At 42.9% G+C, this 72089-nt stretch overlaps 1 protein-coding gene and 1 long non-coding RNA gene across 2 annotated transcripts; both read right to left on the bottom strand.

Annotated features, from left to right (window-relative positions):
* Positions 1-8567: 8567 nt before the first annotated feature.
* On the bottom strand, positions 8568-30145 carry SERPINB5 (serpin family B member 5). Its single transcript, XM_066247255.1, has 7 exons — positions 30012-30145; positions 22681-22855; positions 20177-20314; positions 17743-17860; positions 16252-16394; positions 10880-11047; positions 8568-9951 (listed from the first exon to the last, which is right to left on the bottom strand). Exons 2-7 carry the CDS (start codon positions 22846-22848, stop codon positions 9559-9561), a joined length of 1128 nt encoding a protein of 375 aa, XP_066103352.1. The 5' UTR covers positions 22849-22855; positions 30012-30145; the 3' UTR covers positions 8568-9558.
* Positions 30146-35060: 4915 nt separating this feature from the next.
* Positions 35061-36858, bottom strand: LOC136315647 (uncharacterized). The gene is made up of 3 exons (XR_010727533.1): positions 36599-36858; positions 36146-36287; positions 35061-35333 (listed from the first exon to the last, which is right to left on the bottom strand). It is a non-coding gene; the product is annotated as an uncharacterized lncRNA (long non-coding RNA).
* Between the last annotated feature and the right edge of the window lie 35231 nt (positions 36859-72089).

Raw genomic sequence — 72089 nt, forward strand, 5'->3', positions numbered from 1 at the left:
GAGGTTGTAGGCAGAGAGAAAGGAAGACAAGGGAACAGGGGCAGTAACTAGTCTTATTTCTTCTCATTCTACATCAATCCCTCCTCCACCCCCCAAAAAGATGTATGTACAGAAATGCTTTTATAAATAGATGGCTTGGTTCTATCCCAAAGTAGTTCATCTAACTCTATGGGAGATAAAAAACAAGACATGTAGTTTACTAATATTTTATTGTCCATAGCCTAAAAAAAAATTTAATATTGATCCTTTGGAGCCACAAGAAAGTTGAACCTATTTATAAGGAATACCAGAGAAGAGGTAAGGAAGGATTGTCACAACATCTTCAGAAAATGTTCTCTGTTGATAATGAATTAATACATCAACTTGTAACATAGATAACTTACCAGACCAGCTTTAAAAAGTACTATGGGAGGATGACGTCAGAGTAATGGCGGGGTAGGAAGCGATACCGATAAATCTCCCCCAAAACTCAACAAGATCTTCAACCAGAAACAGAAAAACCTATACTTGGAGCTTCCAGATGCTTCGCAATACACCCAAAGGTATGATTGAGTGAAAAATTGGCTAAATATATAACCAAACCCCGAAGGAAATAGGGAGTAAGAAATGCTCCTCCTTCCTCACTAACCTAAACAGGGCAGCTTTCTCTGGTAACTGTGAATATAGAAACTGAGGCGGGCAAAGAGGGTGAATAGATCCAGGCCGCCGCAGCACAAACGGCCGAACCAGGCTATGGCACAGAGATCCAAGCCGAGGAAAATCTGATCCTATGGCAACCCGGGCAATACAAGCTAACACTTGCGCCAAACCCAAACAAAGAAAGAAAAGCAGAGCGGCCATTTTACCCGGTCTCCTGGTCGGTGCGCAGTTAGTGGGTGAGAATTTCTTCCTGGGAAAGCCACGCACGGGAGAGAGTGAGAACTAATTCCAACGGTGGAGATTTTCCGTGCTGGAGGGTGTTTCACTCAGAGGGAACCGCGGCCGGCCTCATATCCTGGTTTGCGCGCGTAGACAAGGAGTGAGCAATTCCTCCGAGTGCCTCGGCAGTGCGCGCCCGTGTTACCGCACAGAGGGGCAGAGTCAGGGGCCTTTGTGTGGGCCAAAGCGGAATCTCGAGCCGCCCCAGCGCCTTGCAAAAGCCGCGCACGGGGACGGAGTGAGACTCAATTCCAATGGTGGAGATTTTCCGTGCTGGAGGGTGTTTCACTCGGAGGGAACCGCGGCCGGCCTCATATCCTGGTTTGCGCACGCAGATAAGGAGTGAGCGATTCCTCCGAGTGCCTCAGCAGTGCGCGCCCGTGTTATCGCACAGAGGGGCAGAGTCAGGGGCCTTTGTGTGGGCCAAAGTGGAATCTCGAGCCGCCCCAGCGCCTTGCAAAAGCCGCGCACGGGGACGGAGTGAGACTCAATTCCAACGCTACAACTTTTCCCTGCGGTTGGGGGTTTCACTCAGAGCGTGAGACTGCTGGCCGGATATCCTGGTCGCAGACAGTGAGTGAGAGTTTCCTCCAAGCGCCCCGGAAGTGGGCGCCCGCTTGTGTTACCGGACAGAGTGGCAGAGCCAGAGGTCTTTGAGTGGGCAGAAAGCCCGCCTGATTATGCTAGCAGCTCTGACTGACTGAGCCTTACCCAGAGCCCTGTGCTGAGTGGAAATAGAGTGGGGAGTTGCCAGCTCTTTGAGCCTCTTACTATCCAGGCAGAGGCAGCAGCAACCCCATAGCTGGATTATCAGGCTACTAATTAAGGAAGGAAAGACTAGGAGAAAGGCTCCAGGAACACGGACTCTCTCACTGTCGGAGCCTATAAATGCTATTGAGCTTCGACTGCCAACGAGACTAAAGCACAATACATGACATTGCCATAGAGACTTATCAACTGCAAGCCTCTACCTGAGCCTGCCAAAGGGGCAGAACCCGGGGTACAGAGTCACCGACCAGGAAGAGGGAGAGAAAAGAAAAAGCAAGAAGATAACCTCTCAAAATCAAGAATAATCTGCAGACTTTATAACCTATCCCATTTTATTATATTTGTTCGTTTGTTTCTCTTATCTTCATTCTTGATACTTTTTTTTCCTCCTCCAATTTGGCCGATTAACTCTCTACTGGTCTTACTCTCTCCTCTCCTTGAACTACACTACCCATAAGTGTTACATCTCCCATTATCTTTTCTCTTCTCTTCCTTTCTCTCTATGAGGGTTGCACTCTAAAACCCTTAACTCTCTCTCTCTCTCTCCTTTCTTTTTTCTTCTTTTAGTGGTTACCTCTTTTTTTCTCTCTCTTTCTTTTCTCCCTCTATATTAGTTTCTTCCTTTCTCCTTTACATCTCCTCTCATTCAAACCTCAATAACAAATTATCTTATCTGGGACTCAAACCTATGTTTGTGGCATTTTGGGGGGTTTTTACTTCACCTTTTTAACTCACTAGCAGTGCTCTCATCCCTGGCTCTCCATATTATCTAGTTCTTGTTCCACTAAATACAATAGTAATTTTTTAATTTGTCCCCCCATTTTTCCGTTTTCCTCTTATTCCTCTCATCATAACTCTTAGACAACCAACACCTAAAAGCAAATCATTTCATTCTTGACCCAAATTTGTTCCTTATTTGCTTTTTGTGGGTCCATACGCTCTTTTTTTTTCTTTTTTCTTTCCTTTTTTTTTTTTTTTTTCCTTTTTTTTTTTTTTTTTTTTGCCCCTTTATTACTTTTCCCCAATTCAGGCCCTCCATCACAGGCATTGTTTGTTATAATTCACAGTCCACCACAAGATTTTCTCAAAAAAGAGGGGAGAGGAGAGGAGAGGAAAAAAGGAGGGGGGGAATAATTTCCTTTTTTTTAATTTTTATTTTATTTTTCTTTATTTCATTATTAATTTTTTTTAAAAAAAAAAAACAACTCTTTTCGATTTTTTATTTTTTTATTGTTATTTTTTTTAACTTTTTATTCTTTATTAAATCTCATTAATACTATCAACAAAACCACCCTCAGAAGCCATTAAGGAAGAGAAAATTGAATATCATGGATACAAAAGAAAGAGAGGTAACACAGCTAGATGAGGAAAAATCTATGGAGAAAAAATTTAATATATTGGAAACCTTGGAGCTAAATGACAGAGAATTCAAGATAGAAATCCTAAAAATCCTCCGAGATATACAAGAAAACACAGAAAGGCAATTTAGGGAGCTCAGAAAACAACTCAATGAACACAAAGAATATATGTCCAAGGAAATTGAAACTATAAAAACAAATCAAACAGAGATGAAAAACTCAATTCACGAGCTGAAAAATGAAATAACAAGCTTAGCTAATAGAACAGGTCAGATAGAAGAGAGGATTAGTGAAATAGAAGACAAGCAACTTGAGGCACAACAGAGAGAAGAAGAAAGAGACTCAAAAATTTAAAAAAATGAGATAGCCCTACAAGAATTATCTGACTCCATCAAAAAGAATAACATAAGAATAATAGGTATATCAGAGGGAGAAGAGAGAGAAAATGGAATGGAGAACATACTCAAACAAATAATAGATGAGAACTTCCCAAGCCTGTGGAAAGAACTAAAGCCTCAAGTTCAAGAAGCAAACAGAACACCGAGTTTTCTTAACCCCAACAAACCTACTCCAAGGCATATCATAATGAAATTGACACAAACAAACAGCAAAGAAAAAATTCTCAAGGCAGCCAGGGAAAAGAAGAATACAACATATAAAGGAAGGCCCATTAGATTATCATCAGATTTCTCAGCAGAAACTCTACAAGCTAGAAGAGAGTGGACCCCAATATTTAAAGTCCTGAAAGAGAGAGAAACTTTCAGCCACGAATACTATACCCATCAAAGCTATCCTTCAAATACGAAGGAGAAATAAAAACATTCACAGATACAGAAAAGATGAGGGAATTTATCATCAGAAAACCCCCATTCCAGGAATTACTAAAGGGGGTTCTCCAATCAGATACAAAGAACAAAAAAAAAACAGAGCCACAAGTAAAAGCTCCAAGAAGAACACAATAAAACCAAATTTAAACTGTGACAACAACAAAAAGAAAGAGGGGGAGAAGATGGAGATTAACAGTAGCAAAGGACGATGGAGTGCAAAAGTACTCACAAAATAGTGTGCTACAATGAACAGGGTAGGGACCCTTTTCATTACTCAAAGGTAACCACCATTGAAAAAACCACCACAGAAGCACATGAGATAAAAAAGATAGCAACAGAGGAAAGATGTATGGAATACAACCAAATAAAAACAAAAGATAGAAAAACGAAAGAGAAGGATCAAACAAGACACAAAACTAACAGAAAGCAAGATATAAAATGGCAATAGGGAACTCACAAGTATCAATAATTACACTAAATGTAAACGGATTAAACTCACCAATAGAAAGGCACAGAGTAGCAGAATGGATTAAAAAAGAAAATCCAACTGTATGCTGCCTACAGGAAACTCATCTAAGTAACAAGGATAAAAACAAATTCAAAGTGAAAGGCTGGAAAACAATACTCCAAGCAAATAACATCCAAAAAAAAGCAGGTGTAGCAATACTCATATCGGATAATGCTGACTACAAGACAGGAAAAGTACTCAGAGACAAAAATGGCCATTTCATAATGGCTAAGGGGACACTGAATCAAGAAGACATAACAATTCTTAATATATATGCACCAAACCAAGGAGCACCAAAATATATAAGACAGCTACTTATTGATCTTAAAACAAAAACTGACAAAAATACAATCATACTTGGAGACCTCAATACACCGCTGACGGCTCTAGATCGGTCATCCAAACAGAGAATCAACAAAGACATAGTGGCCTTAAACAAAACACTAGAGCACCTGGATATGATAGACATCTACAGGACATTTCATCCCAAAGTGACTGAGTATACATTTTTCTCCAGTGTACATGGATCATTCTCAAGAATTGACCATATGTTGGGCCACAAAAACAACATCAGCAAATTCAGAAAAATTGAAGTTGTACCAAGCATATTTTCTGATCATAAAGCCTTGAAACTAGAATTCAACTGCAAAAAAGAGGAAAAAAATCCCACAAAAATGTGGAAACTAAACAACATACTTTTAAAAAATGAATGGGTCAAAGAAGAAATAAGTGCAGAGATCAAAAGATATATACAGACTAATGAAAATGACAATACGACATATCAGAATCTATGGGATGCAGCAAAAGCAGTGATAAGAGGGAAGTTCATATCACTTCAGGCATATATGAACAAACAAGAGAGAGCCCAAGTGAACCACTTAACTTCTCACCTTAAGGAACTAGAAAAAGAAGAACAAAGACAACCCAAAACCAGCCGAAGAAAGGAGATAATAAAAATCAGAGCAGAAATAAATGAATTAGAGAACAGAAAAACTATAGAAAAAATTAATAGAACAAGGAGCTGGTTCTTTGAAAAGATCAACAAAATTGACAAACCCTTGGCAAGACTTACCAAGGAAAAAAGAGAAAGAACTCATATAAACAAAATCCAAAATGAAAGAGGAGAAATCACCACGGACACCGTAGATATACAAAGAATTATTGTAGAATACTATGAAAAACTTTATGCCACTAAATTCAACAACCTAGAAGAAATGGATAAATTCCTAGAACAATACAACCTTCCTAGACTGAGTCAAGAAGAAGCAGAAAGCCTAAACAGACCTATCAGTAGAGAAGAAATAGAAAAAACCATTAAAAACCTCCCCAAAAATAAAAGTCCAGGCCCTGACGGCTATACCAGCGAATTTTATCAAACATTCAAAGAAGACTTGGTTCCTATTCTACTCAAAGTCTTCCAAAAAATTGAAGAAGAAGCAATACTTCCAAACACATTTTATGAGGCCAACATAACCCTCATACCAAAACCAGGCAAGGATGGCACAAAAAAAGAAAACTACAGACCAATATCTCTAATGAATACAGATGCTAAAATACTAAACAAAATACTAGCAAATCGAATACAACAACATATTAAAAAAATAATACATCATGATCAAGTGGGATTCATCCCAGAATCTCAAGGATGGTTCAACATACGTAAAACGGTTAATGTAATACACCATATCAACAAAACAAAGAACAAAAACCACATGATCTTATCAATAGATGCAGAAAAGGCTTTCGATAAAATACAACACAATTTTATGTTTAAGACTCTCAACAAAATGGGTATAGAAGGAAAATATCTCAACATGATAAAGGCCGTATATGATAAACCATCAGCTAACATCATATTAAATGGCACTAAACTGAAGGCTTTCCCCCTTAAATCAGGAACAAGACAGGGTTGTCCACTCTCTCCACTCTTATTTAATGTGGTACTAGAGGTTCTCGCCACAGCAATCAGACAAGACAAAGAAATAAAAGGCATCCATATCGGAAAAGAAGAAGTAAAGGTATCACTTTTTGCAGATGATATGATCCTATACATCGAAAACCCCAAGAATCCACAAAAAGACTACTAGAAACAATAAGCCAATACAGTAAGGTCGCAGGATACAAAATTAACATACAGAAGTCAATAGCCTTTCTATATGCCAACAATGAAACAACTGAGAAGGAACTCAAAAGAATAATCCCCTTCACGATTGCAACAAAAAAAATAAAATACTTAGGAATAAACATAACAAAGAATGTAAAGGACTTATATAATGAAAACTATAAACCATTGTTAAGGGAAATTGAAAAAGATATAATGAGATGGAAGAATATACCTTGTTCTTGGCTAGGAAGAATAAATATAATCAAGATGGCTATATTACCCAAAGCAATATACAAATTTAATGCAATTCCCATCAAACTTCCAATGACATTTTTTAAAGAAATAGAGCAAAAAATCATCAGATTTATATGGAACTATAAAAAACCCCGAATAGCCAAAGCAATCCTAAAGAAAAAGAATGAAGCTGGGGGCATAACAATACCTGACTTCAAACTCTATTATAGGGCCACGACAATCAAAACAGCATGGTATTGGCAGAAAAATAGACACTCAGACCAATGGAACAGAATAGAAAGTCCAGAAATAAAACCACATATATATAGTCAAATAATTTTTGATAAAGGGGCCAACAACACACAATGGAGAAAAGAAAGCCTCTTCAATAAATGGTGCTGGGAAAACTGGAAAGCCACATGCAAAAGAATGAAACTGGACTACAGTCTCTCCCCCTGTACAAAAATTAACTCAAAATGGATCAAAGATCTAAACATAAGACCTGAAACAATTAAGTACATAGAAGAAGGCATAGGTACTCAACTCATGGACCTGGGTTTTAAAGAGCATTTTATGAATTTGACTCCAATGGCAAGAGAAGTGAAGGCAAAAATTAATGAATGGGACTACATCAGACTAAGAAGTTTTGGCTCAGCAAGAGAAACTGATAACAAAATAAACAGAAAGCCAACTAAATGGGAAATGATATTTTCAAACAACAGCTCAGATAAGGGCTTAATATCCAAAATATACAAAGAACTCATAAAACTCAACAACAAACAAACAAACAATCCAATAAAAAAATGGGAAGAGGATATGAATAGACACTTCTCCCAGGAAGAAATACAAATGGCCAACAGATATATGAAAAGATGCTCATCTTCTTTAGCTATTAGAGAAATGCAAATCAAAACTGCAATGAGATACCACCTCACACCTGTTCGATTAGCTGTTATTAGCAAGTCAGGTAATAGCAAATGTTGGAGAGGCTGTGGAGAAAAAGGAACCCTCATCCACTGTTGGTGGGAATGTAAAGTAGTACAACCATTATGGAAGAAAGTATGGTGGTTCCTCAAAAAACTGAAAATAGAACTACCTTATGACCCAGCAATTCCTCTACTGGGCATATATCCCCAAAACTCAGAAACATTGATACGTAAAGACACATGCAGCCCCATGTTTATTGCAGCATTGTTCACAGTGGCCAGGACATGGAAACAACCAAAAAGCCCATCAATAGATGACTGGATAAAGAAGATGTGGCACATATACACTATGGAATACTACTCAGCCATAAGAAATGATGACATCGGAACATTTACAGCAAAATGGTGGGATCTTGATAACATGATACGAAGCGAAATAAGTAAATCAGAAAAAAACAGGAACTGTATTATTCCATACGTAGGTGGGACATAATAGTGAAACTAAGAGACATTGATAAGAGTGTGGTGGTTACGGGGGGGAGGGGGGAATGGGGGAGGGAAAGGGGGAGGGGGAGGGGCACAGAGAGAACAAGATAGAGGGTGACGGAGGACAATCTGACTTTGGGTGATGGGTATGCAACATAATTGAACGACAAGATAACCTGGACTTGTTATCTTTGAATATATGTATCCTGATTTATTGATGTCACCCCATTAAAAAAATAAAATTATAAAAAAATAAAATAAAATAAAAAATAAAAAGTACTATGAATGCCAGTTACTCTCTATGATAACTAAACCCAAAGGCTTGGGAAAAAAATATGCATCAAAGCAGCATGAACACTTCAAAAGTTTTATATTTTCTAAAGGTGTAAGTCCCGTTGCCTTCCCCAGTGTCACATTAGAGACAAAGAGACAAGTTCCTTCGACACTCATAAAATTCTTTTATTCTCTCTACCATGAGAGTCCTTGTGCTTTTTTAAGGCCCTGGTTGTCAAACATCCAAAACCATGTTGAGTCAGTTAGAAGTCCAAGCCAGCGGTCTGTCCCCAACCAACTGACCAGGTGATCCTTCTATCAAAAGCAAAAGTGAATTTTTTTATGAGATCTGAGCTTCCCCTTGACGGGCTGCGTACCAACTACAATAGGTCTGCAATTCCTTACCCAGCATTCCAAAAATCTCAAAAAGTTCTGAAAACAGCTTGTTTGCAAGCTAATGGCATATGCACTCGTCAGCAAAGCCTGACACATATGGGCACCTTACAGACCTGATCCATTGTGTGTGAATAGTTTACATTTCACAGCGGAAATATCAAGGTATCAACTTGGACAGGGTGTTATTTCAGACTCTTTCAGTGGACCACCGTAACATACAGTTCATGCAACAGATCATCTTTCCAAAAGCCCCCCAAAAACAGAGTATGAAGCAAACCTTTGTCCCACAGGGTTTAGTACAAGGAGCTAGGAACCTACAGTAGCCTGAACTTGTGGCCAAGTATCACCGGAGCCAGGAAAGGTTGGCAATTCCGTGAACCACAATTCTTTTAGTCTTTCAAGTAAGTGAGGACATCTGGAATATTCTGTTATCCCAGGGAAAGAAGGCAAAGCTCTGGGAATAAAATCCTACAGCTCCTCCTCACAGGAATTTTCCTTGTGAAAGACTATATTCCTGCCCATCACCCTAGACAGTGTGATAAATAATGGATACATATTTCCTTTTCGTTCAAAGTATGGTGTTTGATGGACAGGAAAAGGGCCTGAAAGAAAAGATGGGGGGAAAGGGCATATTAGTGTGAGGGACAAGTACCAAGGCCTTCCTCAACCAGCAACATTAACAATTTATCATATTCAGAAAGGGATTCTCTGGATGCAGTTTACAGAAAAGCCAGGTGGGACTCAGGCTAGGCTCTGCCACTTAAGGAGAACAGAACCTGCCAAAGAAAATGATGTTGCGAGTTTTGTTGTGCCTGATGATGTAGACAAAGGGGTGGTCGGCATTGAATTCATCTTTGTGTTGCAGGATCCGCGAGCCCGGGACCTCGATGGAATCCCCACCGTCCTCGGTTATCTCTAACCGCACCCTGTGAATGACAGTCGAGAGCGCCACTCCCTTGGTCTCTGACATCCCCGAGAAGTCAGCTGTATTCCCATTGAAGGTGTTTTTCAGCCCAAGGGCTTCCAGACTAGCCTTGGGCTCAATCATCTTTTCCACCTTGAATTTTGGAATGGAGAGTTTGACTTTGGCATTGGCCATAGTGCTGGGATTGGTCCACTGCAAGAGGGTCTCTGAGTTGAGTTGTTTTTCAACCTGAAGGGCAAAAAGGAGAGGAAATTATTATTATTTTTATTTTCAACTGTAAAAGATTCTGCTTGATGAAAAATAGTCAGATAGCTCAGATGGTCGGTGAGTTGTCCCAAAGCACAGAGGTTGCGGGTTTGAGCCCCAGTCAGAGCACATACAGGAGTAGATTTTTATTTATTTATTTATTGTTCAGTGAGAGGAAGGGAGGCAGAGAGACAGAGTCCCGCATGCACCTCAACCGGGATCCACCCGGCAACCCCACTAAGGGGCAATGCTCTGCCCATCTGAGGCCATTGCTCTGTTGCTTAGCAACTGAGCTCTTCTTAGCTCCTCAGGGGGCCATGGAGCCATCCTCAGTGCCCCAGGTCAACTTGCTCCAACCGAGTCATGGCTGCAGAAGAAGAAAAGATGGAGCTCTCTGTTAAGTGCAGCTCTGTTAAGCTACAGAGTAGCTTTATAGAAACAAATGCATGGGTTAGGGTGTTGCATAAATACTAGCGAGATAAATATAAAATTAGGAGGTTTTTCTTACATAATATTTCCTGAATGCTTTATTGTGATTTCTCTACTAGGAAACCCAAAATACTCTAGTATTAATATGACATCAAATTTAATAACTCAAATTAAAGCTAAGGTAAATTCTTTTAAGAATGAGCCCTTGAACCGTTTCTAAGTCCTAGGCTTCTGGGGAGAGTTACATGAGACAGTGCACGGAGGGACAGTTCTGGGCACACTGTAAGTGCCCATTAGTGTTGACTGCTTTGAACACTAGGAAGGAAGGCCCAGAAAGAACCACAGACCCTCAGAGACAGCAGAACAGGTGACACATGGGGCAGCACTGCGGCCCCTTGCACAGCCCCGCCCAGCGCCATCCCCACTGCTCCAGGTGCCTCAGCAGGTGGCACCTGGGTACGCCCGCCACCTCCCTCCTCACCTTCTCCAGGCCCGTGGACTCGTCCTCCACGTCCTTGGGTAGCAGGATGAGCATGCTGAGGTGCTTGTTTTGAAAGGGGAGCTCTATGACCTTACAGTTGATGCTGTCAATGTTGCCCGTGCAGAACGTGGCTTCCATATTCATCATCTGCACTGGCTTGGTGTCCGTCTGTAACAGGAGAAGAAATTTTTAATTCTCTCAAGTGTATATGTAGATATATATTTTATTTCCTATACACTTTTTTCATTTTCCTCCATAAAAGACAGTAATTTATGCTTGTATATGTGCACATACATATACACATATCTGCACATGTAGATGCACACATATCTAGACATACATGTATACAGACATTAATTTGCTCTTGTTTTAATTCCATGAAACACCTCCAATAGGTGTCCTCTCTCTTTGTAAGAGGGGGGCATTAACTAATTAGGCCTTTTTATTTTTAGGTAAGTGGTACGTAAATTCATGTGTGTGCATTTACCTTTGTATGAATAGGCACTATACTAAACTTTTAATAACATAACTTCATCAGTTTAGTCTAGCCTTTAAAGGAGACACCACAGGGCATGAGGAAAGGCTCAGTGATGTCACTTGGAAGTTCAGAGGCTGACAAATGCCATTCAAAGGAAACAAAGGAAAAGTAATGACCTCTGCATTCGAAAAGATGGTGTGTCCGCAGGCTGCTTTGAGTCATGTTTTATTGTTTTTTTTGGTGAAGCGCTCACTGAGAGCACTGACCCTTCAAAGCCACGTTTGAAACCCAAGGACCTATAGGGGAGAAATGTAGCCTATAGAGCAGGGGTAGTCAACCTTTTTATACCTACCGCCCACTTTGTATCTCTGTTAGTAGTACAATTTTCTAACCGCCCACCGGTTCCACAGTAATGATGATTTATAAAGTAGGGAAGTAACTTTACTTTATAAAATTTATAAAGCAGAGTTTCAGCCAGTTAAAGCATATAATAATAATTACTTACCAAGTACTTTATGTTGAATTTTCACTGTTTGGCAGAATAAATCTTTATAAAACAACTTACTATAGTTAAATATATTTATTTATAATTTGCATACATAGAAATTACATTAGTTAATTGAATTATTAGTGGGTTCCCTGAGGCTGATGCTGGTAAACTAAATATTGAATATCCAGTTCAATTTTTGTGAGGAACAAATGAAGGTCTCCCCTTTCAGAAATATTCAAGCGGTTTCTTTCTTTTGTCATAATATGATTACACTAAATCCTGATTCCACAAGATAAGAGGTAGGAAAAGGTATCAATAAACTGAATACCATTTTCCACATATTTGGATATAAGACCGGCATTTTTTTATTTTGCCATAGGTTTTCATATCCACCACTGTCGAATTTATGTTTACTTTCTTCATCATATCTAATTTCTAACAGTTCTTCTTTGCAAATTGTATCAGCCTCTTCAATATTTGCGGTAAAAGGATTTTTCATCCAGTCATATACCTTCAATTTCAAAATATCTTCAAATCCTTTTTCCATGTCCAATTTAAGTTCATTGAGGTGGCTGCTGAATCTGTCAATATCCTCTGGAGTTACATCATCTTTTATAGATGATAATTGAGGAAACTGATGAAATTTTCTCTTCAATAGATTATGACGAAGTAGTTCAAGTTTGTCAATAAATAATAGCACGCCTGACCTGTGTGGCGCAATGGATAAAGCGTTGACCTGGAAATGCTGAGGTCACCGGTTCAAAACCCTGGGCTTGTCTGGTCAAGGCACATATGGGAGTTGATGCTTCCAGCTCCTCCCCCCCTTCTCTCTCTCTCTGTCTCTCTATCTCCCTCTCTCTCTCCTCTTTAAAAATGAATAAATAAAAAAATAAATAAATTTTTTTAAAAAAATAATAAATAAATATATAAATAAATAGCGCAATGCTTTGGCAACCTATAAGAGTTTTATTAGCTCCTTAAAGCTGCAAATTGACATCGTTAAATCTCTTGAAAATATCTGCCAAGTAAAAAGGCATTATTCTTTACTGTTTTTAACTGTTGACACAGATTGGTCTCATTATTACTTTCAAAAAATTGTGTGACACTATCATATAATGCTACAAATCTAGCCAAAGATGTACCCTTTGACAGCCACCGAACTTCTGTGTGCAAAAGTAACAATAAAATCTTCATTATTGTCCTGGCAAAGCTGCCGAAACATTCTATCATTCTTTGCATTGGATTTGATCTTGTTTATAGCTCGAGTTATTATAGTTAATGATGAATGGAGACTTGTACTTAGATGTTTTCCTACAAGATGTTGTCTGTGCACCACACAATGAATACATAAAACATTTGGCACTTCTTACTTCAAATAAGCAACAAATACACGATAGTGACCTACCATTGATGGTGCTCCATCAGTAGTGCATGCAACAATATTATTCAAAGGAATATTACTTTTTGTAAAATATGTTCTCACAGTATTAAATATAGATAATCCTTCTGTATCTGTGATGAGATTTATTGCGAAAAGCATTTCTTCTCGTAATATATTCTTTTCATCAAAATAGCATACATATGCCATCAATAAAGCATCATTATCTGCAATGGTAGATTCGTCCAATTGCATGGAAAATGAAGAGTTTTGGAGAATACTTATATTCAATAAGTTTGTTTTCAACATTAACTGCCATTTCTTCAATTTGTCGCTTTATTGTGCTATCACTTAGGGGCAATGTTTTTAAATTTTGAGGTATATCCTGATGCATTACTGTTGAGATAAATTCTTTTATAGAGGGTATTATTACAGTTTTTCCAATATTATAGCTTTTACCACTTTTTTCAATTATTTGTGAAATGCGATAAGTGGCAATTAATCCTTCTTCGTCCGTTGTATGTTGTTTCTTAAATGAAGCAACGATAGTTGAACGATTTTGAAATTTTTTATATATTTCCTGAAAATATTCAATAAGCTTGTCCTTGTTATTTGGATGCTTTGTAGAAAGATGTTCTCGTAATCGACTTGGTTTCATTGACTCATTGGATAATGTTTTATGGCACAATAAATACACTGGATGTTGTTTATTTGCAACAGATTCTATGAAACCCATCTTCAGATACTCTGGCGAATATCCATGTGTGTATTTTTTTTTTTTTTGAGACATGAGCTCACAATATTTCACAATATTTTGTTTGAAGCTGTAAGCACATGCTTGCTCTCAGAAATCTAACTACGTACTGACTTTAGTTTTGATTATATAACGATTTAGCTTCACTTACATAACGTGAACAAAACTTATGCGCTTGAAGTCTGTTGCGTGGTCACGATGTTACAAGTGTCATGGTTGAGCGAGAGTTTGTTGAGACTAAGTTAGTGAGTATCTGTAGTGGTGCATTTTATAAAATTTTATGTGGCAGGTGTTGGCCAATGGCATCACTTCTTTGCGATCGGGGCAAAGTAGCGAGACATCGGCTAGTTTGGGCAGTCCAAGGGGGGTTCCTAGAATGTCACCCTGTTACCCTAAAATCCAGGAATTGAGACGAAAATATGAGTTAATTGGTGTCTCCATTGTCCAGCAGTTTCTGTCATAGAAAAAGTGTCGAACCATGGAGTTCTTTGTCTATGGAGTAATAAAACAACGAACTGCTAGTTTTGGGGCGACAATAGCAGTCATAAACTGCCTGCCAGATCGGGTGGTGGGTGTGGAACCAGGGTCAGGTACCTGGCCACTCACGGATGCGGGCCAGGTGGTCGTGAAAGAGGTCGGGTGTGGTCCCAATACAAATGCCCTGTAACAGAGTCTGACCGCTGTCCTGATCTTGACTGGTCAACAGTTAGTCGATTAGTATGTAATCGTCGCGCTGTTTGGTTGCTCCGCTACTGCCCACCATGAAAGCTGGACCGCCCACTAGTGGGCAGTAGGGACCAGGTTGACTACCACTGCTGTAGAGTTATATATCATGGCTGCCATCTGAGACCTGCCCCTGTGTGCAGGGTCAGTCCTGCCCCTCGCTGGCGGCTTTGAGAAAACTGAGAACTCCTGGGAGGTGAGTTAGGAAGAGGAAGCGGAGGGAGGGCCCACCTCCTTCCCTGGGCCGTGCGGATATTTCCGGGAGGTGGCAGGACTCTCAGCAGGGTACCTGCCCAGTGGATCTTGTAGAGGGATCATGGTGGTCCCAAAGGCCCGTCAGGTTTTGTCTGCTACAGACTGTTTATTCAAACTGACTTTTAGGGATGGCTCATCCATTCAACAAACATTTGCTGAGCACCTACTACTGTACCAGGGTCTGGGCCAGGAATTCTAGAAACTGAGATGAAAAAGGCATCCTCCCTGCCTTTCCAAAACCTGTGTGCACAAGAGGAATCTGGCTAAGTAAACAAGTAATCAGAGTTCACTATGGAAAGTGAAACTTGGGGAAGGGCAGGGAAGTGGCAGAGAAAAGAAAATTCTGTGGGTACAAAGAAAAGTACCAAAAACCTGTCCAGCTAACCCAGGCATAAACTGTACCTTTGAGGTCTTTTCTTCCTGAGGTTTAGCACTAGGAAGTGCAGTTACATTGCCTTGCAAAAACAAAAACGATCCGTGCGCAGCACTCAAGGTGCTGAGAGAAACCTGAGAACTAGAACGAGTGCCTGGGAGCTGCAAGGTGAGTCCACGACCCTCAGTGTGCTACCTGGGGCTTGGGGTTCGTCCATCTGTGTTCTTAGCACGAGTCAGATCTCATCAAATGAGACCAAATCTCATCACCATCACAGACAGGCTTCTGTGGGTTCCCAGGCCCTCTCATGAGAGATGAGAGGAGTCCAGTTCCCAGCCACAGTTCTCTGGATTCCTGTACAGAAGGGCACTCCGTCCCTTGTTCACATAGGGTACGCCTCCTCGTTCACTCAGCAGTATTAATGAGACTTCCCTGCGAAACGGGTTCCTCATTCGGCCCTGTAACGACTCCCAGAGCGACAGGCCAGGAGGCTGTACTTTTTCCTGCCAGAATCATCTACTTCAGTATGAACAGAGGAGAAACAGGTCACTGGGGAGTTTATTAACCTGGAACCAGATTCTCCAACGGCCCAGGTTTCAGGATGATTCAAAGGACTCTAATGTTAAGATTTGGTTTGTCTCTTTGCCTTTCTTGCTAATGGTCCCAAATATTTGTATCCACTTTCCAGAAGGTGACGTAGCTTTACCCCCTGGACTGGATGCTCTGTAAGCTCTCACTCAGCTCAGGCTCAGCGAGCATTCTGGGGAACAGTCTCTGGATGGTGGTCCTTTTTTTTATGATGGAAGGCACACCAGCCCTGTGCCTTAACTTCCCTCATTGGAGTGAACCCCTCAGGTTCCTTCTGTGGCTACAATTGTTCAGACCGATAATCAGGACCCTCTGACACACTGCCCCACCTACCTTGTTGACCCGGAAAGGGCATTCTTTGGTTTCCGACTCGGGAAATTTCTTCATCCACTTTCCGACAAAGTAGGCAGCATTAACCACGAGGATTTGGGTCTGGTCATTTACGCTGTTGTTGGATAAAATGTTCTCAAAGTGGCCTGTGAGACAATTTTAGGAAACCACAGTGGCACAGGGTTATTCTTCCCAGCCGCACTGCCCTCCCCACGCCTGTCCACTCGCTGGGCGGTTCACACTCGCTAGCACCGCACCAGGCAGGTCTGAGAGCCGGACCACCTCATTCCAGGACTCCTTTCTCTGCTTTCCCCTCACCACAACTGGGCTCACCAAAGACATCTAAGGAGGAGGGAGAAGAGAAGGGGAGGGAAGGGGAGGGATGGGAGGGGAGGAAGAGGAAAAGCACAAGCTACGAAATGCTCAGCCTGTGCCAGACTGCAAGCCAGACAACAAACATGTAAACATTAGATAACACATGCCCCATTTCACAGGTCAGTAAACTGAGGCTCTGTGACTAAATACTTCAGTTAATGAGTGGCTATGTCTGGACTTGAAGCTGAGGTCTTGAAGACTCCAAGGCCATGTTTTTCTTTGTGTCCTCACTCTGCAGCTATGGCATGAACCTTACGATCTCTGTGCCCTCATAGCACCACGGTGGCTCTGGCCTTTCAGACAGGAAGTGCGTGTCCCTGGCCCCAGAAGCATGTCCCTCCCCAGACTGCAATGACGCCTGCAAAACCTTTCACAATTAGGTTCCTCCCTGTGTAAATGTAAACATGGTCCCGGGAAAGGGGGCGTGGATGCTGATCAGCACTCAGAAGTCATCTCACTTCCAATTCCTTTCCAGCAAGGAAGACTCAAGGAGCATTTTAATGGAGGGAAGATTCAGGAAAAGGGATGAGGAGTGCTGAGGGAGGTCCTGAGCCAGAGGCAGGACCGTGTAGATGCTGCAGCCAGAGGCTATCAGAGGGCCAACTGGGTGGGGGCATCATGGGACTAAAGACATGTTTCCATCTGGTACAATTTGTTTTGTTTTGTTTTTTCTTCTATATGTATATGTGATTGCCCAAGACTCTCTATGCCTTTTTTTTTTTAAATAAATTTGTAGAATGCTTGAGCTAAAAGTGGCCTCAGGGATCACCAAGTTATCATCCTTGCCCTCCGCTTCTGGAGTGAAAAACTGGGCCTGTGACATGCCCAAAACCATATGTTGTAAGGGGCACTGCTGAGGCTGCAGGAGGGCATGGGCCACTCAGTGGAGAGCAAGGCAAGGAGATTAAAATGGGAACACCAGCAATTTCCACCAAGTGGTGAGATGATGGAGGAAAGGCTCAGGAACCCAAGTTTGCTGAGATGGGTTGATGGGCAGGAATTGAGCTTCTGTACTGAAAACATCTCGGGAATCCTCCAGGTGTTCGACGTGTTGGCTTAGCAGAAAGAGTCATGAGAAGGTGGGGAGCGATTTCTAGCAGAATAAGTAGAGATACTTGCCATCCGTGAGATCCTTAATTGAGTTGTTGATCTGACTTTTCGTTTCTCCCAGTTTGTCTTTGAAGTCAACAGTTTCCATTTCCTTGGCGTAGGGTCTCTTCGTAGAGCTGACGAACTCCTGCAAAGCAGCCCGTTTACAAAACCACAAAGTACTCACAGTCTGTAGCCAAACCATCACATTGTTCCCTGGTTCTAACCAAAGGAATTTTAAATGTCTATGACTGTGGATACACTTTCAAAATCTGAACTATTAGGCAAATTGAAACCTCACATAGAAATCGATAAATTTTCTTTGTATTGAATGTTTCGTTTCTTCAATTCGAAGACTATCAATTATTAAATGCATTCATCAATTTGGCATCAACTTTGGTAAAAAAAGAAACACCATGCTAAATGTACATAACAGTTATAATCTGATTGCAGAAACGTTTAAGTGTATGGATGTATATGTGTCTTACAATAGAAGAAATGTACCGAAATAAAAAATTTACGAGCAGAAAACTCTTATTCTCACTGAAATAAATACTCTATAGACTCTTGTCACTCAAAGTGTGGTCCAAGGACCAAAAGCTCTAACATCACCTGGGACCTTGTTGGAAGTGCAGAATCTCAGAGGCCCCCAGACCTACTGAATCAGAACGTGCATTTTATCAAGACACCAGGGTGACTCGTCTGAGCATTAAGCTTGAAACAGTGCCATGGGGAATGGGACATAGCAGTGACTCTAATTCTGATGCTTGTGGAAATGCAAAGCTTTTGCATTTCATTGATTGATTTTGATTCAAGTGATTGATCTAAGGCCAGGAACTTGCACTTCAAACGCCCAGGTAGTTCTCCTGCAGGTGGAACGTCCTCATACCACACCTGTTTGTACTGTTACCAGAAAATTTGCAGGTGCTATACAACCAACAGGAGCCATGGAAGCAGCCTTCAAATAAAATGCCTTCCCACTTCTGGCTTGGTTGAAACAGTTCAAAATGTGGAATAGAAGTTCAACCAAACTAAGCCTAGCTGATTAAATATCCTAACACAGGGCTTCTTCAATTTCTTCAGAGCAACTACGGCCTTGGCCAGTTTGATTCTGTTCATTGCAACCCAATCCTGGGACTAAGTGTTGCACTTGGCTGAGAGAGCAGGGCCACCTAAGAGCATCGGAGCAGCAGCAGAGTGAGTGGCCTCCACCATTCTCACTGCCAGCAACAAATGTATTAAGTCCCTCCTTAGGGACCACCTAGGAGCTCTGAAATATCTTCTCTACCCAGACCCCCACTCACATCTCAGTATTTTATTTTAATTCCCGGGGTGACTGTTGGGAGAAAAATAGGTATATGTGTCTTCAGATTGTTGTAATAAAAATAAGTGTGTGAACGTGTCTTCAAACAAGAAGAGTAAACTCATAACGATGTCTAGTGACCAATGTTCTCAAAATGTCTCAACCAGAAAAACGAATAGCTACTGAAGAAAGTAATAAAACTTTGGTAAGATATCTAACTGGTAGTCTACCTTTTAAGGTTAAAATTCCAACCATCCAAATACAAATTGAATCATTCTATATTACTAATGCAGAGAATAAACTTCCTTGTAGCCTAGGATGTTAGCTATGTGTTTCAAATACATATTTTTTTAAATGTTATGTGATCCTCTGGGATCAAAGGTAAGGATACCACAGAGTTCTCATTTGTATGATTTCTTCAAGACATGCCCGCAATCAAACACCCAGAACGAATTGCATAGACACCCTCATGGCCAGTCTCATAAAACAAACAAAAACAAGTGGTGACTGTTGAAAACTGTTGATTCATACAGTTATTATTTTTCTCATTGATTTCTGAGAAAATCAGAACATTGCATGCATAAGCAATGAGGTGGAGAATTTAAAATGTTGTTCCAGGCCAGGGGCCTTGCTGTTTAAAAAGAACAGTGTAAATCAGCGGTTCTCAACCTATGGGTCACGGCCCCGGCGGGGGTCGAACGACCAAAACACAGGGGTCGCCTAAAGCCATCGGAAAATACATATTTATTATACATTTTTAAATAAAATATGTATCTCCGATGTCGCAACCCACAGGTTGAGAACCGCTGGTGTAAATTGTGAGCTGTCCTACATCTCTGGAGATAGACACATTACTAGCAACTCCGTTCTCCATTCCTCTGATTGAGGAAGCTAAGAGGAAGGGTAGGATTTACGAGTGTTTGAGAGGGAACAGGGAGACTCACAAGCTTCTTAGTGTTTTGAGATGGAAGATGTGACTGTGATTGAATCCCACTATATTCAACCTCTCTGCTGGGGCTGATTTATTTTAATCAGTCTCAGTCATCAATGAGCATACTAGAAGTAAGTTTTACTGGGGTGGGGGGAGGCTGTGAGTCTGACCACGTGACCATGTGACTCCTGGGAGAGAGTTGAACCTTTTAATGGCATTGAACCACTTACTGTGGAAGGATTCAGAGATTTGTCTACATAAAGCCGTTTGATTAGTTTCAGCGAGTAGAAGGAACTAAGTTTGTTCACATCCGACGTTACTGTTTGAAATCCAAAGGGCACATCTTTGACATTTTCAAAATGAAAGACCTGGGAAGAGGAAAAAAAATCCATGACCCACGAAGCCTGGTGTCTCCCCACTGCAGTGGTCACTGTCACCCTCCTTGGGGGGGTGCCATATCTCCCTGCTCCGTCATCCCACGAAGCACGCCTTCTCAACCTTAGTGTTGCTGAGATTTCAGGCAGGATTTTTTTGTGGCTGGAGGTGGGGGTGCTGTGCTGGGCACCTGGGTGTTTCAGGATGTTTAGCAGCATCTCTGACCGATAGGTACCATTTCTGACAACCCAAAATGTCTCTGGATGCCACACCTCAGGTTAGGTCACTACATGGGCATACTGCACCAGTGAGTCATACAGCCTCAGTACTGCCAAAGGTCCCCAGGGGGTGGGAGGGTGGGAACTGTCCCCATTGAGAAGTACGGCCCAGAGACAATCCTCTGGATTTAACTACGGGGAAAATTTGCCCTTTCTTCAGAATGATGTCTGTCGTGCACATACAAAGGCTTTCCAAACTTGGAAAAGAGAGAAGGTGGGTTATATCTGCCATCCAATTTAGACACAAGAAGAGAGAGATTAATGGCAAAGGAGACAATCATCTAGGCAGGCACCGATTCCAGGAGGGAGGTGTCTCTAGCCAGGGTCTGCATACTCCTGTTAGTTTCTCTAACAAGTGCCCAACGGGCTGATGTGTAATTTTTGATGGGCATTTACCACCAGCGGGGGGTCGTGCTGGCTGAGCTGATGTCAGACAACCTGGCCTTTGGTACCCAGCCTGTGTCTTCTAGAAATGTAAGCTAGCCCGACTCTGCAAAGTTCCCCTCTTCCCTCTGTAAACTGGGCAGGGAATGCCTACTTTTCTGACTTGTCATGAGGATTATAGACATCATATATAAAACACCCAGAGTATCATATCAATTCAAAATGTTAATAATTAGGCTTACAGTAATATTCTAAGCCATTTAATATCAAGATGGATGTCATCTTCTGGAAGGCTTAAGTCCTTCTCCTTTGTTCTGAACTTTTCTAGTGTTATGGTCAACCGCTTAGCATCTCCTCTGCCCCGTGGTGCCTCAGAACGTGCTGTCAGTGGAAGGTGATTCTCTCCTCACTCCTAACTCATCAGAACTGTGCCTGGATGCCACAGCTCAGGCAACATCGCTAGATGGGCACAGGCGCCAGTGAGTCATGCAGCCTTAGTATCGCAGGGTCTAAGGCCACACGTAACCCTCACGGTGACAGGTAAAAGAACCAGAAAATTTAAAAGCCCAGGTAATAACTGCTGGGGGAACAACTGCATGTGCTTGAGCCTTATTATTATCACTGAGGAACAGACCCACTGCCAGGAAGTTGTCCCTCCTGTCCCTCCTCTGGCGGGAGGTGGGAAATGGGGAACAAGGGGTGGAGGGGACAGGACAGGTGAGAAGACAGCTCCTCCGCCCACAGATGAAGGTTCTTGTTCAGGTGCACTCAGTTACAAGTGTAAATTTTTCACTTATCACAACCCGGAAAACACTTCATGGGTCATACTTTCTGGGGATTTACAGATACAAGAGGATGTTCCCTTTTTGAATGCTATGAGCTCACAGAAAGAGAGATTCTGTTGAATCTAGGATGATCAACACGAGAATAATAATGCGATGGAGTGAGAAGGGCTTTCACATACTATCGAAAAGTAAATGGGGGAGGGGGCGTAGAGAAGTGGGGGGAGGGGTGTAAGAGAAGTGGGGGAGGGGTGAAAGGTATAAACTTCTATCGTGAAATAGGCAAGGGATGCAACATGCACACGGTGACAACAGTGAATACTACTCTACTGTACATTTGAAAGTTAAAAGAGAGTAGAGCTTAAAATTTCTCATCCCAAGAAAAAGTGGATGATGGATGGGAACTAGACCTGTGGTGATCATTCTGCAGTTATACGCAACTATCACATCATTACGCTGTGTACCTGAAACTAACATAGTGTTGATGTCCACTATACCTCAACAGAAAATAGTAATAAAGCATGATTCTGTAGATAAATACTGTGCATAAGACAAGGACAGAGACTCCTACTCTTTCTGGTTGGGGCAGCTGCAGCAGATCATTTCATAAGCACCATCCTGATGGAGTCTTACTATAGAGCATGTAGAAAGACGTTGGTGACTTGCTAACGGCCACTCTTTAATGAAGAACTAGTGATCGCCTAGCAGACCCTCAGGTTCTTCCTCACAGGTTGTACACAGGTCAACAAATTTCCCTTCACACTTACAAACAGACTAAGAGTGTGTTAGAAGGGGCACAGCGCTCAGTCCTGAGCGACTCTGACCACAGAGCCGTGTTCGTTCTTCCCCGGGCACTGCCCAAGTGTTCTAACAACGCCATTCCCACTCAGAACAGAAACAAGGTGGGGGGCTTACCTGGCCAATTTCATTGGCTGTGTCACCTTTGGCTCCTACTTGAGCTAGCGACAGGGAGGTGGAGAGACAGACTGGAGAGAAGAGGACATTGCCGGTGGGCTCATTCTCACACAGCTCTTTGAAGAGGTCAACTGCAAAAGCCGAGTTTGCCAGCTGCAGGGCGTCCATTGTGGGTCTGGAACAAAGGACAAGGGCCTTTAAAGTCATCTCGCCTGCGTTCTGCTGACCCAGTCAGAATCCCACTGAAGAAAGTAATGGTTTTGAGTAGGAGAGAGGAAGGAACTTTTCACTAGGGGGTCTTTAAAAAGCTAGTGGGAAAGAAACTTCTGGGCAAATGCCTTGAGGTCTGAACAAGTCCAGCAAGAGAGCTGCCTTCTGTATATGGAATCTTCCGATTCAGACAGTGAGTCTTCCACTCAACCACAGTGGCCACTGGCAGGAGCCCAGAGATCACAGCTGTCCCTTAGCGCGTGGTCAGAACAGCTGACGACACTGGTTAGAACCAGTCGGCTTTATTTAGCCATACTGCTTTTTTTAGGCTTTAGGTTAAAGCATACAAAACTGACATTTTTGTAAATCAAAAACAGTTAAATCACAGCAGTTTTGTGCGGTTCAGTCTCATAACGAGTAAGTGATATGAATGGATCACCCAAAAAGATGCATCGAAGTCCCATAGTAAGGAATGTCTCTGGTGGGGCACCCAGCACATAGCAGTATTTCATATACAGAACTTGTTATTGGTTTTTTTTTTGTTTGTTTTTTTTCATTTTTTCTGAAGCTGGAAATGGGGAGAGACAGTCAGACAGACTCCCGCATGCGCCCGACCGGGATCCACCCGGCACGCCCACCAGGGGCGACGCTCTGCCCACCAGGGGGCGATAATCTGCCCATCCTGGGCGTCGCCATGTTGCGACCAGAGCCACTCTAGCGCCTGGGGCAGAGGCCACAGAGCCATCCCCAGCGCCCGGGCCATCTTTGCTCCAATGGAGCCTTGGCTGCGGGAGGGGAAGAGAGAGACAGAGAGGAAAGCGCGGCGGAGGGGTGGAGAAGCAAATGGGCGCTTCTCCTGTGTGCCCTGGCCAGGAATCGAACCCGGGTCCTCCGCACGCTAGGCCGACGCTCTACCGCTGAGCCAACCGGCCAGGGCCTTGTTATTGTTTTTAACGTTGATACATTCTGAAAACCCCTGTACATAGTATTATAAGGATCAACTGAGTCCTTTCTTCTCTGAGTTCACAATCCCTTTGGTCAGATATGTAGAAAATAAATGAAGTGCAAAGCTTCCTAATGCCATGTGAGTGGTATAATGAGTACTGTGGAGTTAAAGGGAAGAGAGGGCAGCTTCAGCGAAAAACAGGGAACCTGGTTAAGTGGGAGCAGCAGCAGGTGGGCCTCCACCTTGCCCGAGAACTCTCTTCTTCTCGTGCTGAGGTCCTGTGAGTGGTACCCGCTGACCCCTGGCAGTCCCTACGACCCTTTCAGGGGCTCCGTGGAGTCAGAACTATTTTCATAATAATACTTGTGCACTATTTGCCTTTTCACACTCAATCTCTCACAAATATGCAGTGGAGTTTTTCAGCAGAAATCAATGTGTCTTCTATTAAATTGAATATTAAAGAGATCTGTAGAAATGGGAAAAGTGCTACTCTCCTCCCTACATTGTATTGCTTTAGAAAACAGTTATTTTTTCATTAAAAAATGTTATCCATGTTAATGTGTAACGGCAACACTATTATGTTAATGAATTAGTCAATAAATATTTCAAACGTTCTCCAGTTTTAATTTCTAATTTGATAAATACTGATAGATATTACCAACATTTATAAAAAGGAAAAGAAAACCAGAGCCTCAGTAATTTGAAGTATATAAAGGGGTCCTAAGATGTAAAGTTTGAGAACTGCTTTTCGGATGGAAGTTCTATCTGTCTAGTCCTGTAGTTACTGATCAGGTCTGAAGGTGCTGGGAAAAGTCAAGCAGTCAGGGCAAAGCTCTTCCTAAAGGTCGAGATGAGCTACACGGACTCTCTGGGCTCCACCTGACCTCAGGACAGCGTGTTCCTAAGAAACGCAGATCAATAGTAATACCCCTGAGAGACTAGTGCATAGATGAAAGCCTGCAGTTTTCCCCCAAAGTGTCCAGGTGCTGCGCAGTCACGTGCACAGATGTGGACAAAAACATCTTCAAAGTTGTGACATTGCAGGTTATCATGTAGGACATGTCTCCTGGCATCAGTCAAAGCCTCCAGGACAGAGGACTTCCCTCATGCAGGACCCAACGAGGTGTAAGAGTCAAATGCACTAGTAGGACCTCAATTTTGCACCTTATACTTGAAAAGAAATTCAAAATGTGGAGACATGAAAATAAGATCAAGGAATGGGCACTTAGTCTTCAAATATTTCTTCAGGGCTCTTTCTTTTACGGGATAGGTGGCTTGTATATAGGATGGACTCATAAGATTATAAAACATCTTGGCATCTGGAAAAGCAAGTTCATTAACAAAAATATTTTGTCGACCAGTTCATGCTCACTGGTCATGTCCAGTGACTTCTTGCTCCTTCACTTTATGTCCCCAACAAGCGGAGCTAAGTGAACTCGGGTCACTGATGTCATGACAAACCTACAACAAGGTATTCTAAAGTCCCGGTGGGCATCTCACACTTTGTGAAGGCCCACAATCCCATTCTTTCTTTTGGGATGGAAGCAGGGATTGAGGGATGACTTTACACCCCTAGTCACAGGGACCAGCACTGTGTGTACAGAGGACAGTGAGACAGAAATGGAAGCATGCCCAGTGTTTTGACCAGTATGTGCACCACCAGGAAATAAAAAGGAAATTCACGAAAGATATGGGGAGTACTTTCTCCAGCCACAAACTGAATGTTGATAATGCCGAGTATGTCTACAGCTAAAATTCAACATGAGCCATTTCTCCACCAAATCGAGAAGCCTAAATGAGCTGCTTTGTTTTTGCTGTTGTTTTACTAAAGAGAAGCCTCAACCCAGATTCCTGCAAACTTCTCAAACTTTCAACCATTTGAAGCCCGTGCACATTAATGATAATATGAAAACATACCAATTGTGCTTTAATAAACACAAGTTCTTCCCAGAAGTATTTACTACTCTCCAAGAAGAGCAATTCAAATAAATCTGCATAATCTGTAACAAACTTTACTTTTAAAATTTGACTTCCTCTGTGTGGAAAACCTGCCTTGAAGACCTCAGAGTGGTCTGCTGAGGAAGTGTAACTGTCAACATCTCAAACTGTATCAAAAGTCAAGGAAATGTTCCTGTTACCATTTGGTTTCACCAAAGCATTATTCACTCATTCATTGTACCATTTTGAGATGCACTTAGTCTAAGTAGCTCTAAGGAAGTACAAGCTCATGGAGGCTTTCAATACAATTAATTACACAACATAGTTACCACTGTTGCAATTCAAGGCTTAGACTCAGGTCCCTGTTGGAGAATGTCAATGAGCTCACTGCTGAAGTCTGAGGATTCCTCATGCGTAGTAGACACTCCTTTCAAAGAGTTCTTTCTTTTGCATGGAGTCCTCAATGCTTGAGTTCTAAATGCCTGCTGTCCCATCCATGTGCTGACCATATATCTCCTTTCCCAGAAAATTCCATTCTCCTTCAGGTTGAGCAAGGCCATGCAGCCTTTAATACCTGAGGTCCCAGCACCAGCAATGTTGCTGGATGCTTGACAAAGGAATCAGAAAAGGTCTGGACGTGGAAACTGCTCCAGAAACAATCACCAATAAAGTCATCGGCAGATACTGCATAATAAATCTGATCAGATGTTTGGTGATTGGTCTTTAGTGACCTAAAAATACTGTAAAGCTGACCTAGGCCAAGGTGGCCCAGGGATGCCTCAGGCCACAGCCAGTGGTCACCTCACTGTTCGGCCGGGCGGTCAGAGCATTCAAACAGACTTTAGCAACATGAGCGGCACACACAGGGGAATGCACCAGGCTTCTGCACAGACTGCTCTACAGAGCAAATGATATAAAAACTAAGGGTACAAGAGTGGAGATGAGGAAGACCTACAGTGGAAATTTACAAGTCTAGAGACTTCTGTTTACAGAGCTAAAATCTTTTTTTCATTTGATTGTCCCTTTGTTACAGAGATAACTTCTTTGGTCTTCATGAAACCTTTTGAATGATTATAACAAATAAAGAGAATTTCATTCACAGCTCCAACAGAAAACACAGCATTTTTTGTTGGTTTGTTTGTTTTGGGGGGGGGGGGGCACTTGTCCCTTAAAAGTTTAAACGACACTTTTTTTTTAACCAGAAAAAAGTGGAATGGAGATTTAAGTAGCAATACAAATGCAACAAATAAAAAACGAAGAGCAAGAATGTATCACTAAGTTGCCTTTTTAAATTTTTTGTAACGTGTCCTAAAATCATAAACCTTTAAAGTGGGACAAGATCTTGGCGTGGGTCTCATCTGGGTCCACTTCTTCATTCAACAGATGAGAAAAGTGAGGCAGACAGAGACGAAGGGATTCCCCAGGCCACCCACGCAGTGAGCGAGAGCAGAGAAACCAGTCCTGCCGCGCACGCGCAGTATGTCCGGCCACACCCTCCCCAGTCGTCCTACGTAACTACACGTGGTAACTCAGCTGACCTTTGTTCCTTCGCAAGTCTTGAGAGTTCCAAAACTCCCACATGTCCTAAATTACCCCTTTGGAGGTACCAAGATACTTCGCATGTTTCCTTTAATCAACACAAACATTTCCCCCCTCATTTTCCTCCTTGAAGAACCCCTTCTCCTCTCTAGGCCAGTGGTCCCCAACATTTTTTGGGCCACAGACCGGTTTAATGTCAGAAAATATTTTCACAGACCAGCCTTTAGGGTGGGACGGATAAATGTATCACGTGACCGAGACAAGCATCAAGAGTGAGTCAGATGGATGTAACAGAGGGAATCTGGTCATTATTTAAAAATAAAACATTGTTCAGACTTAAATATAAATAAAACAGAAATAATGTAAGTTATTTATTCTTTCTCTGTGGACCAGTACCAAATGGCCACATTCTGGTATCGGTCTGCAGCCTGGGGGTTAGGTACCACTGCTCTAGGCCATATACGTTGCAAATTATTAATGCTTTAGTACTTTCATTTAATAAGTATTAACTGAGTGCTGAATGCATGTCAGGCACTGAGTTAAGTATTAAGAAATCGAAGGTGAACCCAACATGGGTCCTGCCTCTAAGGAGCTGTCAGCTTAGTGGCAGGATGTGTGTAATGAGTCGTGGGCATTTTCATGGGAGGGGGGCATGAGTTGCCATGGGAACCCTTAGAAGTGAGAGCTCACTTTATAGTAGAAATCTCAGTGAGGTCTCTTGAGAGACCATGTCATATAAATTAAGTCACACTACAGGTGAGTCCTAAAGACAAGTAGGAGTTGGCTATTCCAAAAAATGTGTGCCCAGAAGAAACTGCATGCCATCCCTAATGAACGGAGGGGCATGCACTACTGGAATGTGAGGAGGACCTGGCGTACCTGCTTCTCTAGACACAGCTGGTCACTGGCCCCTGCATGAAGATATCCAAAGTCCTTCATGTAACTAAGCCCATGCTCCTCAAACTTGTTGCCTGTAGACCACTTGGGTGAGATAATGCCTCCTATCACAGATGACGAAAAATGCAGACAAAAAAAACCTCCTAAGAATTATGGTGTAGTCGGGCCTTGAGAGACCTTGCTTGTTAGAATAACTATCCCGGATAGCCTGAAAACACAGCCTCTGCTGTCTGTGTTCTAACTTGCAGAGGAAAACAAACCAATCAGCCAGGGCCAGATGAAGAAAATCGGAGGTCTTGCAGCTTCTGCATTGTGAACGCATATCAGGAGAACTAAATGAAGTGACAGGAGGTGTAAACACATATAGAAAGGTCTCTGTTAGCAGGAAAGGACAATGCAGCTATTAGTAATAAAGTTAGTACCTAATTTCCAAGGGCAAGAGAGCCTCGGCTTTGCTCCGGTATTGTGAGATGTCCTATCTGCTCCTGTTTGTTTAGAAGCTAGGCATTGACCACTGTGCCATTCCACTGCTGCCTGACAGTCAATGAGGGCCCAGACTGGCCACACTGGAATGACCAAAACCGCTGAGGATGCAGCCCTCAAAGTCAACCCAGAACCCAGAGGGACTGAAGTGGCAGAATTCAAGGCGTTAGGAAGCGAAGACATAAAACTGCTGAGTCACTTTCTGCCGGAATCCTGTCTTCAGGCAAGCTTCTACCTCTCCACCCACCAAGAAACCCAGCTAGTCCTTGCCCCTCTTGGCACGGACTCTGAGGTTGGAGACCCACCTCATTCTAGTCAAAACCTTTTAAGTGACGGAGGGGGTGAGAAGGCTGGTAAGAATTCCTGTGATGTCGTGGAAACACGTCCAAGACCTGTGAGTTGGAAGGCCTGAATTCTACTGATCTTGCCACTTACAAGCTGTGTGACTTAGAACATCAAGTCACTTCTGTGAGCCTCTGCCCCTTGGCTACGGAAGTGAGGGGCCAAGATGTAGCACTTCCCTGGTCTCAGCTCTGAATCTGAGTCAACAGAACAGCCCGGTGGGTCCATTGACCTTTCCTACGATACACTTAAATGAAGCCATGAACACAGTAGCATCTATAAAAAAAGAAACTGTGAGCCAACCTATTTGAAAGTTGCCCAAGAATTCATATTTGAAATCTGTAACTTGTTTCAAGTATCCTGAAACCCAGAAAAAAAACAGGAGGGTAGGGAGGGAGGAGAATATTTTTTCTGCCTAGATAAATACAGTTTCAAGGAAGTGGACGCTGACTAGACGCTTCAACATGTCAAAATACAGAGAGCAGTTTTGAAGTCTGAATCTCAACCACCCAAAGCCAACCGGGAAAGTGAGCCAGTCACTCAAATGCGTTTCCACTTTCTCTAGGGTTTGAGTACCACACCCTTTCTCAAGTAAGCGCTGAAAAAATCATTCTTAATTCCAAGATTGGGCTACAGGTGCACTCAGAAATACCTTCTCCCCCGTCCCCAGTCACTGCTGTGGCCCCACCACTATAACCACAAAACCTCCCAGCCAAGTTAGGTCTTCATTTCTTTACCTTGTAATGGCTAAGTGACTTCTCTCCCTACACGGCATCCTTGTTGGGGATTCAGAGCTGGAGACGCCTCCCTGGTGGGAGGTGATGGGCAACAGTACTGAAGCCCACAGCCTCTCTTTGAAAATAACCCATTATGTCGACTTTGTTCACTATCTGGCATCAGCTCAAACACCTCTTTTGTTTTAAGAATTGCCCTAAGAAGGGACCATCACCAGCCCTGCTACCCGCTTTTGGCTCACCTGGAGTTACAGTTATCCTGGGAAACAACACGACAAGGCAAAGGAAAGCGAGGCTCAGAAGGACCTGGACGCGGAAGCAACTCTGAGGGTCAGAGCCGCAGGCTTGCTCACCTGGACCCCGAGGCCACTCCCGCAAGGCCCCGCCCCACTCCGCCCACACTCTGCGCCCCTCCCACTTCTGCCACTCAGCTCTTACTCACGTCTCTTGGCAGCTTCTCCAGGACTGAAAAAATCACTCAGACTGAAGTTGCAGTTGCCTGCACTGCTTCCAAAGGCCCGGGACAGGCTCGGGCAGGAAGGTGCTGTCATAAATCCTGCCTTGGGTGTAAAACATACACACATAATACATATATAAGGGCAACCCTAGTCGCCTACATGGGACCGGAAGGTGAAATATTATATGGAATAGCAGGCATATGTGATGATTGGAAATAATTCATACTTCTCCAATATGAATTAAAGTTCCACAAAGAGGACCCTAACCTCTGTCCTTTCCCTGTGAATTGCAGTTGCTCATTCTGTCAGATGCCAAAGAGGTAGTAGCTATCTAGTAAATAAAAAGGCAGTCACAGAAGAGAAAAAGGAGTGTGTCAAATAAATTAGACCAGGCAACATATGGAATACCAAATTGATCAGAGAAATTGTTTGATGGGGTCATCGATATGGTGTGGTGATTTGGTTCACACACCTCTGCCCTGAAATCTCTCTGTGGAGCCTGCTTTTTGCTTCGACACCGGCTGTCCTGGCCCCCTGAAACCCCATCATTCGGTGGAACCTCCCCCTCCCTTTCTGCCGAATCTGGCCCAGGAGAGGACCTCAAACTGAGCCAATTCCTTCTCTGTCCTGCTCACCGAATACTCCCTGTTGTTCATTTACCACACTGTTTCATAACTATTTATTGTACGATCTCCTCTACCTGAACGCAGGACTCTGAGAGGCAAAGACCAAGACCCATTCATTTTTGTAACATCAGCCCTTGGTAGGGATTTGGGAGACAGTATGCAGTCAATAAAGGCTTGTTGACTAAACAAATGACGACAACTCGTTTTGCTAACCTAAGATTGACTAATAGTTTTCCTTTCTCCCCTGGGCTCCAGGTATTTTATTATTAACCGGGATCAAGGTCATAAACTAAATGAGTTAAACTCCAAGTTTAACTCAGGCATCAGTGGAGCAACTAGAGGCAGGAAGATCATAAGAGAGTGATGTGGTCAGGATACCTTTCAAAAATCGCACTATCCAGCAGTAGTGGGGAAAGTGGGGTTAGGGGCCAGGTGGTAAATCTGAAAACTGACTCTACCACTTATTGCATGATAAATCTTAGACAAAGCGCTTATCCTCTCGAGCCTCAGTTTGCTCATCTGTAAATAAGACACATATATATATGAAGAGACAATTCACATAATGTATGTGGCACACAGATGTGCTCCCCAATAGTGGTGGTGATCGCCTCCACTTGGACTATTCCTCAGACAGGCACAGCCCCAGGGAGTACCAAAATGGCCAAAAAGCTGATGCAGGATATGCACATCTAAGTCACTAAAATCATCTATTACTTTGGCTGCATAACCTGTTAGTTAGAAAGTGTCTTCTCAATATGCAAGGGTTGTGAGTTTGAGCCCCAGTCAGGTCACATATAGGAACAGATCTGTTTCTTTGTGTCTCTTTTTCCCTTCCCCTCTCTCTAAAAATAATAAATAAATTTTAAAATAAATAAAATCACTTATTAAACTGCAGCATGCATACTATAGTGACCCCAAAATTTTAAGAGACTTGTACTTATGTCAGAGAGCTGTGTCCATTCTCCCTTTTGATGGCTGAATTCCCTCCTTAGCACTCCAGCGCTTCCAGACAGAAGCACTTCCAGCGACAGTAATTCAGCAATATCCAAGGAATCCCAAACCTAATTCTGACAGTTGGAAAGAAACGTTTCTTTAAAAATATTTAGTCGAAAATTATATGCCTGTTTGTAGGAAGAAACATTTGCTCTATACTTCCAAAAATAAGCTCCAATTTTCTTCTCTCTTTCAGTTGCCATAAAAAACATTTTACTGACTATGCATTAAAAAGAATAATTTTTGGTTTTCTTTTTGTTCTTTTTTTTTTTTTTTGAGGAAAAACATACAGCTTAATGAATGACTTGTCCATTCATTCATCATACAACTTTACCAAACAGTAATTTTCTCTAGTTCAACAAAAGTTATCAGCAGTTCAAATATTTAATAACCTAGGAGACTGTTTAGCTGGTGCTTTTTCTCACCTACAGGTTGAAATGTCGCACACATTATAGCTTGATTACTCAGCATTCAGGCTGAGGAATGGCTTGCCACACCCAGCCATGCCCAGGAACAGCTCAAAGGAACTCTGTTACAGCACGCTTAGAGTCATTCATGTTCATTCTTTTTCTCCTCCCCCTCACTCCCCAAGAAGATAAATTCCAGCCAGGAATTCTTGAGCACCTTCCCCAGACACGTACAAATAATCAAGTGTTTTTTCCCACTGATCTCTATGAGTCCCTCCAGCGTAGATGACAGGTCCCAGTAGCGCGGAGGAATAACAGAATCTCGCATGTCTCCAGCAATGCACAGAAGTGATACAACAAAGGCCCCCATCTCAATGTTGAGAACTGTCTCCTCACATGTGAAGAAACTGAGTCAGGAAAGGTCGGCAACTTTACCTTAGCGTTTCAGAGACAGAAAAAAAAATATTTTTTCAAAACCTCAGATTGATCATCTTTTACCCTAACTACATTCATTTCAAGAATCCAACAGCCTAACATCTTATGCTCTTGGTCTCATCAACTTCTAGTATTTAAGAAGCCCAAGATTCTGTCTAGAAGGAATTTTATAGTAAATGATAGCCTGTTATGGAAAATAATTTACATGTAATTTTCCACTAAGACACAAACTGAATGGGGCAATAAAAAAAATAATAAGACAATTTAAAAAAACGATGAGGAAAGAGTAATGCTCACAAGATCAAGTTGTATAACATTAGGTTAAGAAATATATACATATATATATTCATATTTAGGGACCTTCGTCTCTTGCTGTAAGGCACTAAGGGTTCCTCGATTTGTCGTCCCACTTATACATGCCATCACTTGTATGTTGTATGTGCCCTGACCTGAACTGAGCCTGCAACCTCAGCATGTTCCAATGCCGCTTTAACAAATGAGCTACCCAGCTGAGACCAAAGTCGTTTTAACAGTAGTTATTTTTGGCTGGTAAAATTAAAGGTGATGTTAATTTTTTTTTCTGCTGTGCCCTGTATCTTCCAAATTTTCTTATAATTATCATATATTGCTTCTGATGATTAGAAATTTCTGTCTCTTGACAAGTCTCCAGTTTAGGCAAATACTGACTGCAATGTACAACGAATACCTGCTATTTTAGTAGCTCTTAAAGGGCTACCTAGCTTTTAAAAAGCTCTGTGTCTTAAGATGTAGAAATTCCAGAGTGTCCCCTTGATGAGGTCTAGGAGCTCAGAGATGCCCAGCAGAAGCTGGGGTCACACCCGAGACAGCCATCAGCCCACAGCCCTCCTGCAATGAGCCAGGCCCAGGAGGACAGGAGTTGGGGCGAGTACTGGCGGCCACCAGCCCTTCCCGGAGGATCCCCGCCCCAGGAGGGCGGTACAAGCGGGAACAAGCCTGACCCTTCCCTCCTCCTCCCGCCTCCACTTCAGCACCAGCTTACGCGCTGACCCCATGGAGGCCTTGATCTCTGCCGGGCTCCACCCCACAGTCCAGCCACCCTGCATCAAGAAGGGAGGCTGGGCTCGGAAGGAAACTTGGCCAGCACCGAGTCCAAGTCCCTTCAATCAAGTAAGACTTGAGCCCCAAGGCCTTCGGTTCGCATTGTGAAAAGTGACCTAAGACCTTTTAGTACGTGACTTATAATAACCATTTTCCGTAAGTTCTATTTTTATTCCGTTTTATACATGAAAAGGAAGTAATTACAGAGCGCAGGGCTTATGAGCGGCTCCCCCCAGGTCCTGAGGTGGATAATGGGGGAACCAGACTCCATATTTAATCCGGGTGCTGCTCTTGACGAATATACCGCTCCCCCGTATCTATCCAGCACCATTCTGCTGTGCTTCATCTGAGAGTGTGCGCACCTGTTGGGTGGGGTGACCGAGCGCACTGTGTGCAATGTCAGAAGTGCTTCTTCCTCTTCTAATATGGGTTCTGTGATGACTGGACTCGTGAGAGAAGGGATGTGGGACAGTCCACATCTCAGAAACGTAGAGTCAACTGGCTTCACTTGGAAAGGGAGGACAGTTTCCAGAAGTTTCCAAGATATTTGGGAGGAGAGAGAGAAATGGATGGGTTACCAGTAGCTGTGCACGAAAGGCACCAGGCCAGGATCTTCAGACGAGAGCTCTGGATTCTGGTCTCTACCTCCTCAAGGAAAGTCTAAAGGGTACTTCTATCCAGAGTCTTTGTCTTCCTCAGACCTGGAGGGCTTTGGGGTTGGCTTGTTGTCGCTCCAAGCCCCCCCTTCCCCCGTGGACACTTGAGACTGACATTTCTTCACTGAGCCCCATCTGCACTTGCGCCCATTCAGCCCCATCCCTCCTGAGGCGCTAAGCCACCTGGCGAGCAGGGACCACTCGCATTATCTGTGCATCACTGCTCTTCCTCCCGGAGCTCACACGGTGCTTTGCACGCTACACTTCAAATAAACACATCTGAAATGTGTAAAAGAACACATGATCAGATATCCAGTAGTAGAAAGCAGTATTTGTAGCAACAGCAGGTACAAACAATGACTGTTAAGAAAGCAACTGGTGTCCACTTCTAAGAAAGAGAGTTGCTATTTTAATATTTGGAAATAGAAAGAATTAAAAATTGTAGTAAGTCATAAGAAAAGATGAAATACCACCATTTGTAACAACACAGGTGGATCTTGAGAATATCATGCTAAGCGAAATAAGTCAAACGGAAAACATCAAGAACCACATGATAGATTCTTGAAGTAAATCAAAGTTTTCTTTATTATCAAACTATATCAAACTGCTCGTGCCCCTGGCTCTTCAACACCATGGTGCATCAGGACATTAAAGGTGGAGTCAGCCCAGAGGGGAAAGGAAGTACAATTACACTGCACACCTCCCAGGCCCCAATCTCCAGAGATGTGAGGCCATTTGTCCAGGCCCCAGGATAGAAATTCTTTCCAAGGGTTCTGATCTGGTGGTTCACAGGCCACACTTGCACAATCACAGGTTTCCTGCAGGTTCCACAGTGACACGGGCTGTCCAGTGGTTAGTGCCGGTTCTGGCATGAGACAGGCTGGTGCTCAGCTTTGCCACTTACTGACCCTACAGCAAGAATGAAAGTAGAATTTACAAGTAGTAAAAGAGGGAGATGAAGACTTTGAAGAGAGACGTGTATTAAATATATTAACTAATTGATACACCATTACTACCATTATGACAACTTATAACGCAATTTATAAGTTTTAATTGCATACCCAGCCTTGCCCCCAAAGCAATTTTACGTATATCTTCTCTCTCAAGTCAGTTATGTATTAGGATTCCAATTCCACAAATGAGGAAAGTGATCTTGAAAACATAAGGGGTTGCTGGGAAGAGACAGAACCACACTCACACCCAGAACTCCGACTCCAAACCCAGAGCCCTGTACAAACAGCACCCACCTTCCACTGCTTAGAAAACAAGTTAAATAAATTTTTAAGTCAACAAATAAGTACAGAGTCTTGAATATAGCTCAAGAATGGAAGATAACAAATTAATCAAACATAATTCCCCTGACATTAGTTATCAGTTTTCTGTTCAAAAGAGATTTGGAAGCAATACTCCCCACAGAGCCGGACCACTATCCTGACTCGCCTGGTTAGAGTCGAACTCTGTCTCCTGTGCCCGCTGCCCGTCACTGGCCGGCAGTCATGGCTGCCCTCTGCTACGTGTGTTCCCCACACGTCTCTCTGTTATGGAGCCATGTGTTTACATACCCTTAAACCAAACTAGATTGTCAGCTCCAACACTTGTTAGTATTGCAAAGGTGATGGAATCACTCTTGTGCAAAATCGTGCCTCTTTGGTATTTGTCTTCAAACTACTTTCTTTCTAGGTCTTTGTGTTCCCGGAGTGGATAAGCAAACTGGTGTTCACCTCCTGCCACCAGCCACGACTTCACAGGGAGAGATCACAAACCAGAGAGGGTGGCGCCGGACCACACAGTGGAGCAAGTCTGAGTGCATTTGGAGAAGGGGGAGGTTGTGTGAGAACGGCCAGGTCCCTCCTTCTTCTTTACCTGGCCAAGAGATCACAAAGATGCCTTTAAATAGCCAGGCTCCCAGAACATCAAAGCTAGCTCTAAGTCAGGAAGGAGAGAAGCTAAAAAGGTATGCAGCTCCTAAAAGAAAAAAATAAAAGTCAATAAATAGTTTTATGGGCGCATAAGTTGAGAAGTGAATAGAAAGAAGAAACAGAAGATACAAATTAAACAGATTTCTCGCCCAATAAATAAAACACGTAGCATTTAATTCCTGAATCAGAAACATAGAAGGTATCAGTACTTTTTTGCAAGTTAGAGCTAAACGACTAGCCCATTATAAAGCTTACCAGGTGGGTTATAGGTTAGGAGTGTTGTTAGGTGACTAGTAAGACAAATCTAATGTCAGAAAAAAAAGGCTTCTGGGTTTTTTCCTTTTGAAAATCCCCGTAGTTTAGCTTGCTTCTCCCCTCGCCCTCGCACCACAGACAGCAGGGTTCGTGCCCCGATGAGACCACCTTCCCCAGCACCTAGCAATGAGAGCCTGCTGGGGCAGTGAGTCTGGGCGCAGAACACCAGTGGCGTATGTCCTGGCCCCAAAGTGTTGGGATTATTTTAACTGCAGCATCTCTCTCCAAAGAAAAATCCAAGCGCCAACCCCAAAGTTGAGAAGACTGAGTGCCAAGATTGCATCATCTCCTGTTTGAATCAGACTCACACTTACGTGTGGCTTGTCAGCATGCACCGAACATGCTCAAACCTGAATAGAAACACTGTCTTTGCTTTAGCACACACTAAATAGTTCTAAGTTAGAGAGAGAGAGAGAGTGAGAGAGAGAGAAAGGACAGTCATCTTCCAACCGTCTGGTGTACAATCTAGCAGAAAGTTTTCTGTCCTTGTCATATCATAGGGACATCTGTAGTAGCAAAACGTGGCAGATTAATTGCTTCTAGACAGCTGACAAGCAGGTGCTCGTCACGTACCATGTCAGGCACTACAAGATCAAATCCTTCGTTGTGAGCCACGGTGGCCCAGAGTGCCCTCCAGTCTCGGCACACTGAACAGCTGTAGTGTCAGGATTGAGTAAGTGGTCCTGAAACCCTCTTTTCCCTGGCTTTCCCTACATCTCTATTCCTCAGCATGAAATTTAATAGTAAGCCATACATAAATTATATCCTCCTCTTTCATGGTGACGTCCTCTTAGCTTGGGGCAAGTGGCTGTCATATCTTCCTGAAGTCTCCATTTTCTTATCTTCAAAATGAGATTAATAACACCTACTTCTTGGGGCAATGGGAGAAATAATTAGGCCTGAAAGGCTTTGAAGATAAAAAGTGCCCCATTATTTTTGTGCTTGTTGTCTGGCAAAAAGATGCCAAATTTCCCGTTTGCCTTGGCACATTCTGCAGGAAAACTGAAGAAGAGACTATGCCAAGAGTCTGTATGGTTAATTCTTGGCAAATGAGCCAACATAGTCTGTAGAAGCAGTCTCCTCCTCTCCTAAACAATCTATTGTTTTTGAAAATGAATGTAAAAGGAAAAGAATCCAAAATAAATGTTTTCTTTCCTGTGAAAATCTCTGACAACCAAATATGTACATTAGTTCAGTGGTCCCCAACCTTTTTTGGGCCACAGACCGGTTTAATGTCAGAAAATATTTTCACAGACCGGCCTTTAGGGTGGGATGGATAAATGTATCACGTGACCGAGACAAGCGTCAAGAGTGAGCCTTAGACGGATGTAACAGAGGGAATCTGGTCATTTTTTAAAAATAAAACATTGTTCAGACTTAAATATAAATAAAACAGAAATAATGTAAGTTATTTATTCTTTCTCTGCAGACTGGTATCAAATGGCCCGTGGACCAGTACCGGTCCACAGCCCGGGGGTTGGGGACCACTGCATTAGTTCATAAACACACTTATCTGTATAGATATATCCCAGCTAATGAATACAAAGAAGGAGGAAGGAATGATAGGCTTAGAACACCACTTGATAAGCCCTAATTAATTAACTGCTCTGAGCTATGATCATCAATGGATGACATCATCACAAAAAGACAATTGGACATTGTGGGGGTTTTTGTTGTTGTTGTTTTACAGAGACAGAGAGAGAGTCAGAGAGAGGGATAGATAGGGACAGACAGACAAGAACAAAGAGAGATGAGAAGCATCAATCATCAATTTTTTGTTGTGGCACTTTAGTTGTTCATTGATTGCTTTCTCATATGTGCCTCGACCGTAAGCCTACAGCAGACCGAGTGACCCCATGCTGAAGTCAGTGACCTTGGGTCCAAGCTGGTGAGCTTTGCTCAAACCAGATGAGCCCGCACTTAAGTTGGCGACCTCAAGGTCTCAAACCTGGGTCCTCCACATCCCAGTCCAACACTCTATCCACTGCACTACTGCCTGGTCAGGGCACATTGTGTATTTCTTGATGTAAGTTGACAACATCATCTCTGAAGTAGTCTATCCAAAAAAATCAGACCTGGGTATAATAAAGCTGCTAGAGTTAACTACAAATTTCAGGGAATATAAGGAACAGAGAACTTAACGGTATACTATAAAGGTTCAGTTGGCAAAATCCAGAATACATGAAACTCTGCAAACATATGATCTCTTTTCTTTACAATTAAAATGAAGAAACCGAAAGAGTTCCAGGAGGTACCTCTTCATTCAAAGAGATTTATGGGACATAAATAATCGCAATGATTTACATCGTGCCTCATACAAATTATAAATAAAAATAATAATGACATAACCGAGGAGATTTAAACACTAATTGAATTTTGTTGATTTTAAGTCACATATCATTTTTTTCAGGTGTGATTCTGATATCAGGGTTACAATATTTTTTAACCCTCCTCAATTAGAGGTATTTGCTAACATAAAGAAAGAGATAATTTAAAAATTAAAACAAGGGGAAATATATAGCTTCTTGACACAAGAAGCAGGGGAGACTGCTAGACATAATGAATTAATTTTGAAGATAGGCTTTAAAAGCAAATCAGTTGCTAGTCAACATCATTATCAGGGGAATATAAATTAAAACCCTAATGAGATACCACTGTACATCTATAAGATTGCTAAACTTACAATGACTAGGAACACCAATGTTGGCAAAAATGTGGAGGAACTGGACCTCTCAGATATTGCCCATGGGAAGTAAAATGGAATCATTACTCTGAAAAGCAATTTGGCTATTTCTTATAAAGAAAAATATACACTCACATATGATCCAGAAATTGCACCCAAGAGATCCAAAAACGTTTATCCACACAAAGACATGTACAAAAATATTTATAACAGCTTTATTTGTAATAGCAAAATAAGACAAACCATAAACAAACAAAAACAAAAAGAAACAACCCAAATGTCCATCACTAGTTAAATAAACAAATTTCATAATATCCATGCAAAGAAATACTACTAAGCAAATTTTTTTATCTTATTTATTTTTTATTTATTTATTTATTTTAAGAAGGGAGAGAGATGAGAAGCATCAATTCTTTGCTGCAGCACCTTAGTTGTTCATCGACCGCTCTCTCACATGTGCCTTGACGGGGCGCTGCAGCCAAGCAAGTGACCCCTTGTTCAAACCAGCGGCCTCAGGCCCAACCGGGTGAGCTGTGCTCAAACCAGATGAGCCCGTGCCCAAGCCGGCAACCCCAGGGTCTCGAACCTGGGTCCTCTGCATCCCAGTCCGACGCTCCATCCACTGCACCACTGCCTGGTCAGGCTAAGCAAATTTTTTTAAACAATAAAAACATGCACCAAAATTGATGAAAATCAATTTTTCCAGAGTCCTCTGAGACAAACACAAAAGATTATACATTGAGTTGCACACATAAGTGAAACGGAATCGAGGTCTTGTCTTTCACAGAGAGATGGTTAGAATGTTCAACCGTTGTGAAAGAGGGATTGATGTCGTAAATCAGCTGTCAGCACATAGAAAGAAAGGAATGGGCAGCTGCAGTGATTACTTGAAGATTCTCAATATCTCTTCTGATGCAGAGCGTGTTTGACAACATCTAAAATCCCATCTGCCCAAGCTGTGATTTTCACGTAAGGGGTGTGGTGCCATTGGATAATTTCACCTACAGCCAATTATATATAGCAATTCATAGTGCTAGAAAACATTTCATTGTGAAAGAAAATCCTGGAACAATGAAGAAAAGCACTGTACGTATCAGAACTGTCTGTCACACACAGAAGCACTTGAGTGAACCAGTTGGCAAAGGCTGAATATAAATGCCACCACCCCCCAATTTGTATGTTAAAACCTAATGCTCAATGTGATGGATTATGAGGGGCTTAGGTCATGAGTATGGAGCCTTCCTGAGTGGAATTACTACGTTATATAAGAGATCCCACAGAGCTCCCTAGCCCCCTCCACCATGTGAAGAGACAGTCAAAAGATAGACATCTATGAACCAAAAATCAGGCCCTCACCACACAATGAACCTGCAAGTGCCTTGATCTTGAACTTCCAGACTCCAAAACAGTGAAAAAAAATAACTTTTTGTTATTTATAAATCTTAAAATCTGATGAAGTTCACCTTCCTAGGTTTTGAGCTTGCTCAGAACCCATCACCTTTTCTTCTTCCCTATTTCTTCCTTTTGGGATGAGAACTTCTATCCTAGGCCTGGCCATGATGTCTTGCAAGCACATAACTCATCTTGTTTCACAGATTCACAGCTGGAGAGAAATTCTTCCTCAGGATTAATGATACCTCGTCTCACTATATCTGTTTTACTTAAATGAAACTTTGGTCTCTAGACTTTAAAATCAGGGATGGAACAAGTTAAGATTTTTGGAGCTACGGGGATGGAGTAAATATAATTTGCATGCATGAAGAACATGACATTTTGAAGAGCTAAGGGAAAAATGCTATGGATTGTTTGTGATCTCCCCGGATTTATAGGTTGAATCTCTTTCTCAATATCTTTCTCTCTCTCTCTCTCTCTCTCTCTCTCTCTTTCAGCAAAAAGGCATCTGTCTAAAAGCCAGGAAGATAGGTTTTACCAGGAACCAAATTGATGAGCACCTTATCTTGGATTTCCCAGCCTCCAGAACTGAGAGATACACATTTCTGTTGTCTATATCAGCCAGCCTGTGACATTTCGTAATGGCAGCCCAAGCTGATTAGTACAGGTACTAAGACAATTCAGTGGGAGAAAAAATAGTCTCTAACAAATGGTCCTGGGAGAGCTGAGTACAGACGTGCAAAACAATAAACTTGGACTCCCAGCTCACACCACTTCCAAAAATTAGCTAAATATGCTCCTTGAACCTAAATATTAGAACAAATGCTATAAAACTCTTAGGAAAAAATATAGGAGTAAATCTTTGTGATCTTGAATTAAACAATGGATTTTTTTAAAAATGACATCAACTCACAAGCAACAATGACATCAATAGATAAATTAGACTTTATTACAACTAAAACTTTTGTGATGCAAAGGACAAGAAAGTAAAAAGACAAAAATATATAATATTTATACCACAGAATGGGAGTAAACATTTGCAAATCAGAAAAAGGACTTGGATCCAGAATATATAAAGAATTCTTATCTCTCCACAATAAAAAGACAACCCAATTTTTTTAAATGAGTTAAGGATTTGAATAGATGTTTTTCCAAGGAAGCTGTACTCAGTCATGGCCAGTGAACATATGGAAGATTGCTCAACATCACTAGTGATTAAAGAAATGCAAGTAAAAACCACAAGATCCAACCTCACACTCACTAAGATGGAAAGAAGGAGGAGGAGGAGGAGAAGGTGAAGGAGAAGAAGGAGAAGGAGAAAGACAGAGGAGGAGGAGGAGGAGTAGGAGGAGGAGGAGGAGGAGGAGGAGGAGGAGGAGGAGGAGGAGGAGGAGGAGGAAGAGAAGGAGGAGGAACAAAGGGACGGGGAGAAAACTGTTGTTGAAGATGTAGAGGAATTGGAACCCGTGTGCATTTCTGGTTGGAATGAAATCACCACAGCTGCTTTGGGAAACAGTCTGACAGTCCCTAAAATGCTAAAGACGAGACCCAACAACCTCGCCCCTCAGTGTGTGCCCCCAAAATGAAAACGTATGTGCACATGCATGTCCATAGCAGTATTATGCATAACAGCAAAAAAAAAAAAAAAAAAAAAAAAAAACTTAAGACAACCCAGATGTCCACCAGCTGATGAATAGATGGATAAAATGTGGTCTAGTCATACAATGCATATGATTGAGCCATAAAAAGAAATAAAGCTCTGATCCACGCCACACCATGCATGGACCTCGAAAATTTGCTCAGTGAAAGAAGCCAGACACAGACGACCACATCGTGTATGATTCTATTTATACGGAAAACCCAGGGGGAAAAAAAGCAAATCTATGGAAAGGAAACACAGATTAGTGGTTTCCTAGTGTGGGGGGGTGACGGTTAATGGGGACTAGATTTATTTTAGGGGCGATGAAAATGTCTACAATTAGCTAGAAGGGATGGTGGCACAACTCTGTGATTATACAACAACAACAACAACAAAAAACCACTGAATTGTAGACTTGAAGTGAGTGGATTTCATGGCACGTGAATTATCTTTCAGTAAAGCTGTTACTTAAATAGAACTCTCCCAAACACGTAACTACTAGAAGTCAGCCAGCCGCAGGTTAGGAGAACGTCATGTTTTTCTGGAGGCTTCTTGACAGAATGAGGGCTGTTCTAGAAGCTTGGAAAGAAGGTAAGAAATGATGGAGGCGTGGCTGGAGACCATCACCAGAAGATGGAATGGGCGGAGTGAGTGAGCGCAGGCGCAGACTGAAGGGGTCAGGCAGCTACCTTGGGGCGTGGCTTGTTTTTGCAATTACGTATATATACGAAAGTAACACGTCTCAGTGACATTCTAGGTGTCATTCCTGAGCATTCCTGAAAAATCTAAAACCTAGACTATTAGTCTCTCTTGTAAACTCAAAATCTACCTTCAACATCGAAGTTTTCGTGTTGTAATTCACAAGAGAAAAAATACACCTGATCAAACCTTATGTAGAAAGCCTGAGATTACTATATTTCACTGAAATACCGTACAGAGGACCCCCTCCTAAATGAGTGAGTTAATAGAGACATGGGTGAGGCAGTTAATGGCAGTGTTCAAACAGCCCCTGGCTACCGGGAGTTCTCAGTGAGTAAGCAAGAGTGCCAAAGTCAAGGCCATACCCATTAGTCTGGCAGCCAGTGACCTCACAGGCTAGGTAGCGAGGACAGATCACTGCGGTGGTCACACCCGTGTATCGAAGCTGTGTCAGATCAGAGATGAAACCCTGTAAGTGAGGGAATGAAAGAGGAAGTATTCTCTTTCCATTTTTATATGTGAATTAATGTTCAACTGAGCTTCAAAACGACTATTGAACGCAGAGAAACAAGTGGCAGCTGCCCTGTCTGGGAGGAACCTAGCCAGCTTAATCCTGCAAGCCACAAACTGACCAGCCTGTGTCCAATTGCTTAATCATTCATCATCTTATATGCATGTGACCTATCTAGGCTTATAAAATATTATGTATGTCTCATATAAAGGCATTTTGACCATCAGTTCATTTGAATTCCAAAATTGAATCCCATTTTCTGTTTTTCCCTAGCGTCTCTCTATGGAAGGATATATATTAGGACCTTGACCCCAGAATCCAATGCTAGTTCTAACATTCATAGACTCTATATCCTCAGATTAATTGTACAACTTTTTTGAGCCTCAGTTTATATATCTATAAAATTACACCAAACTCACTGTGAAGCTTAAATGAACATCTTAAATGGTAAGTAAACACTGTTACGCACATGTGCAATCCAATGTCAACTTCACTCTAAAACAGTCAGTTGTCTAGCATGAGTTCTACTCTCTCAAGCCGCATGTCAGAGTCACCTGGGAGCACTTAACAAAGACAGCTGCCAAGGTCTACCCCCAGAAATCCTAGTGTAATAGCTCTGAGCTGGCGCCCAGGCATCAGTATTTTTGAAATCCTCCAGGGCAATCCGAAATAGCAACAGGGCATGTTCTCCAATTGCAGTCTAGGAATCGGTTTCAACAGAACCACCAGGGTTGGTTATAAAATGAGAATTCCAGGGCAGGACCCCGCCCTATGCCAATTGGGTCAGAATTTCTGGGAGGAGCCCCCAAGTCCCCACTTTTAATAATTTTCCCAGATAATTAGAATGTATACTAAAACTCAAGACCAGGAGAGAGGAGTATAACTAATATTTCCAAATTCTGATTGAAAAAGTAGTTCTCTGAGCCCCACCCCCAGAAGAGATGATTTTTAAAAATCTTTTTTTTAACTTTTTAATTAAATTTTAAAAGACACAGAAACATTGATTTGTTGTTCTACTTATTTTTGCATTCATTGGTTGAGTCTTATATGTACCCTGACCAGGGATCGAACCTGCAACATTGGCATGTGGGGAGGACACTTTAACCAACTGAGCTACCCGGCCAGAGCTCATGATCTTTTTTTATATCTTCAAATATCTGCAGATTGAACATTACTCTATAGACTTCCTTCACTTTTATCATTTGATTATAAAGGACAAACTGTATGATAGATGACCCAAAATCTCTGTTCAGAATGAGGGCATTCCTAAACAAATTTAATTATCACATTTCAACATGAAAGATTATGTAGGAGACACAGATACCAATTCAATTAGGAAGGAATGTGAGTTAATAATATATTACGTTTCCTCACCTTCCCTTACCTCTTTTGAACTTCTTCCCATCTCCAACTCAAGCAGAGAGAAAACATAAAAATAACATATTTAAGAAGAATATATTCACTAATGTAGCCATTAGAATTGCATATACATGGATACATACACATAAACACACAATTACATGCATATATACTAGTATACACACAAAGACATACACACATATATATGCACATATTTATTTAATTCATTCAAGAATATTTTTTTCAGTGAATTGAGCCTGCCATATATTGGCTTTTTGCAAGTTGACCTAGAGCCCCTATTTTGACCAAAGGGAATGTCCTGTTCCCTGAATAAACCATTTATTTTATTTTATTTTTTGCTTTTATGTCATTTCTGCTGGTGCACCTGGGATATTTCATTCCCCCTGCCTCTACCAGCGAGCTAATGCTAAAGAGTGTTATTAGATCAGGCAAGTCCCTTCGGTTGCAAGTGATAGAAAAGCAAACTTGCCTAAAAACTTAATTAAGCTGGGGACAGTATAGGCCCATGTAACCAAGTGGTGGGTAGGGCAGGCATGGACCAGGGTTAAACCTCCGCAGAACTGTTTCCCATGCACCTCACCTCTGCTTCTCTCTGCCTGCTGGTCTCACCTCCCCTGCAGGTGGGCTTCCCCCAGGCAAGGGGACACCGGCCCGGCCACTTCAGCCACAGGTAGTAACGCATCATCACCAGAGAACACAGGGCCTTTCCTGCCAACTCCACTCAAAAACCTCTCAGGGAAGCGTCCTGATTGTCTTGGCTCCACGCACAGGTCTGTCTCCAGTCTGATATCAACAGATATCAGTTCTTCAGATTCAGGCTGTTCAGTGGGAAGGGGAACAGCCCTCACACGACCTTTCGGAGACTTCAGAGCAGTTCTCATTTTAATGGTCGGACAATAATTACTTTAACTCTTTGAGTCATACGAACGTTCATACACGTCCTCATGCCTCCTGACCATCCAGACTATGATCAATTTATTTTTAAAATGTGTAAGGCAACATTAAAAAAAGGCAAATGTATGTTCTTCTTGTTTCCATAAATTGGTTATCAAACACACATGATTTTAAGTTAATAAAACTGGAACTGGAGCTGATTTCATTTTTTTTAAAAAATAACTCACTCCTGGGGGTCAGCAAGCATGAAAAAAACTCACTATTCAAATGGTTAATACTAGTATTAAGTCAAATGTCTCCATTGAGTTTGACTTTAGTAATTTGCAATTAGTGTATGGTATTCTCCTGCCATACACTGTGACTTGTATTTGCTTAAAAGTTCACAATAACATGGCTTTTTTTATGTACATTGATATATGATAGAGGATTAAAAATTAGACTTTTCATATAGTTGACTAATAACCATAGGCATTTTTGTTTACGACACATCATATTTCAAAGTAACAAATTATGTTTCAAGTATTTCATAATTCAGAATTTTCCCCTATCCAAATTCAGACTTCTCCTAATAACCCTAAACCATTCTCAGCTCTCCAGGCCCTGTTCCTGCCTTTTTCCATGGCCTCTGTGGAACCCAGCCCTCTGCTGCTCCTATGAATCTTCCGGCAGCCCTCAATCCTGCCTCAGAGGATGAGCTCTGTGGCTTTAGGATGCAAATGTGATTGGGTCGCTTCTCGGCTGAGGTCTGGGCCCAGTTCCCAGTGGAGTATGTTCCAAGGGAGGAATGCCCAGCCGAACAGGCCACTACAAGACAATCACCAGATTCCAGTTTCTAGAAATGAATGGATTCTGTTACACATTTGATAAGAGCATTGCATCAGGGCACGGGGCAAGTCCTGTCTTCACTGTACCTTGGCTCAACACAATGAACTCCCTTTGAGGAAGGGCGGGAAGGAATTTGGGGAACACTTAAAGAAAGGATCATATTTCAGGTCCTCGGTCACCCCAGGAGTGGGGCTCCTGACCTGAAACTTGGAGCAGTGAGTGCTGAGCACACCAACCTACCACCTTCACTCTGCCTTAGGGATACATTTTCATTGGGTGATGGGAAATCACACGTGTGTGTGCATTTGCAGAGACATCTTTATATCCAAAGGAACTAGAAGCAGAGCAAATTGTATCCCTGGAGATCTGTCCTTCTAGCTTCCTGTCAGCACCCCCACCTTGAGTTTACTGCCAAGGAGCACCCCCACCTTGATTTTACTGCCAAGGAGTGACATCATCACTGCCTCATTCAGAAAGTACATTTTGCAACGACACTCGGCTTGACCTACTGAGACACTGGGTGTGTTTGGGGCGGGGGGGTGGGGGGAGAGTAATATTTCTATAAGCTACCATATGCTTTTAATTTATTGCATTTCCAAACATCTAGGCATTTACTCAAAGTCAAAAAGAAGAAAAAGTAAGTTTTAATGCCCAAGGAATAAAATAAGCAATCTTGTTTCCAATCATAATGAATAAATTTTTAAAAGTAATTTGAGGTTTCTTTAGAACCACATGATGAATGGCTTCCAGAACGTAAATTCAGTTCTGTCTGTGAATTCCTTCACCTCTGTTCCCACGACACTCCCTGGACTCAGTTCCCCTCAACTCCCATAACTACTGTTGCTACTTCCTGGTGCAAGCCAGGTCCACCAACAATGATACAAAAAAAAAAAAAATCATGAACCTCTAGACTCCTGTAAGCCAATTTATTAATATTAAGTGGTCCTTTTCTAACTGGATTTTATACATGCGATGCTACCTTGGGCTATGTATGAATTGTAAATTATGAAACAGCAAATGACATAGCCCTTCTGTTCCTGTCCTTTATTCTATCTTATTAAGAAGAAAAGTCAGTTCCACTTGGGCTAATTCAGTGAGGATACACATTTTAAATGACCTTGATAATTTGCTTTTAGTTTTCCCAATCCTGGACAGACTTGGAGACAAAGTTGACTAATACAGGGAGGGAGAACTGAGAGTTACCTCCACACAGAAGTGAAATCTCGGGAGGGTGGGTGGGATGCTGGTGAAGGTATGGTAACCAGTATGGAGAAATGGAAGTCCCTTGCCTAATGAATTCCTTGTGGGGTGGTATTAATTCCCACAGGTATTCCATCCCCTTCTTAACAACCCATGGGCTCTCACTTGACAGGTGTAATCATGAGTTTCCCAAACATTGTCTGGAATGTATCATACACCCACGACACAAAGTAGAGAGGCATAGACAACATCCTCGAAGATTCCCAGTCAAGTGATGAAACAAGTAAACAAATGATGACAATCTAATGTGGTACCAGAGATAGACAAAGCAATGCATGGGGTAAGCTGGGGACAGCAGCCCAACCTGGGGAGGGGTGACACTCCCACAGAGAAAAAGGGTTAGGAATGGGAAGGGTGAAGACATTCATGGCAGATGGGAAAGAAAATAACCAAGTCCTCACATTGTGAATAGGCAATAGATAACGACCAACGCAAATAAATCCAGAAGTAGAAATACATATGTACTCTCGGAGAATTGGATGTCCGTTCTAAAATGACCAATTCTGCCTGACCAGACAGTGGCACAGTGGATAGAGCATCAGCCTGGGACGCTGAGGACCCAGGTTCAAAACCCCAAGGTCGCTGGCTTGAGCGCAGGGTTGCCAGTTTGAGCATGGGATCGTAGACATGACCCCATGGTCACTGGCTAGAGTCCAAGGTTGCTGACTTGAACAAGGGGTCACTGACTCTGCTGTAGTCCCCGGTCAAGGCCCATATGAGAAAGCAATCAATGAACAACTAAGGAGCTGCAATGAAGAATTGATGCTTCTCATCTCTCTCCCTTCCTGTTTGTCTGTTCCTATCTGTCTCTCTGTCTCTCTCACTAAAAAAAAGTAAAATTAAAAAATAAATAATAAAATGACAAGTTCCAAAGAAGCAAAAGAGGGGGCCTCTGGGAAGAGGAAAAATATAAGAAGGGGGGTGATGCTTTCCATAGCAAACCCCGTAAAACTCTCGGGTATCACTGGCAAAACTAAACATAAAAAGAAAAAGCGGCCATTGAAACCTTACTCTGAAAGCTGCATAATAGCCACCATATGGAGATGTCATATTGATAAGCAATCTCCTGTTGCTGCGTATTGAGCTGTTTCTCTCTTTCCCGGATAAAGCACCATCCTGTGGAAGAGCTGCGCCCCTGGGTGGTGGTAGCATCTCTGATGACCCGTCCCGGGTAGATTCCCATTCTGGGGCAGAAGCCAGTGGGCTCTATGGCCTTCCACGACGACTCCTTCTGATTAGATTCAATAAAAATGCTTGAGGATAAAGACCTTCGTGATCGAAAATAACTTTAATTGGTCTAATTATACACTTACTTTAATTAGTTAAATTGTATATGTTCATTCACTAGTTTAATTTTACGTGTGCATCTTATGTGTAACTAGTCCCCACCCCCACCCCCCAGCCTCAGACCCCACGGGGGAGGGGAAGGAAAGCCAAGCAAAGAGTATGACCGCAAGCGCCAGGTGTGTCAGCCATTCCTGAGCTCCGGGCAGAGCCGCCGCTCACCACCTCTGGCCAGGCCCGTGGGCCCCGGGTTCGGCCCTGCAGCGCAGGGCTGCAGCCACCCTGAGAGCTGACAGACTTGCCGGAATTGGGCGGAGAGATGAAGAGCCGTTATCGACTGTCCAATGGGAGCTTGGCGTCCCAAGCCAGACTCTGGAGCGTCCCAAACCAGACTCGGGCCCAGATTCCCGGGCTGCCGTCCCCCTAAGTGTAACTGTCCCAGAAGGTCTGCATGTTTGAAGTCCTTGTACGTAAAGTCAACCCACCTTCCGAAAACGCTGTGCCAAGTTACGCTCCACCAACGATGCAAAAAACCGTAAACCTCTATCCTCCTGCCAGCCAATTGATTAATGTTTAATGGTCCTTTTCTTTTTTTTTTTTTTTAATATTTTATTGATTTTTTTAGAGAGAGAGGAGTGAGAGAGAGAGAGAGAGAAGGGGGAGGAGCAGGAAGCATCAACTCCCCTATGTGCCTTGACCAGGCAAGCCCAAGGTTTCGAACCGGCGACCTCAGTGTTCCAGGTCGACGCTTTATCCCACTGCGCCACCACAGGTCAGGCCAATGGTCCTTTTCTAAATGGACTTGATACCATGGTGAGACGCTACCTTGAGCGCTGTACGAATTGTAAATGACGAAACGGCTCACGCATACCCCTCCTGCTCCTCTCTTTGCCTTGGAGTTTGCTCTGGTGCCAGGCATTTAATTGACAACCGCTTGCATCGAAGGAGGGGGGCACTGGGCACCTGAAACGCGACTAGTCTGAATTGGGAGTCGCAGCAAGTGGAATGTACACCCCGGATGCCAAACACTTAGTGCCAGGATAGAACGTGTTCATATTGATTACATGCTGAAGTGATATTGTGTTGGGTGTAGTAGGTTAAACAAGGATGAATGCTTGAGATTAATTCTGCCTGTTTTTGTTTTAGTTATTTTAACATGGCCAACTGGGAAATTTAAGATTATATTTGTGGCACACACGTGTCCCTTGCATTATTTTCTTGACTGAACAGCATTATTCTATAGGGAGGCGTGTTTCTATAAAGAGCTCTATTCGAGAGAGCTGTAGGTCCATGTTACTTCATAGCTGGCTTTCCAAACTGCGTGTCTTCTGGTTCCTACCCTGAGACCACGCCTGCTCTGACAACTTGCAAGGGGGTGGGGGAGGCAACAAAAGATTCACGGCTTATTTTTGAATCCCTGGTAAACAGCTGCATTGGTAAAGGACTGTAGTTTCTGTAATCAGCCAGGAGAGGGAACCCTTACCCCACTTAGGGCTGAAAAATAATTCATACTAAGACTATAAACATATTGATTAACAGAAAGATTGATTGAAATAAGAAAATTAATTTACATTGACCAAAGAATTCCTTTAAAATTAGAGATGGACCTGATATTTGGGAACCACTTCACTAGCCAAAAAAATATTTAAAAGGAGAAACAACATTTGAATTCCACCTTTTTTTCCCCAAAAAAAACTCTTTTAGTTAAAAATTTTAAAATAATTTGAATTCCCCTTTGGGACTTTTAGGTACTAAAGAGTAAAATTTCCAAATTTTCTAATGTAACTAACTACTTTATAAAGGAGCTTTTCTCTTTTGTCATGATATAAAATATTTACAATGACAGGTAACTTGGTAGTCAATATTTAATGTCCTGTCATAATTAATGTTCTTAATGGAAGTTACTCCTCTGAGCTCATTGTCCCCAGGTTCTGCTGGTCTTTGGAAACTTCTGGTAATACTTGTATAACGAATTTGTTTAATTTGATATTGTCATTACTCAGGGCTTTTGCTTGCAAACAAGAAAAACTGATGTTGTCTAATTTACACAAAGGAGAGGGAATTAGTTGAAAGAATTGAAGGGAGGCCAGAGAATTAAGTTCAGGAATCAAGCAGGAACCACAGGAGGGCAGAAATGTCCCCCACTCAGCTACCCACGTGTCCCCTCCATACACAGGGCCAGGTGACGGCGTCCACGCTCTCCCTAAAACTCTGTGCCACTTGCTCAGGATTCAAAAGCTCAGACAAGAACACCTGAGCTGAGGTTGTGAGTGGGTGCCCTCTGCACCAGGGAGACTGCCCCCCCACCCCCCAGGCTCCACACTGGGGGTTCTGTCTCCCTTCTCTACTTGGACAATCTGGGTGCTGTGGTTCCATTGTGTCCTCCAAAAACAGATGGTTCAAGTCCTTCCCGCCCGGACCCGTGAATGGGACCTTCCTTGGAAATAGAGTCTTTGCATTTAACTGAATCAGGATGAGGTATAAGGTATACAAAGGAGAGAAAATTGTAACTGTGAGTGGTGATGGATGTTGTTGTTTTTTGTTGTTGTTGTTGTTGTTGTTGTTTTGGGGGGGGGTTTTGTATTTCTCTGAAGCTGGAAACGGGGAGAGACAGACAGACTCCCGCATGCGCCCGACCGGGATCCACCCAGCACGCCCATCAGGGGCGACGCTCTGCCCACCAGAGAGCGATGCTCTGCCCCTCCGGGGCGTCGCTCTGCCGCAACCAGAGCCACTCTAGCGCCTGGGGCAGAGGCCAAGGAACCATCCCCAGCGCCCAGGCCATCTTTGCTCCAATGGAGCCTCAGCTGTGGGATGGGAAGAGAAAGACAGAGAGGAAGGAGGGGGGGAGGGGTGGAGAAACAGATGGGCGCTTCTCCTGTGTGCCCTGGCCGGAAATCGAACCCGGGACTTCTGCACACCAGGCCGACGCTCTACCACTGAGCCAACCGGCCAGGACCAATGGATGTTAATTATACTTACTGAGATGATCATTTCACAACATAGACACACACTCAATCATTGTGTTGCACTCCTCAAACTAATAAAATGTTATACACTGCTCACAAAAATTAGGGGATATTTTATAGCTTCATATTCATTTTGAATATCCCCTAATTTTTGTGAGCAATATATATCATTATATCTTGATGAAGATGAAATTAAGATGAGATCATATTGCATTTGGGTGAGCCCTACATCCAAGATGGCTGGTGTCATTATAAGAAAATGGGAAATTGTGTACAAAGGCTCAGACACGAGGAGGACGCGGGGATGACCGTGGAGGCAGAGACTGGAATCATTCATCTACAAACTGAAGGACACCTAGGGTTCCAGGCAACCACCAGAAACTAGGAGGAGAGGCAAGAGAGAGTGCCTCCCCCTCAACCCGCCCCTAGAGCCTTCAGAGGGAGCATAGCCTTCCAACACTTTGGACTGAGGACTTACAGCCTCCAGGATTGCGGGAGAATACATTTCTGCTGCTTGACAGGTCTGTGAGGCTTGGTTACAGCAACCCCAGGAAACTACAACCCTGGAGATGCCCTAAACAAGAAACGGTGGTTTGGGAGCTGGCCCACCAAATACCCCAGACACGATCTACCTCTTTCTGTGCTGATACATTTGACAAGATTTCTTTCAAATTACCTTTTGCATACTCTTTCAATCTATCACATAAATACTTCAGAAATAATAAAGCATTAGGAACCATACGGTTTGACTACATTTGGTTTTTTGTTTTGTTTTTCTTTCTTTTTATACATTTGGTTTTATTCACATAAATGTGTGAATTACTATGTGAATAAATTCTTATATAAAATCCATGAACCATAGAGATAAACAGGACCCCATCCCACCTGTCATATGTACACGGAGCAGATGGAGAGGTGGCAGCTCACATTTCTCAACGGGCTGCTCCCTCCCAATAACATGAGTTCCAACTGTCAAACACAGTAACTCTCGAGATTGGTGGTAACTGGACTTAACGTGGCCACGTGGTCTCGCCAAGTTCTTGCATCCAGTAGGAGATGCATAGCAGAGATAAGCTTACGAACCGATTGGGAAGGAAGAACGGTCTGTGAAAGCTCTCCACAGAGACTTCACGGAGCACGAGGTGGGCAGCACGCCGCCCCCGCCTCTCCTTCCACCAGCTCGGCTGCCCTTGCTCTTAGCGGCCAGCGCAGTGCACAGCAATGCCTTCTCCCACAGCATCTGCTGCACACTCATCTCACACGTGTCTACCAATCACCAGGAGCGTCTACCGATCCTCTCGGCTCCTCTCTCCAAACAGGAATGGGTTGTCCACTCTCTGAGGTTGGGGATCGTGCCTTATCCAGGCAGCGGCCAGCCAAACGGTCAAAGCACTTTTGGGCTTAAAGCCGCAAGAGCTATGAGAGGTGGCCTCGCTCGTCCCCACCCTAGACATGCAAACTCAAGACAAGAGCAGCTAGTGACCTTCTCAGGGTCAAAAAGCAAGGCAGCTAACTGCACAGCGAGTGTAGGACTGGGGTCTCCTGACTCAGTCACACAGTGTCCTATCGGAACCCCTCTCTGAACTCTCTGAGGGAGGCCAGCAACCTGACACAGTGCAACTCAATGCACACCTGTGAGCGCACAAAAGGAGTCCCAGGTCCCAGGGCAGTCGACGGGATAAACAGATGAATTCGAAGTTGATCCCAGAATCAAGCATGGCAGTGTACAATGTCAAAGGGTTTCTAACTTGGCACTATCTGGTGGTCACTGTTGGTGCCAACCAAGAAGGGAAGGAAGTGGCCACAGGGGGCAGAACCCTGCATGCTGGTCTGCACTCTGCTGAGAGAAAGAGGAAGCGCCCAGCAGCCTCTAGAGCAGGGTCCCCAAACTTTTTACACAGGGGGCCAGTTCACTGTCCCTCAGACCGTTGGAGGGCCGGACTATAAAAAAACTATGAACAAATCCCTATGCACACTGCACATATCTTATTTTAAAGTAAAAAAAACGGGAACAAATACAATATTTAAAATAAAAACAAAGCCTGACCTGTGGTGGCGCAGTGGATAAAGCGTCGACCTGGAAATGCTGAGGTCGCCTGTTCAAAACCCTAGGCTTGCCTGGTCAAGGCACATATGGGAGTTGATGCTTCCAGCTCCTCCCCACTGTTTCTCTCTCCCCTCTCTCTCTCTCTCTCTCTCTCTCTCTCTGTCTCTCTCTCTCCCTCTCTCCTCTCTAAAAAAAATGAATAAATAAAATAAAAATAAAAAATTTAAAAAAATAAAATAAAATAAAAACAAGTAAATTTAAATCAAGAAACTGACCAGTATTTCAATGGGAACTATGGGCCTGCTTTTGGCTAATGAGATGGTCAATGTGCTCCTTTCATTGACCACCAGTGAAAGAGGTGACCCTTCTGGAAGTGCAGCGGGGGCCGGATAAATGGCCTCAGGGGGCTGCATGTGGCCCGCGGGCCTGTAGTTTGGGGACCCCTGCTCTAGAGTGTGGCAGAAAATGCAGAAGCGTGGGACAGTGGGGACAGGCCGTGCCAGGGATGGTGGGGATAAGGGGGATCCCGCAAGGGATGGTTGAGGACAATGCCACGCTGAGATGTTTCCTTCAGTCTGTACTGCTGCTCCTCCAGTGGGCGCAGGGTCTGCAGAGCTGGCCTGACTACCTGGGCAAGCCCGTGGGCTCAGTGTCAGACTTAACTCTAAGATCGGAGAACAAGGCATTACAAAGAGAACAGCCAATACCTGTGTGAAGTAATGGACTCCCACTGGAGTCCATGAGTAAGTCTCCCTAAAATTTCAGACCTGATCACTATCTACCTGACAAAAGGTAGCATTACGCGGTGCCTGCCCTGGTGACGCCTTAGAAACTGTAGATTGTTATGAAGTCTCTCTTATTCTCCCAAAGGAATAATGCTATGCCTCGGCATCAGGTCGTCCACAGAGGGAAAAATAAAAAAGCACCACCGTTTATTGAATGCCCACTATGGGCCAGACATCATAGTTCCCTATCTCTCATCTTTGGGGTCAGGTTGTAAAGTAGGAAATTATCCGTCCAGTTTTAAAGATAAAACTAAGTTTCAGAGCAGGTAAGTGCCTGTCCTTGTGTCTCATTCCAACGTCTCTACTAAGTTCTGCTCTACAGTGGAGCCTCGACAACCTGGCAGGAAAACAGAAATGTAACGGAAGTATCCACAGTCAATTTAAGTAATATAATTATGCTTTTCTGCAAGGCATTGGTTTGAAGCAGCAAGAGATGTCAGAGATGACCTAGCTCATTCCTTTCCTAAACAGGCAACCTACAGACAAGAGCATCTAGTGACCTTCCTAGGGTTGAAAAAGCAAGGCAGCTGCATAGCTTGAGTATAGAACGAGGGTCTCCTGATTACATCACTCAGCATTTTATCAAAATTCCTCCCTTAACTCTTAAAAGGAAGCCAGTGAGTGAGAGAGTTAGGACTGGAACCTAGGACGTCAAGACGCCAAGCCCAAAGAGAGCCCTCTCTACCTCACTACAACATGCAGACACAGCACTGTTGGCACTTCTAAAATACATTTTGTTTGTAATACCCTTTAGTTAGACAATCAATGCACAATGCTGGCCTTTCTCATTCGGGAAATTTAGAAGGAGCTTGGAGGGTAGATGTCTTTCGCATAATAGTTAATTCAATTTAGATTTGTTAATTGACACATTGTCCACTTGGATCGCTTACATGATACTTTATAGTCTGGGATCTTTGAAGAGAGCCAACTTCTAAATAAGTTAATGTCTCTGTCTCTCTCCAAGGTATATATTTCCCTGACCTAAATCCACCCCTTAGGGGCTTTTATAATATCTTTTTCCTGGAATTTCTCCTTGGCACAATAAAACCACTTTCTTTGGGGGTATTCCTTCCCTTGATAGGGGTACTATACTTTCTCTTTTAAGAGGGAACCTGAATCTTTCGCATCTACCAAGTTCCACCATTTAAAAAAAAAACAAAAACAGGCCTTAAAACATGAAGAAGGAAAGCTAAGCATTTCAGTCTGTGCACGTCTTTATTTATAATTTCCCCAAGCATGACATTTCTTATTATAGTGTTTTAACAACCAGTGAACCCCCTGATCATGATACATGGAAGGTTCTTGTCATTTATACCATAATTTGCTGCCTCCTCCAACATGATTTTTATAGACTCAAGTGGCCTCTTTATAAAATTTATTACAGACTTGCTTTTGAAACTGTTACTAGTTGTCATCCACAGGTTACTAAATGCCTTACATGATAAGTGTTTGGCCCGCTGCTTGGTTGCACTGAGTTAGGTAAAGCCAAGGAACTCTCCAAGAGTACCAGGGGTGGATGATGGAATTTTCCAATGAAAAACACAGCTATTTTGCAACTTCAAAAATATCATTGGCCAGGAGTTGCCCTTGGGAGTAGTCTGTCTGGCATAGAATGGCCTATTTTCTCAGCATGACCTTAGGATACAATTTGGTAATGAGATCATTTGGCAACTTTGAGCTTTAATACAGTGAAATTAAATAATTGAATTGGCTGTGGAGTTTAACCTATCCTTCATCTTCCAAGGTGGACTTTGGCCAAGATTATGAATACACACTTGAGCTTTCAGGACTTCCATTTTGTAATTATAATTTGAATAATATGAAAGGACGACTCTCCTCAGTAGCACAGAGTGTCCTTACACAAACATATGGGAGTTCCTTTGGTGTATGTAAAGTTTCCTCTTTAAGTACAATGCAGCCCCAACCTTTTCCATGATCACTGTAGCCAACATTTCTCACCACTTGCTTTTTATTTTTTTTTATTGAATTTATTGGGGTGACACTGGCTAAAAAAATCATAGGGGTTCCAGGTGTAGCTTTCTGTTTGTACCTGCTTGATTTCTCCAACTGTGATAGTTCTTGGAGAAGGAGCCATGTCTGACTTCTCATATGGATACTTTTAAACATCAGAGTCAGGGGCTACATACCTAACCGGAGCTCAAGCAGCACCAGGCAGGCTTCAGAGATATTGCGGGATCCATTCCAGACCACTGCAATACAGTGAGGGTCACAATAAAGCAAGTAGAATCTTTTGGCTGGTGGAGGATCTTGCCTTCAATATGTAAAATAAGTAAATAAATAAAATAAAAATAAAACAGTAAAGCAAGCCATGTCTGTATTGATTAATTCCAGCAGAAATGTGTCACCAATTCTATTGTCTCTGCTTAGAATCCCAGGGTTCGTATCTATTTACACATATAAATAGGAATTCCATCCCACTTGCTTTGATTCCAAAGTCCAACAAAGAGAGTAGGGATGAGAGTATTAAGTGCTTCATTTGGTTTGGCGATTTGTGTTTTTTCATTTCACCATGGAAATGTATTATTTTCTAATCTGTTTCTAAATACTAAATAGGGAAGCCTGTAAGTGTACATGAGAAAGTTGCCAGCTGAAATTCAATCTGAAGGTGGTCCCGTCGCCCTTTAACTCAGGGCTCCCAGGTCCTGTCTCCACAACGCTCTCTTCCCAGACTCTGAGCCTCTTCTGTAACTTAGAAATTCAACATAGAGCCAATTCGCTAAATGTATAGCTAGTCATTAAATTATGTGTACTACATAAAACCACAACCAACTTTTTTTTTTCTGACATGATAACTTTTTGAAAATGTTTGCAGACATAAGTCCATGCAGCTAAAAAGGAAAAGACTTGGGTTGGGCAGGAGTTGGGAAAGGCGTTTGAAATTGACTGGTGTTAAGTGCCTTCTTCTGGTGTTCACAGTCTCAGGGATGGATGCTGGGGTTAGACTGCCTACGTCTCAAGGGCAGGGACCTCACTTTTTCCTCCACACTAATGACATACATCATATTTGCTCAGAGGGCATCAATAGTGGGCGATGGCTGCTTTAGTCAGTACTCTGTTGTGGACCATAAATGGCAAAAAGCCCATTTTAGATTCGAGGCTTAGCAAAAGGCTAAGTTCTCCCCCCTCCACCTCCATATTGGTTATGATGCTGAGTATTTGCACCCACTCTACTTGCTTCCTTGGGTTGCTGGAAGCAATATACATGCCCTTCCTCTGACTCTTTGTTTGTTTCAGATGTTGGTAGATTTCACTAATGTATCCTGTTTTTGTCTTGGGAGAGTTCCTGTCTTAGCCTTGGATGTGCAACTTTGTATCAAGGTCCTTGATTTGCATATGGCTACATAATAAAGCAAACTGGGGCTATGGGGTACTCGGATACTGCCAGGCATTTTGAAGAGTCCTCCCAGTTCCGTCGTTTTTGTTTTGATAAGTGTGTTTCCTTAATTCCGCACCATTTTTAGGAGCTGTGCTGGTCCTCGGCAAGTGGCGCCCAAACAGACGACTTGAGTATGAGTATGAGGAAACTAAAACTGAAAGAAGGTGATGGAACTCCCCAAAGTGAAGTGTGCACAGTGAGTAAAGAAAGTTTTTGGGGAAAGTGTAGTCGGGAGTAAAAGATTATGGGACAGATAGGGTCAAAGATAAGGGAGCTTTATGTAGAAATGTTTCTGTATGAAGACAAATCGTTGTCTGAAGAGTATCAGGGTGAGCTGGAAACAGAGGGATGTGAATACAAGGATAACTTGGAGTCTGAGGATGACAGGGGGGATGAAAAATCCATGGCTATGGCTGCCTTAGCCCCGGGGCCTCCACTGTCCTCAGCTCCTTCTTACATTCAACCCTCTGCTCCTCCGTTCCCTTACTGGGCTGATTACAGAGTCTATAGCTCAAAATCTGGGAAATCCTCTCTCCAACAATCTATAGACCAGGCTCGAAATGTAGGGGAAACAATAAATGATGGCTTTACTCATTTTCCTGTTGTAGAAAGACAGGATGATACAGGGAGACTAGTGTGAGAACATGAACCTGTACCTTTTAGAACTCTGAAAGAGCTTAAACTTGCTTGTGTTCAATATGGGCCTACTGCCCCCTTTTCACTTGGTTTATTAGATACTATTAGGGCAAAGGCTCTTCCCCCAAATGACTGGAAGGTGATTGCTTGTGCTTGGCTCTCTGGGGGTGATTATTTGCTGTGGAAGTTGGACTTTCATGAAGGGGCTGTTGAGGTAGGAGAAAAATCTCAGCATAGTCAATCTGAGCCTCCAGTTACAGCGAATATAGAATTTGAGAATGGATAGGAGATTCAGGAATTAGGCAAGTTACAGCTTTTCCTGTCATGATCTGATTTTCTTTAATATTTTAACTACAATCTTCTGAACTATCATTTTGTTTCTTTCTTATTCTTTGCCTGGAGATTGAGGTGGGGGACCTGTGTTGGATCTGACTGTGGAAAATATCCCAGCAGCTGCTGAGAGCAAGTTTTCTCAGGGAGATTTTTAGTCACATTCTTCAGTCCCTCTGTCAGAAAATGTCCTGACTAATATCAAACAGGCATCTTTCTAATCTGGATGTGCTCTGAAATCCCGGGTTTCTCGCTGGTTTGTCTGGTTCATCTAATTCTTGTTTCTGTTTAGTCTTCGTTTAATGTTGTCAAAATGTGTCTGTTTTTAAGGCCTGAATTAAGGTTTTTTTTGCATGCAAAAATTGGAAATGCTGGCTCTAATATTTAGAAAAAATAAAATGTTTTTAGAACTTGTAAGGAGCGCTCATTTAAATTTAAATAGAATAGAATATAGATCCTTAAGACTTACTGATCTGGTTAGTGCATTGTGAGGTGTGTTCAGAGTTAGGAGCCAAATAGCAATTCAAGTTTTAGGATTAATCAAAGTTATATGTTATACTTGTGTTTCTTGTGCATAAATTGTCTTCTTTATGTGTAAGGTTATACTCAGTTAGGCAAAACAAAGGAATTGAGCAAAATTAAGCAGGGCCCTAATAAGTCATTTCAAGAATTTGTCTCACAGCTAATTCAGGCATTTAGAAGAATAGTATAAGGGTGCTAATTCTGCTTCTCAGGCCACATCCTGCAAAAGGGGCCCCAAGGAAATTGGTGATTTGGCTCCTCTGATTTTGCCAATTGGATTCAAAAAATAGGTCAGGAACGCCCTGAAATGGAACTAACAATACAAGGGCATAAATTTAAAGGACTTTTAGATACTGGGGCTGATGTATCTGTTATTGCTAAGCTACATTGGCCTCCTTCCTGGCCCACTCATGCAGCAGCCACAGAATTATAAACCCGCTCAATCAAAAAGCTCTGGGTTTTTTGGGGTTTTTTTTTTCTGAAGCTGAAAACGGGGAGGCAGTCAGACAGACTCCCGCATGCACCCGACCAGGATCCACCTGGCACGCCCACCAGGGGGCAATGCTCTGCTCATCCAGGGCATCGCTCTGTTGCGACCAGAGCCACTCTAGCACCTGGGGCATAGGCCATGGAGCCATCCCCAGCGCCCGGGCCATCTTTGCTCCAATGGAGCTTTGGCTGTGGGAGGGGAAGAGAGAGACAGAGAGGAAGGAGAGGGGGAGGGGTGGAGAAGCAGATGGGCGCCTCCCCTGTGTGCCCTGGCTGGGAATCGAACCTGGGACTTCTGCACACCAGGCCGACGCTCTACCACTGAGCTAACCGGCCAGGGCCAAAAAGCTCTAGTTTTTATAATGGGAAGATAAAGAAGGTCATTCTGGATTCTTTTAAGCCTTAAGTGCTGCCTGGATTGCCAGTTAATTTGTGGGGAAGAGATGTTTTGAAAAATACGGGAGCATTACTTGTCAGTCCTAATAGTTTAGTCAGCACTCAAATGCTTGATCAGGGATTTTTGCCCACTAAGGGGTTAGGGAAAAAACAGCGGGGAATTCTCACCCCCATAGAAGTGGCACCCAATACCAGAAAGTGTGGATTAGGATATTAAAATTTGTCATGGAGGCCTTGGTGGCTCCTGCTACCCCAATGGTGCATTGTGCAGACCCAATTGCTTGGAAATCAGATAATCCTGTATGGGTAGACCAATGGCCCCTTTCTCAGGAGAAACTTAGGGCAGCTGCTCAATTGGTACAAGAGCAGTTACAGCTTGGGCACATTGAACCATCTAATAGTCCATGGAATACACCTATATTTGTCATTAAAAAGAAATCAGGAAACTGGAGACTACTACAAGATTTGAGAACAATAAATAAGACTATGGAAATTATGGGTCCTCTTCTGCTAGAACTTCCTTCTTCTACTGCCATTCCATGGAATTATCACCTTGTAATTATTGATTTGAAGGATTGCTTTTTTTTACTATTCCTTTAAGACCTCATGATTGCAAGCGTTTTCCATTCAGTGTTCCTTCACTTAATATCCAGGCTCCAATGGAGCGATACCAGTGGAGAGTTTTGCCTCAAGGTATAGCTAACAGTCCTACCTTGTGCCAAAAATATGTTGCTCAAGCCATCTCTCCAGTATGAAGGCAGCACCCTAAGGAGTACATAATTCATTATATGGATGATATTTTTATTGCTCATCCAGATAAAGACACTGTGTTGACCATTTTGCAACAACTAGAATATTCTTTGAAAGAATCAGGACTTTATATAGCTCCTGAAAAAGTACAGCAATCTTTACCTTTTTCTTATTTAGGACAAATTATTGAGGGACAACAAATTTGTCCACAGAAATTACGAATACAGATCATTTGCAAACTTGAAATGATTTTCATAAATTATTAGGAGACATTAATTGGCTTAGACTTGTTATATCCCAGGAGACAGACCACAGCAAACCCAAAGTGAATTTTATAAGTTTTATTGCAAACCTGCACAGGGACTGTAGGTAACCCATGCAAGAGAACACTGCAGCCCCGAGCTTCTAAAATGGCTCCTTTTTATAGGGTGGCTATCTAGGCTGAGCAAGCAAGCAGCGCTTACAAGGGCGGGAGGGGTGCTGTTAGCTGACCTCATTCTTGGCTAAGTCTCTAGGGTAGGGGCTTCCTTGATCTGGGTACATAGAGTTCAGTGGAAAATATTGCTACATTTCTAACAGTTATTATCTTTTTTCGTCCAGCCATGTACTGGATGTACTCAGTTTTCATGGCTGGTGGCCTGCACTGCTTGTCCTAAGATGTCACATTCCCCCATTTTCTTCTTACGAGTTCAAATCATTGAACTTTGGTATTGCTCATCCGAACTTGGTATAATCTGGTAGGGCTGAGCTAAGACCATAAGTCTTACAGTATCTATTCTTTCTCGAACAAAGGCTGTGGTGCAACCGCAACAAACGAACTGGACCCTAAATTGATGCAATCAATTTGGGTTTTATACACTGGCTAGTGATCAGCCTACTATGCCTCTCACAATGATCAGCGATGAGCTCAAGGGGAGAGGGTATTTATAGGCGAAACCTACAAGGTTACAATGTTTTCAGCAGGTTTGTACAATATCTTTGCAAAAGCACACAAGTACACACTGTTCTAAGATAATAAACTACTTTCCTGCAATATCTGCAGGGCTGATACACAAGGAACGTATTCTGCCTTTGCTAGCAAGATTAGATTTGCTGAGGCTCATGAGAATTTTCTACTTTAGCTATAGCTATAAGCTAATTGGGTCAGGGGTCCTCCCTAGTATGTGCTGACACGCTGATAGTGTGCCCTTAGTACTACAAGCTTTGCGGCTTGAATTCTCTTTTGTACATACTGCATGAGGCAGTTGATAATACACGAACCAATGGTGACCCCCCCCCTACTATAAGCAAAATGAGGGGTCCAGTTCGGTAAGAGCAGTAAGTAACATAGTGAGCTAAGGGGATGAAGAGAATAAATTCTCATACTAATTTCTTTCTGCCTTGTATTTTTCTTCTCTGTACTAACTTCTTACAACTTGCACAATCCTTCTGCAACTTACTACATAAACCTTTAATTTTTATGAACTTTCTTATCTATTCAGAAATAACTGGCTTTATAACTTACTTTCTCCCTTTTTCATTCTAAAGTATTTCTATACCTTATACCTTTTATTACCGAAACTACAATTTCCTTTTAGTTGGAACTCTTAATTTTAAAAATCTTAACCTTTACCTTTAGTGACAACTAAGCTGGTAATAAGTAATTTTCTTTAAAGTATACTTCCTCTTGGAGGTGTCCTCCCTCTAAGTAGCTAGTATTTATAGGTTAAGTGTAAGTACACATATTTTTTTCACTACCTTGTAGCTTCCCTTCTAACTAAGGGACTTATAGTAGTACATGTATTAACTTTTAAGACAACTTGTTCTAGCTTTCCTTTGACCTTAGTTCCCCTCCCTTCCCAAAGTCTAATTAAAAGGAGGTCCTTAGTGAGTTTCTCTAAGCATTAGCCATGCGTGGACTAGTCAACTTCTGGTTTGTGGCTGAAGCAGGGCATGCTGTCCTTCTCAGGGTCAGCTTACAAGGGTTGGCGGGGTCCGTCTCCACTGTCTACAAGGGTGTCTCTGCTGGGACTGCAAGCTTCAGCCGGCTGTGGTGGACCCACGCGGGTATGCCTTCTACCTTGGCAGTAGTGGGAGTGGTCAGGATCATGGTGTGTGGACCCATCCATGTGGGAGTCAGTCCTTGGGGGGTGCACTTCTTTACCTAGACTGAGTTTGCCAGCTGGAAGGGATGTATTAGGTCTTATGGCAGTGCTGGAATCACCTCTCGGACAGTCTTTTGGACAGCCTGCTGAGTAATCTGTAGACCCTGTAAGACTCAGGGGTCCCTAAACTTTTTACACAGGAGGCCAGTTCACTGTCCCTCAGACCGTTGGAGGGCCACTACATACAGTACTCTAGTACATTGACTACTAATGAAAGAGGTGCCCCTTCCGGAAGTGTGGCAGGGGCCAGATGAATGGCCTCAGGTGGCCATAGTTTGGGAACACCTGCTGTAAGTACTTAAGGAAGGAGTGGTTATTTAACTTAGTTGTTTTATTTCCTCTCTGAGTTTCGGTAGGAAGGGAGGGAGTCTCCTAAACATTATCTCAAAAGGAGTGAATTCTTCCCTGTAGGGGGTGTACCTTGCCCTAAGGAGGGCTAAGGGGAGTAAGGTGGGCTACTTTCTTCCGGTTTAAAACAAGTCTAAAGTTTCCTTTAAGATTCGATTCATGTTTCCTACCTGTCAATTACTTTAGTAAAATCTATTTCTAAACGTTTACCTGGGAAAGTTCTCTCTCTGTTTCTCTTTATAATTTCTTTACTTTGCTTAATATTTATTTGGGTACAGACTGAACACTTAGAAATTATGCTTTCTCTATTAGATTCTAAGTCTGACTTTTCTAATTGGTTGTAAAAAAAAAAAAAAAAAACCTTTGGCAACCTGGGTTCTAGAAAAGTTACTAAAATTTCCTAAAACCCCACTGGTTTTAGGGCTACCTTATTGGTAGTATCATCAGCTGCTTGCTTGGTTTTTCATGAGAGTTTCTACGGAGTCCTCCTCTCTAGGTGGCCTGGACAGTGGATGATGACCACTACTTCAGGAGAACAGTCTCCTATATTCTCCGGGGTGAGGATTTGAGCCTCACCTTTGCTCGTTCTTACGCCTTCTCCTGATGGCCCGTCTTTGACTGTGCCTGTCTTATGGTGTTCCTGCCTTCAGGAATCTTACCCGTCTTTGGCTAACCAGCCATCTTAGGGGCCAGAGTTATTTATGGCCATGAGAGTGAGGGAGGAGCAACGTCCCTTCTAAAATGCTAGTTTTAGCAGCTGATTCTTCTACCCAATGAAAAACTTATATTTCTTTTCTAATTCCTAGAGCTGAATGCTATGTAAATGCTAAGTTGACTGCCTTAGTATCTTCTGGCTCCTCTAAGTCTAGGGGTGTATAGACTCTGTAAGCTTTCTATAGTCTAAGAAAGCTGTGGGGGTCTTCTGAGGATCTGAATAACTTCTGACACCTTAAACTTATGGTTGTTTTTCTGAGTATCTTCTCTGATCTAGGCTAACAGAAACTGGTGAAAGTGTCTAAAAATTTCTTCACTTGCTTGGGTGGTGGGGTCCCGCTTAGGCCAGGCAATTAGAAACATTTTCTCAAGGTGGTCTCAGTTGTTGTAAGTGGGGCAGCCTATGTACAGTACAGATTTCTAACAGTCCTGTTCAGGCTTGAGGCTCCTCTGAGAAAAGGGGGTTCTGAGCTTTCTAATTCTGTAGGCTACTTGGAAAAAAGAATTTAAACTATTTCTTATTTTCTCTTTCCTTGACTATCAGCTGTAATTGAACTATTGTTCTTATGCTACCTTAAATCAGCACCCTGCCCTTTAATTCGGTTGGAACTATGAGGGCTCTAATCTATGACATTTCTATAGGAAATACTAAGTAAAACCCGAGCAGTTTCACCTCTGCACTTTTCCTAATGTACTTATTTACTTAGCTGATTAACAATTGCTGTTTGATAGGGTGGTAAATCAGGTGGAGGTTCAGGATTATGTCTCTAGAGTTCTCTTTTCTACTTATTATGTTAAGAATTCTTCTATTAAGCTAATCAGCCTGACCTGTGGTGGCGCAGTGGATAAAGCATCGACCTGGAATGCTGAGGTCGCCGGTTCGAAACCCTGGGCTTGCCTGGTCAAGGCACATATGGGAGTTGATGCTTCCAGCTCCTCCCCCCTTCTCTCTCTCTCTCTCTCTCTCTCTCTCTCTCTCTCCCTCTCTCTCTCCTCTCTAAAATGAATAAATAAAAAAAAAATAATAAAAAAATAAATAAATAAAAAAAAAAAAGCTAATCAATAGTAATATTTGTCACTCTGGATTTTGTGACCTAACATTGAACAATTAACAATTACTGAATTATTACATATCTCCTAATATTTAAACTAAAAATTTAACATTACAGGCTATGAAATAGCAAATGAAAAGGAAAATTAACAAAAGACTGTTGAAATAACATATACGTTTCTAACATAGAAAATGTTTTTGTTTTTTTTTACAATAATAGATCCTTGGTACAAAAAGGAAGTCTTTGTATTTGACAGACTATACAATTCTATATGCTTTATTAGTAGTACAAATTTAGTACAATTCACAATAAGAGATTATAAACTACTATCCCTAATGAACTACTGATTTTCAGAGAAAAATAAGGAATGGTCAAAATGTAGTTACTATTTTGTGGCTTCCTAGCTGGCAAAGAGATGCTAACCCTCTTTTTTACCTATAGAGCTTTACAACATTAAGTCATTATAAGGGTCGGGGTAGCAAACTAAAAAAACACACAATTTTATAAACTTATTTTCTTAACAGTGGGGTATTCTAGTTTACTTAAAGTCCTCAATTTCCTCAGAGACATAGTAACCCTATAATTCCCCTGAGGACCCTTTTCTTATAATTCTTGACTATTATAGCTTAGAGGGGGCCGTATTCCCTAATCTTCTCCTCGAGTCTGGCTCTAGGTAGGAGGCGGGGATTCCTCGGAGCCAAAGCAGAGGAGGGCTAGGGGCTGTAGCAAGGTGATGATAGCCTCTAGCTTACTGCACTGTTATCTTTTGCCTGACCAAGCAGTGGCTCAGCCCTTGAGCTAAGAAAGAGGTTTCTTTGTTATATACACTATAACTGTGAGGAGAGCCTGCCGCTTCTTTTTTCTCTGCCACTTCTCCTGCAGCCAGCTGCAGCCTGGCTGCCTTTTCTTTCTCTACCTCTGCTGCCGTACTGGGCTGCATACTGACCATGCCACCTGCCTGCGGGTGGGTGCTGGTGATAGTACGCTAACTCTCTGTTTTCTATGGGTCTAGCAATCCTTGGTTTGGCCAGTCTGCTCTTAAGTTGGCTATTTTAATTTACAGAGAGTTCTCAATGTATCTTCTTTTTTTAATTTTTATTTATTTTTTTATTTTTATTTTTTCCTGACGTTGGAAACGGGGAGGCAGTCAGACAGATTCCCGCATGCGCCCGACCGGGATCCACCCGGCATGCCCACCAGGGGGCAATGCTCTGCCCATCTGGGGCGTTGCTCTTTCGCAACCAAAGCCACTCTAGCGCCCGAGGCAGAGGCCACGGAGCCATCCTCAGTGCCCGGGCCAACTCTGCTCTAATGGAGCCCCGGCTGCAGGAGGGGAAAAGAGAGACAGAAAGGAAAGAGAGGGGGAGGGGTGGAGAAGCAGATGGGCGCTTCCCCTGTGTGCCCCGGCCAGGAATCGAACCCGGGACTCCCGCACTCCAGGCCAACGCTCCACCACTGAGCCAACCGGCCAGGGCCTCAATGTATCTTCTTAATATTAATTCTTACCCTTTATTTTCTAAATGGGTAAAATTTCTTTGGGTCAGTAGGTGAATATCTGAATATCTGAAACTAGTTTCTACTCTATACTTCCTCTAGTACTCTCTTAGGTCTTTAGTTAGTTCCTATAATTTGTGGGCTTCCTATCAATGGACAGTGTTACTATGGGTTCCTGGGGGCCTAACGGTATGGAACCCCGACCCCTTCAGTCTTGATCCTTGAAGAGGACCTGTCCTTTCTTCTCCTTTAGCTTAGGACACTCATTTTTCCAATGCCCGGTCTCCTTGCAATAAGCACATTGATTCTTGTCTAGAGCAGTCTACTATTCTGCCCTTTCCTTTGTGGCTTTCCTTTAGTGGGTTTCTTTTGTTGGGCTGTGATTAGTATTTTTGCCACCTTTTCCACACCTCGTATCTCTGGATCCTCCCTGTTCATATAAACTTTCTGACTAACTTCTAAAAGCTTGCTTCTATTTTCTCCTTTAAATCCTTCTAACTTTTGTAACTTCTTTCTAATGTCTGGGGCTGCTTGGGAGACAACGGCTATGTTTGTGAGCCTCCTGTTCTCTGGGGCATCCAGGTCTAATGGAGTATATGTTCTATCGGCTTCTAAAAGCCTTCCAAGGAAAGCCGAAGGAGATTCATCCTTTCCCTGGATGATTTCGCTGACTTTGCTAAAATTAGTTGGCTTCCTTGCTGCTGCCCGGAGACCCCTGAGCAGGAAATCATGATACTTGCGTAAAGCCTCCTGTCTCCTAGAAGTGTTGGGGTCCCAGTCAGGGGGGGTCGAAGGGAGAACTTCCTCTAATTCTTGCCTTCGACTAAGGCTATGTAGACCTCCATCCCCTAATGCTGCTTTAGCAGCCTCTTGGTAGATTCTTTCCCTTTCCTCAGAAGTGAAGAGAGAGTATAAAGAACCTGTTGACAATCATCCCAAGTAGGACGATGAGTACGGAAAATGGTTTCAAGGAGAGAAATTAGACTCTGGGGTTTCTCTGAAAATGAGGGGTTCTGATGTTTCTAATTATATAAATCACTAGTAGAGAAGGGGCCATAAATTAATCTAGCTGGGCCCCTAGGATCCCCCACCTGCAGCTTCTCGGAAGGGAAGCAAACGTGCCGGCTTTGGAGCTGGTGGCATACTAGGATGACCATAATTGGCCCCGGTCGGGTATGGGGTGGGCTTTCCCAGGAGGGGGCCAATCCAGGTTGTGGGTTTGCTGCGGGGGGGGGGGGGTAGCCCCACTGCTTTAGGCGGGTCCTCAGCTTGCTCTGGATACGGAGGAGGAATGGGATCTAGTGAGGACTCAGCGGCCCCTGGATCTTCTTGTATTACTGGATAAAGTCTGTGGGCAGGCTGTGGCTGTTCTCTCAGAGTTTCTTGTTTTGGGGAGGGAAGCCTCCCTTTGCCTTTGTTTGGGGTTGCCAATAGGACAGCTTTTCCTCCTGCCCAAACTTTATCTCCCTTAATTTAGTTCTTAAAAAATTTCTTAATATAACCTGGTCTTCCCGTGGCTATGTAAATCTACACATCTATATATGGCATCTGGTCAGGGTGCGGGACCCGATAGACATTTGCCCTGACAGCAAAGAGTGTGGGTAAATTGAAAGTGCCCTCCGAGGGCCACCCTACACCAAAGGTTGGCCATTCCAGTTCACAAAGAGTCTGCAACGTGGCGGAATCAACAGGTGTCCCATAGTCCCATGCCCTGTGAGAGAAATCAGAAAAGTTATCAAGCAAGCACTGAAGAGGCGTTAGGGCAGTAGATTGCTCCTGACACATGGCCCTTGACTCTTGAAAAAATCCTGTGAGGAAGCAATGGGCGAAGCAGACAAACAAACTAAATATGCACACAAAACAAACAAAACTTTTAAACTAAAACCAAAGGGAGAAGGCAGCGTCCTGCATTCCCCGACTGACAGAGTGGGGAGAAATCAGGTGGCGTCCTGCCTGCTCCACTACACCCTTTTCTAACCAGAGCTCTGTTTCCAAATATTCAAAGAGGAAGCTTCCTTACCAAACAGTCTCGAGACTCCAAATGTTTCGAATCAGCCAAATTCAGTTTCCAAATAGCAACTGCCGGAGGCTGGCCAGCTACCAACGTCTGCTGCAGCCCACTACGTGAGGAGGGGTCTTACACAGCCAATCTCGCTGGGGCCTCCATATGTTACATCCCAGGAGACAGACCACAGCAAACCCAAAGTGAATTTTATAAGTTTTATTGCAAACCTGCGCAGGGACTGCAGGTAACCCATGCAAGAGAACACTGCAGCCCTGAGCTTCTAAAATGGCTCTTTTTATAGGGTGGCTATCTAGGCTGAAGCAAGCAAGCAATGCTTACAAGGGTGGGAGGGTGCGGTTAGCTGACCTCATTCTTGGCTAAGTCTCTAGGGTAGGGGCTTCCTTGATCTGGGTACATAGAGTTCAGTGGAAAATATTGCTACATTTCTAATGGTTGTTTATCTTTTTTCCTCCAACCATGTACTGGATGTACTCAGTTTTCATGGCTGGTGGCCTGCACCGCTTGTCCTAAGATATCACAAGACCATCCTTGAAATTAACTACCGGGGAACTGAAGCCACTTTTTGATAGTCTTAGAGGCTTGGCTAAACCAGCTTCTCCTTGGCTACTTACAGCTGCAGGACAGCAAGCTTTAAAGCTTGTAGAAAAAGCCTTGCAACAAGCACAACTAAAATGCATAAATCCTGAAGAATCAATTGCCTTACTAATTTGTCCCTCGAGTGGAGTGTCCCACAACACTCCAACAGGACTATTGTGGTAAGCTTCAGGTCCTATTGAATGGATTCATCTAGCTGTTACTCCTAAGAAAGTTTTGTCTCCATATTTTGATCTTGTCGCCTCCTTGATTTCAAGGGATGTAGGCAACTCTTACAGTTTATAGGTTTTGAGCCTCAAATTATTGTTCCTTTTTTCAAAGGATTAACAACAATGGCTCTGGGAAACTTCCACTGAATGGCAAATTGCTTTTGCAAATTTTACAGGCCAAATTGATTCTCACTACCCAGCTGATAAAATAGTTCAATTTTCATTAATTACTACATTTGTTTTTCCTAAAACAATTGTTAATGAGCCCATTCCTGAAGCACCTACAGTCTTTACTAATGGGTCTAGCTCAGGAATAGCAGGCTTAATAATCAATGTGCCAGGCTTACATGCCTTTGCTGTGAGGAAACAGGGACACTGGAAGGTAGGCTTCCCCTTCGCTCCTCTAAGGGAGGGTTCAGTCTCTTCCAGCCCTGCTCCAGCTACTTGTGCCCTAACCTTACCCAGAATACTGGTATTTGCCACTGAAGGCTGAAGGTGCCCAGGGCCGTTGGCCCCATCTACGACACTGTGGACGAGCCTAGGGTCTTTCTTCCAAGTAGCAGGTAAACTGATCTCATTTACACAAGGGCCACTTAACTATGTCTTGCCTGAATATTCCGGTTTTTAATTCTTCCCTCGAAGATCTCTGTTGTGGGTGTTGATAGTCCTATTTTCTGCTGCTTTGTTTAATATATAGTCTTTCCTTTATTCCTCCTGCCTCAATGCCCCACCCATATTTTAGGCTAGGACCTACTCCTAATTTAGAGCTCCTTTTTTCCTTTTTTTTTTGCCAACTTACAAATTTACCTCTGCCACCCAGCTTAGTGTATCCCAAGGTTCTCCTTACCACCCCATGGCTGTAAAGCTCCAGTATAAGGCCCCCTGGGTTCATCTTTCTAGTTTAAAGAAAACAAAAGCTCCATCTTCATTTGTGCTGCAGATGGCTTTTCCAGTCTACCTGGGTCATCACCAGCTAGAAGCAGCAGTCTTTGGGACTTGGACGTGAGCTGCAAAGTATAGAAGTGTGACAGCAATTCCAGTGCCATGTGGACTTTTCCTGGATTTGTTTCCTGGACTCCTGCTCCTGTGACAGCTTTTGATGGACTGAACTGGGGTTGGGTTGCATTTGCAGAAATTTGGAATGGTGTTGTTGCCAACTTGGACTTGGTGAACATGCTAAGGACATTATTACTCTTTTATAGATTCTTGTTATATTGGCTAAGAATTTGCTTAAAGGCTTTAATAACTGTAATGTATTAGAATGTTTGTTTGGGTATCTGTTAGCATTGGCTATACTAATTTTGTGTTTGTTCTGTATTTTTTCAGTCTGCCTCCAAATTAGAATCTAGGAAACTAGAAAATCAGATGAGTGCAAATCTCAGCACACAAATTAAAAATAAAAAAGAAAGGCCCTGGCCAGTTGGCTCAGTGGTAGAGCGTCAGCCTGGCGTGTGGGAGTCCTGGGCTCGATTCCTGGCCAGGGCACACAGGAGAGGCGCCCATCTGCTTCTCCACCCCTCCCCCTCTCCTTCCTCTCTGTCTCTCTCTTCCCTTCCCGCAGCCGAGGCTCCATTGGAGCAAAAATGGCCCGGGCCCTGAGGATGGCTCTGTGGCCTCTGCCTCAGGCGCTAGAATGGTTCTGGTCACGGTGGAGCTATGCCCCAGATGGGCAGAACATCGTCCCCTGGTGGGCATGCCGGGTGGATCCCAGTCGGGCGCATGCGGGAGTCTGTCTGACTGCCTCCCCATTTCCAACTTCAGAAAAATACAAAAATAAATAAATAAATAAAAGTAAATAAATAAAAAAGAAAAGGGGGATATGTTGTGGACCATAAATGGCAAAAAGCCATTTTAGATTCGAGGCTTAGCAAAAGGCTAAGTTCTCCCCCCTCCACCTCTATATTGGCTATGATGCTGAGTATTTGCACCCACTCCACTTGCTTCCTTGGGTTGCTGGAAGCA

The sequence above is a fragment of the Saccopteryx bilineata genome, chromosome 11 (genome assembly GCF_036850765.1).
Source record: "Saccopteryx bilineata isolate mSacBil1 chromosome 11, mSacBil1_pri_phased_curated, whole genome shotgun sequence".
In the NCBI taxonomy this organism is placed as follows: domain Eukaryota; kingdom Metazoa; phylum Chordata; class Mammalia; order Chiroptera; family Emballonuridae; genus Saccopteryx; species Saccopteryx bilineata.

Bases quoted from the DNA above. Each gene is read 5' to 3' on its own strand.
- SERPINB5 (XM_066247255.1), bottom strand. From the start codon at position 22,848: ATGGACGCCCTGCAGCTGGCAAACTCGGCTTTTGCAGTTGACCTCTTC. The intron at 20,315-22,680 runs GTAAGCCCCCCA...TCCTCTTCCCAG, and splicing joins CAGCCAATGAAATTGGCCAG to GTCTTTCATTTTGAAAATGT. The intron at 11,048-16,251 runs GTAGGTGGGGCA...CTCCTGTTACAG, and splicing joins GCCCTTTCCGGGTCAACAAG to ACGGACACCAAGCCAGTGCA.